Source organism: Pinus tabuliformis, chromosome 1_1, assembly GCF_031772625.1.
Source record: "Pinus tabuliformis cultivar Carrire ecotype Pingquan chromosome 1_1, CPIR1, whole genome shotgun sequence".
Taxonomy (NCBI): domain Eukaryota; kingdom Viridiplantae; phylum Streptophyta; class Pinopsida; order Pinales; family Pinaceae; genus Pinus; species Pinus tabuliformis.
Genome location: NC_142297.1, coordinates 920,915,042 through 920,987,130, shown reverse-complemented (window position 1 = coordinate 920,987,130; position 72,089 = coordinate 920,915,042). Strand labels below are relative to the sequence as shown.

At 36.5% G+C, this 72,089-nt stretch overlaps 1 protein-coding gene and 1 pseudogene across 2 annotated transcripts; both read left to right on the top strand.

The window, feature by feature from the left end:
- The first annotated feature begins 36,598 nt into the window (after positions 1-36,598).
- LOC149217421 (transcription repressor MYB4-like) lies at positions 36,599-38,020 on the top strand. Its single transcript, XM_089391365.1, has 3 exons — positions 36,599-36,871; positions 36,966-37,095; positions 37,367-38,020. Exons 1-3 carry the CDS (start codon positions 36,739-36,741, stop codon positions 37,803-37,805), a joined length of 702 nt encoding a protein of 233 aa, XP_089247491.1. The 5' UTR covers positions 36,599-36,738; the 3' UTR covers positions 37,806-38,020.
- Positions 38,021-48,785: 10,765 nt separating this feature from the next.
- Positions 48,786-50,181, top strand: LOC149217420 (transcription factor MYB8-like; annotated as a pseudogene). The gene is made up of 3 exons (XR_016250672.1): positions 48,786-49,013; positions 49,108-49,237; positions 49,529-50,181. The product of XR_016250672.1 is annotated as a transcription factor MYB8-like (transcript).
- The last annotated feature ends 21,908 nt before the right edge of the window (positions 50,182-72,089 follow it).

Sequence of the window (72,089 nt, the reverse complement as noted above, 5' to 3'; positions counted from 1 at the left end):
CTAACCCCCGGTTAACTACGTGGGCTAGTCATGGAAAGAATATAACACAACCCAACATTCTCCCACTTGTTGTTTTCTTTCCACAGGGGGCCACAAGAGAGCTTAGTCATTTATCCAGCTCTGCAATGCCCATTGCTTCTCTACGCCAAGAGAACTTCTCAGAGCTTACAGATTTTGTCAATACATCTGCAGTATTCTTCAAAGTGTCCACCTTTACCAGCAACACCTTTTTTTCTTCTATCATATCCCTCACAAAGTGATACTAAACATCAATGTGCTTTGTCTTTGAATGGTAAGTAGGGTTCTTTGCCAAGAAAATTGCACTTTGGTTGTCACAGTCTATCCTTATAACTCCCTGTACTAACCCCATACTTGAACACAATCTCTGTAGCCAAACTGCTTCCTTGCTTGCATGAGTGGCTGCCATGTATTCTGCCTTTGTAGTTGATAGTTCCACTACAGATTGTTTCTTACTCATCCAACTGAATGCACCTCCAAATAGGTTAAACACATACCCACTTGTAGATCCTCTCTGATCTAGATCTCCAGCCTAGTCCGCATTAACAAAGCCACAGATATCCAAAACTTTGTCCAATCCTGGTCTTCCTTGGTAGCACAAACCATAATCACTAGTGCCATGAAAATACCTGAAAACCCGCTTCACTGCTATCCAATGCTCCTTCCCTAGTTTTGACATAAACCCGCTCAATACTCGCACTGCATGTGCAATGTCTAGTCTAGTACAAACCATCGCATACATCAGGCTACCGACTGCACCTGCATATGGAACACAAGACATATCCTCTTCCTCTTCTTGTGTCTTGGGACAGTGTTCAGTAGATAACTTTACACCTACAAGAATAGGAACCTTCACCAATTTACTATCCTTCATATTAAACCTCTGCAATATTGTCTTGACATACTTCCTCTAGTTTAACCAGAGCTTCTTCTTTGCCCGATCTCTTTTAATTTCCATGCCCAAAATATAGTTTGCAGCACAAAGATCTTTCATGTCGAATTCGGAGGACAATTGGGTCTTCAAATCCTGGATAATTTCTTTGTCATTTCCAACCAGCAACATATCATCCATATACAAGACTAGATAAATAACATGGTCACCAATTAATTTAAAATACACATAGTGATCTGCTTTGCTTCTGGTGAAGTCAAGTCCCCATATAAATGTATCAAATTTCTGATACCACATCCTTGGTGACTATTTTAACCCATACAGAAACTTCTTTAACTTGCATACCAGTTCTTTCTTACCCTTCACCACAAAGCCTTCAGGTTGCCTCATGTAGATCTCCTCTTCTAGATCCCCGTGAAGAAATGTTGTCTTCACATCCATCTGTTCTACCTCAAAATCAAAAGCAACAACAACAAATAAAAGTAATCTAATAGAAGCTACATTGGAAACAAGAGAAAAAATATCACCAAAACCAATTCCCGGCACCTGGGAATAACGTTTTGCTACCAGTCGAGCTTTGTATTTCTCCACCTTTCCTTTTGCATTTGTCTTCTCCTTGAACGCCCAGCTGTTGCCAATGGGTTTCCTTCCAGCCAGCAACTCCACCAGATCCCAAGCCTCATTTTTGTGCAAAGATGCCATTTCATCAACCATGGCCTCTTTCCAGAGTTTTCCATCCTCTGAATCTACTACTTCCTTGATAGTTTTGGGATCATCATCAGTATTAGATAAAGCAAAATTTGAACAGAAAGCAGATGGACTATACCTTTCTAGTTGCCTTCTCTCTTGAACTAATCTTCTCACACCCAGAGTTTGTGGCTATTCATGTTCTGATTCCTCCTCTGCTGTAGAGTCTGATTCTTCCTCCTTAAGCTGAAACTCTATCTTCTCAGGTTCCTTTGGTTGGACTTCATGTTTAATAACATCTTTCACCTCTCTGAACACCACATATCGACTGTAAACAACCTTCCTTGTTTCTGGGTTACAAAGCTTATAACCCTTTAAACCATCCTTATACCCAATAAATATGCACTTTTCAAATTTACTATCCAACTTGGTTCATTTCTCCTTTGGAGCATGTACATATGCATCACATCCAAATACCCTCAGATGTGAAAGAGAGGGTTTCTTACCAGTCCATACCTCTTGTGGAGTCTTATCCTCCAAGGCTGATGAAGGTGATTTGTTAACCAGGTAACATGTTGTCTCCACCGCCTCTGCCCAGAATTTTTGTCCTAACCTAGCACCACTAAGCATGCTTCTTGCCCTTTCCATCAATGTCTTGTTCATTCTTTCTGCAACTCCATTTTGCTGAGGTGTATATGGAGTAGTCTTCTGCCATGCTATACCACACTTCTTACAGAATTATTCAAATTCCTTATTGCAAAACTCTCCACTGTTATCTGTCCTCAGCACCTTTATCTTCTTCTCTGTCTGGTTTTCCACCAGAGCCTTAAATTCTTTAAACTTGTCAAAGGCTTCAGATTTCTTCTTAAGGAAATATATCCATGTATTCCTTGAGAAGTCATCTATAAATTACATAGTACACAAACTTACCCAGTGATGGAACCTTCAGAGGTCCAAACACATCACTATACACAGGCTCTAATATTTGTTTCACCCTCTTACCACCAGAGGGGAAACTCACCCGATTCTGCTTCCCATATACACAATTTTCACAAAAATAAAAATCTAGAGAGCTATTACTCATACCTTCTAACATACCTTTACCATGAAGTATTCGAAGGCCCTTCTCTCCAATATGTACAAGCCTTTGATTCCACAGCATGGTCTTCTCTCCAGAGACCACTAGATTTTCTGCTCCACTTTCAGGAACCACAGAACTGTTACACACATCAACAACAGTGCTACCTTGCAGCTTGTACAGAGTTCCAATCTGAACTCCCCACATCAACACTAGTGCTCCCTGAACCATCTTGCAAGTATCCTTCTCAAACATTGTTTTTACACCTGCATCATCTAGCTTGCTTACAGAAATCAGATTCCTGGCTAATGCAGGAATATGCAGAACACCTGGAAGTCTTCTAACCCTTCCACCTTTTAACTTCAACTTTACTTTTCCACGACCAACGATTCTAGCCTTCTTGTCATCCCCCAAGAAGACGTCACCACCATCATATTTCTCATACTCACAGAACCACTCTCTATGGGGAGTGAAGTGAAAGGATGTACTTGAGTCAATCAACCATGCCTCATCATCTACATGTGTACTTGAAGAAGCCAAGTACACATCCCCACCTTCATCTGAGGTGGTTTTCACCTCTGCAGAAGGAGCATCATCAAATCCATTTCCTTTATCAGGAGCTTTAGATTTACAGTCCCCTTTTTAGTGCTCTTCCTTTCCGCATTTCCAGCACACCACCTTTACAGGTTTTCTTGGAGATTTAGATCTCCGTCTAGATTTAGATCTCCCACTCAATGACTTATTTTTGTTTCTATTCTGGGACCTTCCTCGTACAGACAAGGCATGACCATTCTGGCTCTCCATATTTTTTTCGTCTCATCTCCTCCGTTAGAAAGGATGAGACTATTTCATCAAACTGCAAGGCAATTTCATTGCTACCTATTGCAATAACCAGACTATCCCATGAATCTGGTAGAGAACACAACAAACTGATGCACTTATCTTCATCTGAAATTTTAATATCAACAGACAATAACTGACTTAACACTGTATTAAATGCGTTCAGATGCTCTATCACTGAGTCTCCATCTTTCATCCTCAGGTTATAAAGCTTTTGCCGTAGGAACAGTTTATTCACCAGAGATTTAAATTGGTACAAAGTCCCTAACTTGTCCCACAAATCCTTTGTTGTAGCTTCCCCTGTTACATTCAACAATACTGAATCTAAGACACACAATCGTATTGTGCTCTTAGCCTTCCAATCCAAATTCTTCCATTCTTCATTAGACACTCCCATTGGTTTAGTACCTGGATCTACCGCAATCCACTGATCTTTATCCACCAACACATCCTCCATCTTGAGTTTCCACAACTCAAAACTCTGACCATTAAATTTCTCGATCTCTATCTTTCCACTGCTTGCCATCTTCTTTGACTACTAGAATCGATCCCGCAGATCTCCCACTGAACAGGGTCTACCACAGGCCCGAGCAAAAACCCTCAGCAACAAAGGCGTCCCCTTGAAGCCAAAACAGCTCTGATACCAAATGTAGGTTTTAACCCCACACAAAAATTACCTACATACGAATTCTAAAACACAGAAAATAAACAATGTGAGAGCATAACACATAAAACACATATACACAGAGATTTTCCCCTGGATCCCAAAACCGGGACTACCAGCTTGATTTTTTATTATATTCCCTTCAATGTTACAATACATATTTATACATGCCAAAGCATCCAATACCATGGACCGAAAAACCATCGCATCCAATACCATGGACCGAAAAACCATCGCATCCAAAACCATGTACCGAAAACCATCAAGTCCAAAACCATGTGCAAAAATCATCCACAAAACCATAGGTAGGTCCGCCCAACCTAACATAGGGTCCAAAACCAAAATTTTCCGAGGTGCTACCTCGAACCCCATAGAGTGGGGTTACATGCACCCCTCAAAGCCCCTATGACCCCCCCGGCTACACAATCGATGCAACGAAGGGTGGGCGTCACCCCCTCCTAACACCTCGGTTAACTATGTAGGCTAGTCATGGAAAGTATATGACACAACCCAACACCACAATATTCCAAACTCTCGTCATCAACTTGGGATATTCTAAATATTTATTCCTTCATGTCCTAGACTTTACAATAATCCTGATTTTTTTAAAGAATATATTATTCATTTCATCCTAGGTTCGTATGGAGTTTCCTCCAAGGACAATAAACCAATGAAGTTTTGCAACTTTCAAGGTTACAAGAAACAATTTCAATTTTTGTGCATCCATGGAGTAGTCATAACTATGATAAAGAACATCAAACTCAAAAAGAAACATATCAGGGTCCTCCTTGGAAAGGCCATGAAAGTTTGGAAGGGCAGAGAGAGGAATATTCTTCATTTGTACTATTACATCAAGGTTTGATATAGGAAACTCAAAAGTAACACGGCCTTGTTTCCTTGGTCCATTTACCACATCGCCCCCCATCTTATCCTCTCATGTGGTTCTAGGGGTTTGGAATTTGTTAGATGTCGAAGAGCTCTCTATCTCCCCACTAAATGTGGTTCCTTCCCCTATTGGTTCCCCACCTTTTGGTGGTTTCCAAACCGCACTATTATGAACAAAAAGGTCCCTCACTAGTTTCCCTTCTTGTCTTTCAGGATGTTAGAAGGCATGGCTCCTACTACACCATGTTTTGGGGTTTTTACAAACTTTTTTTTCCTAGCTATGTTGTTCTACCTATACTAACATGCTTTCAAATTTAGGAAATCCAATACATAGGTTACTAAAAGGGTCAACTAACTAACCCCCTTTGTTACTTCTACTCCTAATGTCATTTCCTATTTGACAAGAACTTCTAATACTTTTCAGTGCCTCCCTAGAAACGACACCAAAAATGACGATGTTAATATATGTATTGTTACTTAAAGGTAATTCACATTTTAATTTAATTATCAACTAGGATTTGTTAACTTGTTAGGACTTTGTGTTGTATGCACAAATACTAAATTTCCTACCAAGTGTTATGCTAATACATGAAACCTACAGGTGGTGAAAATCAAGACCAAGACAGGTTGGATTACTTAATTGGTGCAACCATAAGTTCACCCAAAAGCTAGACTTAAAATCTTAAATGAAATACCAAAATTACAAACAAGGTTCCCTTTCAAGGTCCAATTTTGCAGCACTATCTGCAATTCTACAACAGTTTGTTGATTTCGCAGCAATTAATAATATTTTTTCAATAATTACTACTGGTTTTGCATAAATGGTGCAACCACCTCTACAAACACAATGATGAAAAGAACTTGGACCAGAAAGATAAATAGATAGATTCAATCATCAATTACATTAAAACACACCACAAAAATCACTTCGACTGATCATAATCTACTGAACAATAACCAAACCAAATGTTGCAAGAAAGAAACACATACACATATAAATAACTAACTAAAAATAAATATGTTTGTAGGGCCTCACCTCGAGTGGGTTCAACCCAGGGAATGGCCTATGTCTAGTGTTTAAATTACAACGATGAGCTCAGTATGAGAAAATGTACATCAATGGGAAATATAATACTAATAAAAATTATAACAAATTCTTAATATCGACATCTTCATCATAGATTATGACATATATATTTATAGAGAGAATAGAGTAATCTTTATCTCAACAACTAATTAAACCGGGAACCTACATAATCCAAATAATTTTCCTCGAATACCAAGCTTAGACTAGGCACACTTAACACAGTTACGTATGAAATCGAATTAGAGCCTTGACAATGCAACATTTGTTGCGCACCGAGGTATCTTGATTGTAAGATCATCAATATATAGGACACAAGTCATCCCTTTCAGACTGGAAAGGGATAAAAGAACCAACTAAACTTTCTTATTGGAGAATGAACAACAACTTGGAAAGGATGACAACACCATCATATTAACCCATAAATATGTTGCTAACTCTTGAAGAAATATGATCATTGTTGTTCTTATCATCTAGTGCCCTATTGGTGTAGAAATTCCCACTGTAGATCACCTGGTAATGCAATGTACTAAAGCAAAACACTTGATATACTTCTACAAACAATTTAGCAGAAGCTTAATCGAACATGAGCAACATCAAGCATGAACAGATATAACTGAGAATGAGAAGTAATCAACCATAACACAAAAGATATATCACTGGGGAAAGCACCAGCCTAAAACCCCAACTCTGTATTATCATACAAGTGGAAATCTTGTTCAAGTTACAAAAAGAATTAGCTCTCAAGCTATCCTGATCTCTCTACACTCAAACAATACAACTCACAGACTCAATAGACATAGAATATATCTTCCTCAAGCCCTCCAAGCCTCCTATTTCCTTGCGCAGTTTTGATTGGGGTCCAATGATATCACATGTGTGAATTGGCCTCATCACATTCACTGTAACCTCGGGTCCAGTTGCGCAATCCATAAGGAATAATATTCCTTCTGCATGCAAGGAATATTCACTAACGAATATCCTAGCAACAGATAGTACACTGTCCCTCCATCTGATCTCAACTAGTTCTTTGATTGAACTGACACGCATGAGTTATCCATGAGTGAATCTTCAGTTATCTGAATTACAGTAGTTACATGCATGCAAGCATTAACTAACTGAACTCTCATTAATTTAACAAACTGTTAAATTAATCTAACTGGACTTGACTAAGTTAAACTAAGTCAACTAATTACAACTCATCCTTATCTCTTTAATTGAAGGTTAAATTCCTCAATCAAAGGAGAGATTGTTGCATGTCCTCACATAGACTTCAAGTTTGATTTTCCTTAACTAATTAACTCAAGATGAATTAGTTAATTAATTTCCAAACTGCTGCTGATATCAAATTCGAATTTTACTTCCTATGTTTAGTCCAGGGATTGACTAAAATAAGAAGGGATCCTGAAATGCTATTTTTAGAAAAGCTATTTTTAGCACTTTCACTTTTCACCCATTGTTGCTAAGATCTCCAATGGCTGAACTGCTATTTATAGCCCGACTATTTATAGTAGTGCTATTTTTATCATTTTCTATTTTTAGCATTTCTTGTTGCAAATCTCAACACTCCCTCTCAACAAGAAAGGGACTATCAATAACCCCGATCCTGTCTCTGTGGAACTCAAACTTGTATTTTGACAATGCCTAAGTCAAAATATTTGCATCCTGTTCCTTGGTTGAAACATACTGCAACATCATGATCCTCTTGACCACACAGTCCCATAGATGATGGTAACGGATATCTATATGCTTGGACCTGTCATGAACACTGGATTCTCAGAGAGTTTTATGCAACTTTGATTATCAAAGTATATCACTGTAGGATCCATCAACTGATCGAACAATCCCACTAGAATCTTCCGCATCCAAATGGCCTCACATGCTACCTGACTCGCAGCCATGTATTCAACCTCTGCTGAGCTAAGTGCAACTGATCTCTATTTCCTGCTATACAAAGAAATTGCAGCTGAACCAAGGTTGAAGATTCCTCTATAAGTGCTCTTCCGGTCTGATGGACTACCTGCCCAATCCACATCTGTGAAGCCTTACAGCTTCACTCCCTCTATCTGTTTGTACCATAATCCGTACTGTGTAGTGCCTCAAAGATATCTCAGCACATGCTTTGCTGCCTTCCAAAACAGCTTGGTAGGTTGAACCATAGCTTGACTCAGCTGGTTCACCATAAAGCATAAGTCGGGTCGTGTGTTCACCAAATACATGAGTGAACCCACCAGCTGTCAATAAACAGTAGTAGCTACTACCTCACCTGAAGTAGCATCCTCCTTCCTCCAGTTGCCAGCTAAAGGAGTCTGCATGGGTTTTCACTTCTCCATGAGAAAGCACCTGAGTATCTCATTGGCATACTTGCCTTGAGACACAAATACTTCCCCATATTTCTACCACACTTCCATGCCTAGAAAGTAGTGCATGAGGCCCATGTCCTTCATCTCGAACTGTCTTGCAAGGCCCTCCTTGCAAGATAGTATCAGCGATTCATCACCTGTCAAAATCAGATCATCGACATAAAGTACAATAATCAAGGGCTTACCATCTACCATGATGTGGTATAGGGTCACATCTGCTTCACTCTTGGTGAAGCCCAACCCGGTGAAATAGACGTCGATCCTAGTATACCAAGCACGGGGTGCTTGCTTTAACCCATACAGTGCTAGCTTGAGTCGGAAGACATGCGACTCATGATCGAAGGTCTCAAATCCTTCGGGCTGCTCAATGTATACCTCTTCCTTAATCTTCCCATTGAGGAATGCCATCTTCACATCCATCTGATGGATCTTCCAACCCATCTAAGTTGATAGAGCTAGCATCGATCTGATATATAAGTACCTTGCTACGGAAACAAAGGTCTCATCGTAGTCGATCCCCTCAACCTGTGAGAAACCTTGGGCAACAAACCTTGCCTTGTGTTTCTCAACACTGCCATTAGCTGCCTGCTTTACCTTGTAAAGCCATCAGGAACTAACCACTAGTTTGTCTACAGGTCTAGGGACAACATCCCACATATTGTTCCGCATGATAGAATCATACTCTTCTACCATTGCATCAACCCAGACTAGTTGTTGCATTGCCTCCTGAAAAGAAGAAGGTTCGATCGCTACACACTCCCCAACTAGGGCCATGTAGCTAGTGTATCTCTAGGAGATCTCCTCTGTCTGCGATGAGAGGATGGCTACCCCACATTCTCTCTCGCATCCTGCATCAATCTGTCAGCTTCCCGCGAGCGTTTCCACCCGTCTCTGGAAGACTCTCCAGGAGTGGTGGTCTCCATTACTAGATCCTTTGCATGTGGCTGATCCACATCATCAGGAGGCTCCTCCTCCTTTGGAACTAAAAGTTTCTCATCGCCATGCAACTTGAGCTCCCTCTCAAGTGACACTCGCATGGCTCTCTGCTCGTCAAACTTTAGATCCCTGTGCACTACAGTCCTCTGACTTGCAGGCAAAAACACACGATAGTTGTGGGGTGTATCTATGTACCCCACAAGTATCCCCAACTCAGCTGTTGGTTCTAGCTTCTTCCGAGCAACTTTGGTCACATGATAGAAAACTGGTGATCCAAAGATGCGGAAGTGACTCACATCTGGTCGCTTCCCCGAAAAAGCCTCCATAGGTGTCTTCATCCCCAAAACACGATGAGGACTTCTGTTCTGAAGGTACACTGCTATATTGCATGCCTCCACCCATAGATGAAGTGGTAGGCCTTGGTCATGCAACATTTCTTGGGCTGCTCCCACAATAGATCTGTTCTTCCTTTCAGCCACCCCATTCGGTTGTGGGTTATGGGGTGTCGTTAGTTCCCTTTTAATTCTTTTTGTTGCACAGAAGTCTTTAAATTGATGGGAGATATACTCTCCACCATTGTTGTTATGCAAGGCTTTTACTTTCTTCCTAGATTCTTTCTCTGCCGAGGCTTTAAACTCACAAAACCTTAAGAAGGTCTAATCCTTCTTCTGCATAAAGTAGATCCAACATCTACGAGAAAAATCATCAATGAAAATAACATAGTACCTTTGTTTAGCGGTGGAGGTTGTAGAGAATGGTCAACATACATCTAAGTGAACTCACTCCAGGATTGCTTCAGCTCTCCTGAAAGGAAGCTTTCGCATACTTACCCATGGTGCATCCTTTGCATGTGTCTGTTTGCTCCAGTTCTCCCTTGGGTAAGCTGGTAGAAATTGGTTGCATGATCTTCAAGGCCCCGTGATGCAAGTGGCCCAGTCTCCTATGCCATATCTCGCCAACATCTTGGCTTTGCACCACCTGTGCTTTGGAACTCATTGCAACACAGTCATCTACCTCTAGCTTGTAGAGATTCTTTACTCGAATCCCTATTTGCTTGGTCTGTCCGATGCTGATATGCCTCAGGAACAATTTTCCTTTACTAAAGACTACATCATAGCCTTTATCTTCTAGCATAGAAATAGACACAAGATTATTTTTCAAACCTAGTACATACTTAATAGCAGATAAGGTGAGAGGAGCACCATGCTCCCTCTAAAACACAACTGTACCTTCCCCTGAGACACAGTATTTTCCATCATCGCCCATCTCGATCCGCATCTGGAGATACTTCTCCTCCAAGGTACTGAAAAGATTCTTGTCACCTGACATGTGGAAAGAGGCTCCACTGTCCAGGTACCAAAAACATCCCACCATGGATGAAGCCATGCATGCAATAAGCGAGAAATCTAGCTCAAATTGTGAAGCTAGTGCATCACCATCAAATCCTTTTGAGGAACCCTTCTTGGATTTCTTCTGTGGACAATTCATAGCATAATGGCCCACTTCATGATAGTGAAAGCATCGCACGTTCGACTTGTCAACCTTCTTCCCACCATGAGAAGATTTGGATTGGGATGCCTTCCCTTTCCCTTTCTTAACTTTACTCACTAAAGCTAGATTTTCTTCATCATCTTGTTTTGATGAAGATCCCTCCCTGGTGCTCCGCCTTATCTCCTCCTGCATTAAGATCGACCAAAGTCATTACTAATTTGGCAGTTTCTCTCTTCCATTAACCGAGTCCTGGTAGCTATGCCAGCTCTTAGGAAGACCGAGGAGTGCTAGACTCACCATGTCGTCATCAGCAGTCACGACCCCTACACTTGCAAGCTCATCCTTGCAGGTGGTGAGCTTATTCAGGAACATAGAGATTGTGTCGCCCTTTTCGCACTTGATCCTTCGAATTTTATCTTTCAACACCAGCTTCCTCTGATCGCTGCTATTTTGATAAAGATCTTTCAATGTTTTCCACATCGAAAACAGAGTCTCCTTCCCATGGAGGCTCGAGACTATGTGATCTCGAATCCCCTCTAGGAGGATTCTCCTTGCTCTAGCCACAAACTTTTTCCATTCCGCCAATTGAGTAGCATCAGTCGGCTTCTAGACTTCTTGATCAATGAAGTCCTTTAGGTCGTTATCTTCTAATACTACCTCCATGTGATCCTTCCAGGCTATATAATTCAAACTGCCATCAAGGGCATATTCGAGTCTTAAACCATTGAACGCCATCGGTGAAATAGATGTGATAAGAACTCAATTCAATATTCAGAAACCAAACTTCGAACTTCTCCTGCTTGTATACTGTTCTTCCTTAATCACCTTTGCTCTGATACCATGTTCCCACTGTAGATCACCTAGTAATGCAATGTACTAAAGCAAAACACTTGATCTACTTCTACAAACAATTTAGCAGAAGCTTAATCGAACATGAGCAACATCAAGCATGAATAGATATAATTGAGAATGAGAAGTAATCAACCATAACACAGAAGATATATCACTGGGGAAAGCACCAGCCTAAAACCCCAACTTTGTATTATCATACAAGTGGAAATCTTATTCAAGCTACAAAAAGAATTAGCTCTCAAGCTATCCTGATCTCTCTGCACTCAAACAGTACAGCTCACAGACTTAATAAACATAGAATATATCTTCCTCAAGCCCTCCAAGCCTACTATTTCCTTGTGCAGTTTTGATTGGGGTCCAATGATATCACATGTGTGAATTGGCCTCATCACACTCACTATAACCTCAGGTCCAACTGCGCAATCTATAAGGAATAATATTCCTTCTGCATGCAAGGAATATTCACTAAGGAATATCCTAGCAACTGATAGTACACTGTCCCTCCATCTGATCTCAACTGGGTCTTTGACTGAACAGACATGCATGAGTTATCCATGAGTGAATCTTCAATTATATGAATTACAGTAGTTACATGCATGCAAGCATTAACTAACTGAACTCTCATTAATTTAACAAACTGTTAAATTAATCTAACTGGACTTGACTAAGTTAAACTAAGTCAACTAATTACAACTCAATATTACAACTCATCCTTATCTCTTTAACTGAAGGTTAAATTCCTTAATCAAAGGAGAAACTGTTGCATGTCCTCACATAGACTTCAAGTTTGATTTTCCTTAACTAATTAACTCAAGATGAATTAATTAATTAATTTCCAAACTATTGTTGATATCAAATTCGAATTTTACTTCCTATGTTTAGTCCAGGGACTGACTAAAATAAGAAGGGATCCCGAAATGCTATTTTTAGAAAATCTATTTTTAGCAATTTCACTTTTCACCCATTGTTGCTAAGATCTCGAATGGCTGAACTTCTATTTATAGCCCAGATATTTATAGCATTGCTATTTTTAGCATTTTCTATTTTTAGCATTTCTTGTTGCAAATCTCAACAATTTGTTCAAATATGCCTTTTGTCCCTAAATAGTAGGTGTTTGTTTGATCATTTATCTGTGGTCTCGGACAATATGGATTTGTGCTTCCAATTTATTCAAATATACATATACAACTATAGTATTAGGCTACTAAGCTAATTTCTACTTCTATTCTATAACGTAAGATAGAAAACCAATAAAACATGCATTATACCTTTAGCATCCCGTGTTATCATGGGATTAGTAGTATTTGATAAGAAAAGGAGAGGAATTAGTCAAAATAAGGGGAATGATTATGTAGCAAAAAATGGTCCATTTCACAACTCATCACTTGATTAGGATATTTGATCGTGAGCCTGTGATTTATCAACTTAGATAGAATGTGAAATACCAAGCTTGATTTTTTTTATTAAAAGTACGATAATATAAATAAAAAACTACAAATAACATAAAATAACAAACACGAGATTGATAACAATGTTCACCCAGTGTGGGCAACATCTTTGGGTTTTCTTCCAATGGAGTGGCATCTTCAATTATGATGTGAAATAACTCCAATTACATCAATTCCCCAATCTCTAAATATTTCTCTTTACTTTGCAACTTTACAAAAATCCTCTAAGAACTCAGAAAAATTCTCATTTTACAATTCTCCAAAAGGGAATAAACTCTATGATTTATCACAAAATATAGTGATAATCATGCTACAAAATCAAAGGATCTCGACCAAAATAACACCATAACACTTACAAAACTATCTCTCCTTTTGATACACTTCAAAAGGGCCATTTTTTTTTCTACACATAATACATAGTTTACATCTAGGCCTCTAATAGCAAGAATTTAGCCTCATTTACAAACCACACAGTTATGGTGCAATGGCATAAACGTTTTACATATATATTGTTGTGGGTCCGCAATGCCAGGGTCGATCCTGCAAAGGTTGTAGCCCATTGTTGTAATAATGACATATTGTTAAACAATATATATATACATGATGTTTTATGTGGGTATATGATATGTAACATATGGTTATATAACCCAGTGCACGCCCATATATATATATATATATATATATATATAGATATAGATATAGATATATATATATATATATATATATATATATATATATATATATATATATATATATATATATATATATATATATATATATATATATATATCTATATCTATATCTATATATATATATATATATATATATATATATATATATATATGGGCGTGCACTGGGTTATATAACCATATGTTACATATCATATACCCACATAAAACATCATAACCATATAACAAACCATTATTAAAATAAACAATTGCTATAACTGGCATAACACTTATCCAAAACCATATGACTATGTATCTTTTGTAGGAATTTACAGGGTAAGTTCCTCAGAAAGAACACCAAAAGGACACCGCTCACAACCAGATCACAGATCAATACACCAGTATTTTGACGTGGTTAAAACCCTCAAAGAGGGAAACAGTCCACGGCTTGTCCCAACGTGGGTACTACAGGCAATTTATTAATCAAAGAATGAAAATTTACATAAGCTTCTCTCATGCACGGATTACCCGAACAATGACCCTCCATGTGCTTTAAATAGAACTCATGGACCAATCGGGTGTCAAGCCACAGATCAAGTGTCGGTAATACCGAGGAGAGAGTGAACCGTCGGATCACTACATATCGTGACCGTCGGATTGTAAGTTACAAAATGTACAACGGTAAAGAAACACACTTTACCTAACTCTATACTAGACCAAGTTGAACTTAACTATTTCCTATGTGTCGGAATATCCTAACATCCCCCCTTAAGAACAACTTGGGATAGGATTGAAGGATTTACAAATATGACACAATAGGAGAAGGAAGGAGGCACTAGAGCCTATCCCCCCTTAGTGACAACTTCCTGAACTCCAAGCATATATCGAAGTTTAGTGAACTTCGCCTCTGTGAGAGCCTTTGTGAAGATGTCTGCAACCTGATCATCTGTTGAACAATATTGCACTTCAAGAACATGGTCATGAATGAGCTTTCTGATGAAGTGCATGTGTAGTTCAATGTGTTTGCTGCGCTGATGCTGGACTGGATCTTTGCATAGCTGAATGGCACTTTGATTATCACACCAAAGTGTGGTTGGATGCTGCTGCTCAAAGCCAAACTCTGATAGGATCTGACGAAGCCACAAGGCTTCCTTACTAGCTTCCACGGCACCACGATACTCTGCTTCTGCTGACGAAAGAGAAATGGCAGCCTGTTTCTTACAAGCCCATGTAATAGGTCCTGAACCAAGAGTGAAGACATAACCGGCAGTAGACTTCCGATCATCAGGGTCACCAGCCCAATCAGAATCAGTGAAACCACCTAATAGAGGAGCTGCTTTGGCACTGTAATGAATCCCAAACTGTACTGTACCTCGAACATAACGAAGTATTCTTTTGGCTGCTTTCCAATGACTTTCACGGGGGTTTTGCATAAAACGAGCAACAAGGCCAACAGCAAAGGAAAGATCAGGACGAGTATGGGTTAAATACAAGAGTTTTCCTACAAGTTGACGGTATAAGGTAGCATCAACTTCAGGAGAAGTACAAGAGACTGAAAGTTTGACTCCAGACTGAAAGGGAGAAGGGGCTGGCTTACAGTCTTCCATGTGAAAATGACGAAGAATATCACAAGCATACTTGGACTGGGAAAGGGAAATACCCTCCTTGGATTGCAAGACTTGAAGACCGAGAAAATAGTGTAAGTGTCCTAAGTCTGTCATTTCAAATTTCTTTTTAAGGCTGGACTTCACATGGTTGATAAGGTTGGGATCACTACCAGTAAGAATAAGATCATCAACATAAAGAACAAGGATGATAAGAGAGTTGCCCACTTTCTTGGTGTAGACAGTATTGTCAGAATAACACCGAGAAAAGCCAGATTCTAAAAGAAAGCTATCCATTTTGGCATACCAAGCCCGAGGAGCTTGCTTGAGACCATAGAGAGATTTCTTAAGTCGACATACAAGGTTGGAGTCTGTTTGGATGAAGCCAATGGGTGGTTCCATATAGATTTCTTCATGCAAGTCCCCATGCAAGAAGGCAGATTTAACATCCATCTGATGGACTTCCCATTTTAAAGAGGCAGCAAGGGAAAGAACAAGGCGGATAGAGTTCATTTTGGCAACAGGGGAGAAGGTTTCAGTGTAGTCAATGCCTTCAACCTGTGAAAAGCCCTTAGCAACAAGACGAGCTTTATGTTTATCAACTTTCCCATCTGGTCCATACTTGGTTCTGTAAACCCATTTGCATCTAACAAGTTTGCGTCCCTTTGGTAGAGGAACAAGATCCCATGTATCATTTGCCAACAATGAATGATATTCTTCATTCATAGCTGCTTCCCAATGTGGATGGCCTGAAGCTTCTGCAAAAGTGTCAGGATCATGATTTACTGGAGCTTGAGCCAGTAAAGAAGAGGCTCTTTCAAACTGAGAACGTGTACGTCGCTGATCTGTAGGATCACCGGCAAGATCACCTGCTGCATCCCGAGTAGCACGAACCCATCTTGGAAGTTGAGGATCCTGAGAAGGTGGGGGAGGATTATCATCCTCACTTTCATCATCTGAAGAAGAAATGTTTTCAAAAGTAGAAGAGATAGGAAGAGGTGGCACATCCGCCGGACTAGGCTCGCAGGCCGATTTATTTTCATCAAATTTTACATCTCTTCTAATGATAACATTTTTGGACTTAAATGGAATAAGTCTATAACCTTTTACATCTTCAGAATATCCAACAAAAGTACATTTCTCACTCTTAGGTTCTAAAGCTTTATGCTTTTCATCTGGAATATGGGCCCATGCTTCACTTCCAAAAACACGAAAGTGACTTACATCTGGTTTAATGGAACTCCAAGCTTCTTCTGGAGTGATATTCTTTAGAACCTTAGTAGGAGTGCGATTGATTATATAATTTGCACAATTAATTGCTTCGGCCCAAAAACTAAGACTGAGTCCTTTAGATTGCAGCATACAATTAGCCATTTCCTTTAAGGTGCGATTTTTCCTTTCAGCTACACCATTTTGTTGTGGAGTGTATGGAACAGTATGTTGCATTTGAATTCCATTTTCGGTGCAAAAGTTGATGAATGTGTTTTTAACATATTCTCCACCATTATCAGTTCTTAGCTTAAGAATTTGATGTCCAGATTGTTTTTCAACAATGGCTTTGAAGGCCAAAAATGTGTTAAATACTTCGCTCTTGAGTTTTAAGAAGTATACCCAAGTGCGTCTGGAGAAATCATCAATGAAAGTTAAGAAATACTTGCAGCCAGAGAATGAAGCAACAGGAAGTGGACCACATAAATCACTGTGCACAAGCTGTAAAGGGGCTGAGGCGTGCCAAGAGGCACGTTTTTCAAAACTGTCCCGATGATGTTTTCCGAGTACACATCCGGAACAAACACCATCTCTGCAAGATACCATAGGAAGACCTGTCACCATATTTTCTTTACATAGATGCTGAAGGGAGCGATAGTTTAAGTGACCAAATCGCTCATGCCAAAGTTTGCTCACTTCATCATTATGAGCAACAAATACTGAGGGAAGATTTGATGACCCAAAGTTGTGAAACTTATACAACCTTGTGGAATCATCAGCAATACCAGTAGCTAGAATCTGTTTAGGATCTCTTAGATCCTTGATTACAACATCATGAGGTGAAAATTCAACAATTTTACCTTCACCTGAATGAGTTATCTGATATACAGATAGAAGGTTGCAGGATAAGGTTGGAACACATAATACATCATTAAACTGACCATTGTCTAGATGAACAGTTCCAGTCCCTACAACATTAAGAGATCTATCATCACCAACATATATATTTTTGGTGTTACAATCATTTAAAGAAGAAAACATGGCTTGGTTTTTGGCCATGTGATAAGAGGCTCCAGAATCAATGAGCCACTCATGAGAATGAGAAGAAGAAGATACATTTAATGCATAACCAGACTGAGATGATTGACAACGACATGCAGAAAGTGCCATTCCTGAAGATGAAGTTGAAGTTGAAGTTGAAGAATGCTCCACATGGATGTTATGTTTCTTCATTGCGGCTTCCAAGGCTTCCATCTTCTTAAAGCATTTAGATTCTAAGTGGCCATCTCGATTACAAAAGTTACAATGTCTATCAGTCTTCTTCCATTTGTTTTTATTGGTCTTATCATTTTGCTGAAATGATCTTTCATTTTGAGGCTGAGTTTGCTTAGGACCCTTGTTTGGTTTAGGACCATTCTTTTTAGGATATGACTTCTTAGGATTCTTTGAATTTGGTTGCTGCTGGGCGGCTAACGCTTTCTTGGAAGAGTTTCCAAGATTAAGAAGACCAAGGTGTAAGAGTTTTTCTTGTTCTCTTATTAAAGAATCACAAAAAGAGTCAAAGGAAGGGGCCTTGTAGTCTTTTCCTTGACAAATGAAAGCTTCCCTTGTAGAATGGAAGGTGGAAACAAATACAGAGTAGGCTGGTCCCAACTTAGTAAGGATGGAATAAATAAGGTTACTATCTTCTTTCTTAACCTTAACACCTTCCAAGAGATATCTAAGGGTCTTGAATTTGGACAAGAAATCTTCAATGCAAGAAAAATTATTAGGATCCAATGTAAGCAACTCATTTTCAAGTTGATGGGCTCTAATTTCATTTTTAATCCCAAAAACTTTAGTGATTTGTTCCAATGCTTCATGAGGAGTTTCAAGTTCTGCAATATGGAATCTAAGATCAGGAGAAATAGACATCCCTATCAAACCACGTGCTTGATCTTGTCTATTTTCCCATTTTGCAGCCTTGTCTTCATCTTTTGGTTTCTTCTCTTGGTCTGTGGCTATTCTGTAAAGACCTTTACTTCTAAGTAAATCTTCCATGTAGGATATCCATTGGAAGTAGTTAGTGCTGTCAAGAATGACTTGGCATGGACTTTCCATTTTTTAAAAAACTGAAGCTGAAGATGCTGAAAGTAAGTGTTCCAATGGATAGATCTCGAAAAATTAGGCGGTTTTAAAAAAAACGGCTCTGAAAAAGGCTTCCGGATGAAGAAGTTATGGCTTTTTGAAAAAAATTTGTTGAAGTTGCCGGCAAAGTGCGCGAATGTGTGGGAATGAAAAAATCTGCCCCCACAAAATGGAGACTTGAACCCAAGACCTCTACTCTCTTAAAATAGCTTTGAACCAATTGATCTATACAAAAAATTTGAGAGAGAGAGAGAGAGAGAGAGGGGGGGGGGGGGCCTTGGTTTGCGTGCTTGCCTTGAGAAAGCTCTTTTTCCCTACAAAACACAAAACACAAAACCCAACATGAATATGCAAAGAAAAACGAACCTTGCGGCTTGAAGTTAGCTTTAGCCGAAAAACTAAATATTTTTCTCAATGTTTCTGATTTTCCGAGATCACACTAAGGTGCAGGGAAAAGAGCATACGCATGAGAAAAATCCTTCCTTTCTGTTTCTGATTTGCCCAGATCGCACAGAGTCACAGGGCAAAGAGCATACGCAGAAATGAAAGGTATAGATCCGGTTAAAAAAAAGGGCTAAATAAACCGAAACCGAAATAAGCAGAGAGAAAATAACAGTAAACTGCAAAAACACTGTATACCTCCCGATCTGAAAAATGACGCAGCTAGGGCTACCGGAAACCTTTTCGCGTGAAACGAAAGGGGTTCCTCACTGGAACAGATGCTCCGAACACAACAGAGCAGTCCTCTTGGCCTGAAAGCAGTCAGAAACAGCAGATCTAGGAAACGACATCCGCATGCAGTTCTACCGGCTTCAGATTTGGATCACCAACAGACGCGGCCCTCAAATAGCTCTGATACCATGTAGGAATTTACAGGGTAAGTTCCTCAGAAAGAACACCAAAAGGACACCGCTCACAACCAGATCACAGATCAATACACCAGTATTTTGACGTGGTTAAAACCCTCAAAGAGGGAAACAGTCCACGGCCTGTCCCAACGTGGGTACTACAGGCAATTTATTAATCAAAGAATGAAAATTTACATAAGCTTCTCTCATGCACGGATTACCCGAACAATGACCCTCCATGCACTTTAAATAGAACTCATGGACCAATCGAGTGTCAAGCCACGGATCAAGTGTCGGTAATACCGAGGAGAGAGTGAACCGTCGGATCACTACATATCGTGATCGTCGGATTGTAAGTTACAAAATGTACAATGGTAAAGAAACACACTTTACCTAACTCTATACCTAACTCTATACTAGACCAAGTTGAACTTAACTATTTCCTATGTGTCGGAATATCCTAACATCTTTCTTGTTGGCAGTTGTCGGATTTGTTTACCAACTATATGGGCATGCACTGGGTTATATAACCATATGTTACATATCATATACCCACATAAAACATCATAACCATATAACAAACCATTATTAAAATAAACAATTGTTATAACTGGCATAACACTTATCCAAAACCATATGACTATGTATCTTTCTTGTTGGCAACTGTCAGATTTGTTTACCAACTCTATGGATTTTTCGGTCAAATTGGAAGGTTGTGGGCTCAAGACACAACCTCCTCCCTCCTTTTTGGAAATTGGTGACAATGGAAACATTAAACATAACTTATGTTTCTTTCTATCCCAATGGTAATGGGGTGACCTATTGGCAGATTCTATGCTTAATTCTCTAGTGGTTATATGATCAAACCTTGTCATTGTCATTCTGTCGAAGCATTCCAAATTTCTTCATTTGGTGGTGTCAGGTGGTGCCCTTCGATTGGGCCATGTGTCACCACCAGATTGGTCCACCTCATGCTCTATCAACCACCAAGTCAACACCCAGCCAAAAACTCATTGGCACGTGTTGAAACCAAGTAACCACATCATGCCATGCCATCCTTCAACTGCCAATGGTCATTTGTACGACCTGCTACATGTCACCCTGAGAGGCTTCCACGTGCTACTTAGTCGAGTCCCTTTTTTTATTATTGTCGCATAACTTCAAAATGTGATAGATTTCTCATACGAACTCTGTTTGACGAGATTCAAGTTGTATTGGAATTGTCTCACCAATCTCTTCGACTTGGCACTATTTCCATCAAAATTTGGGGAATTTGACTTTTAGGACATCCTGGATCCTCTTGGATCAATTCCATAGATCAAAAATTGATTTATTTAATCACCCTCAAAGTTATGTTTTTTTCAATAAAGGTCAATGTAAATTTTGTACAAGGGATTGGATTTTGAAAAATGCATGCTTGAACAATCATGGGTAGTGTGCTCACATGGGCCTTTGCTAAACACAATTTCCAAACATTACAAAACTCATTTTGAAACTTGCATTAGAGGAAATTTCGGCCTAAAAGTTCCCATGAAATTTTCATGTAATTTCCGTGTCATAATACGTAAACCAATCAAATTTCTTAAATTTAAAAAGAGATACATATAAATATTTTGGAGGGAAAAGAAGAAAACTAGTTTTCTTTTAATTGTGTTTTTGGCTTATATCCTTATAGTTTACTCAAATTTCAAGTGTAGACACTCATTGGATGCAAAATTAAATTCCACATCCAACAAGTACCCATTATGCATATTTCCAAGATAAAAAATGAAGATACGATAAAAAAACATGTTCAACACACCTTTTAATGTATCTTCAGTTTTTATCAATGTGGATCTTCTCAGAAGTATGCATAATGGGTACTCATTGGATGTGGAATTTAATTCCACTTACAAAGGGTGTCGACAATTGATATTTGAGTAAACCTATAAGGAGAGAAGCCAAAAATATAATAATAAAAGGTAATAGTTTTCTTCTTTTCCCTCCAAAATTCATAAGTCATATTTTATTATTTTAACTATTATTTTATTATTTTTCATTATGAATCCACTTTTAAGCTGAAGTTTCCTCTAACGATTTGGTATTTATACCCAAGAAAAAAATTAGAATGTGTCCTTGAATGGATCTAGAAAGGAGATGCAACTGGCCATAAAATACAAGCCAGAAAGTGAATGGGAAAACCATCGGTTCCTTTGGATTCTGGGCATCGAGTTATAACTGAGGGCATCCCCTCCCATGATTTTGTTTTTTAGAAGATGATGTATTGAGTATACTATAAGCTAAGGTTTTTTTCATTAAAGGCCAATTCAAATTTTGCACAAAGTGGAAGATTTTGCAAAATATTCACACAAGTGATCATGAGTAGTGTGCTTGCATGGGACTTGGCCAAACACACTTTACAAATAATAGGGAACTTATTTTGTCTATTCAGTTTGATTCTTATACACACAAACAAAATACACAACATTCTCTTGAATGGGTCTAGTAATTGAGATGTAATTGGCCATAAAATACAAACTAGAACTCGAATTAGCAAACCATCAATTATGTTGGAATCCTAGTACTAGGTTACATCTAGGGGAACGATGGGACATGGCCAAACATACTTTACAAATAATAGGGAACTTATTTTTTCTATTTGGTTTGATTCTTATACACACAAACAAAATACACAACATTCTCTTGAATGGGTCTAGTAATTGAGATGTAACTGGCCATAAAATACAAAATAGAACTCGAATTAGCAAACCATCAATTATGGCGGAATCATGGTATTGGAATGTGTCCTTGAATGGCTCTAGAAGGGAGATGCAACTGGCCATAAAATACAAGCCGGAAAATGAATGGGAAAACCATCGGTTCCTTTGGATTCCTATCATCGAGTTATAACTGGGGGCATCCCCTCCCAGGATTTTGTTGTTTAGAAGATGATTTATTGAGGATAATGGAAGCTATGGTTTTTTTAATTAAAACCTAATGAAATTTTTGTACAAAGTGGAAGATTTGGAAAAAAAATTCACACAAGTGATCATGAGTAGTGTGCTTTCATGGGACTTGGCCAAACACACTTTACAAATAATAGGGAACTTGTTTTTTCTATTCGGCTTGGTTCTTCTACACACAAACAAAATACGTAACATTCTCCTAAAGTGGTCTAGTAATTGGGATGTAACTAGCCATAAAATACAAACTAGGACTTGAATTAGCAAACCATCAATTATGTTGGAATCTTGGTACTAGGTTACATCTAGGGGCACCCTCCTCGAAGGATTCCATAGGTCAAAAAGTGATTTATTTAGGATATTTTGAGCTATGTTCTTGTTCAGTAAGTGCCAATGAAATGTTTGCATGGGGGGTGGATTTTGCAAACACTCACTCAAGAAATTGTGTGTACTATGTTTGCATGGGCCTTGGCCAAACACAATTTTCCAAGGTTACAAAACTCATTTTGGGCTAAGATATAGGAGGCTTGAATATTAAGAGATGAGGATATAAAAAATATATATAGGCCATGAAACTAATTACAACAAAGTTGATAAAAATGCAAGAACTGAATACATAAAAAAATTATGGGGAGAGCGAGAGAGAGAGAGAGAATTGGGGAAGAAGGATTTCATTAAGAAGAAACATTATGTGTAATGAGGTCAATTTTGGGACCTCTCCTTCTTGACCTTCACTCTCTTCCTATAGCCTTCTTATAAGATGTCTCATTGATGGATTCAAGTTTAATTAAGGTACTCTTTTAGTTACATATTCATCAAGTTTACTTTTACATAAAAATATAACTTTGTGACTTATACATATTAACTTAAGCTATAACCCCCGCAAGATTTTTATCAATCCTCCAGCCTTAGAAAATCATGGTCACTATCATTCATCCACACTAATAAAAGAGGGACCCCATTATGTTTAATCTACCATCATGATTACAGTATGTTATGAGCCGATGAAGAGAAGGCTTTTGTGTGGTTCACCCATAACTGTGGGTTTGTGTATGACCCATAACCATCATTATTACAATGTCCAAAGTGCCAATAAAGAGAACAATTCTGTGTCATTAACCCATAATAATGGGTTTGTGGATGACCCATAACTTATTTAGAAATGTAAATCTTGTAGAATGGTTTTTCATGGTCTACCAATAACCATGGGTTTGTGGTTCACCCATAACCATGGACATTTTTTTAATTTTTTTGGAAATGGACCTCTTGTTCTAAATTTGTTGATAATTTTTACTATAGGTGATGAAATAAAATTTTGTCACATATCCATTTGATATATTGAATATAAATTTGCATTGATACAAGATACGTGATCTGTAATGATCTTTAGAGTGATAAAATCATTCCTAAAACTTAAGGTATGCATGACTACAGAACTTCACAGACATGTTTGGCTTCAATCGATGATATATCCAAAATAACGAAACAAAATCAAATTCTGTTAAAAAAACCCATTTATCTAATGGAAAATCCTTTATTATGAGCTCTTTCTCACCTTGTGAAATTATTTGTAGAGGCCTTGGCACCTGTATGAAGTTCATTGGAGATTTCTTCCCTAGGTTCCAACCATTATTTTACTTCTATGGTGGCCATACCATTGTTTGTAAGATGAGAAATAGCTAAAATGAGGTCACTGAAGCGTCTATATGTTTAATACATATTATTTTTAAGCCATGACATCGTTGGATAAATTTGCAATAATAAGGAATGTGAGAACACCAAGTGTCGAGGGCCAGAAATAATGCCAAGGGTTTGTAGAACAACGTGGGTTGCTACAAAGGTCATGGAACCTTTGTGTTCCATACCAATGGATGTAATGAGTCCATGTAAGAATACTCTTGCAATGGTCAATGAATTTCCAAGCGTATAAAACCATGTAATGCTTGTGGACCCACTGTGATATTTATAGTCTATGGCCCAATAAATGGAGTCCAAACATGCCAAAAGGACGTTGAAGATTTCTACAAAAATTTGAGACTGGAATATGCTTTAAACATTGGTACCTATGGAGTGCTAACTTGCATTGATACCAATGATACATATCTTGAGGGCTAAGATCTAAGAGGCTTGCATGTCGAGAGAGGAGTGGAGAAAAAATATAGATCTACGATGAAATTGATCACAAGAAAAATAATAAAAATTAAAGCACTAAATACATCACAAAAGTGTGAAGAGTGAGAGAGAGAAAGAGAGAGAGAGAGAGAGATGTCTTGAATGTTTTAGGGAGAGATTTATTTTGTGCGAATTTTAGGTTTTCTCATGTGATGCTAGGTTTTATGCTGTGCATGTAGATCCTAGAGAAGAACATGGAGTTGGTATGATTCTTGATGATGACTATTATGTAGCTTATTGACCTAATAAATTTTCTACCCTCATAGAAGAGATGGACAATAGAAATAACGTCTTTCCTAGTTTTGAAACCTTGTTCTTATGGGATGTGAGGCTATGGAAAGATCATTTTGAGATGAAATTAATGAGTCTTAAGTGTGTTGTGATTCCTTTATTCGAACTTTTTTAATTTTTTATCTTTTAATTGTATCTCCATGATGTTCCATGGAGATGTTCATATTTATGTTGATGTAAGAGTTAAAGGCCAAGGCTTTAAGTACACAAACTCTAGGATGGAAAAGTATATATGGAGACTATTGCTAGGGTTATCTTTACATGCACTGTTGGGATGCAACATGGATAAGGTTCATAAACCATAAGGAAGAAAAAAATACTCATGTGAAGAGCATATGCGATACAAGCTTGTCGAAGTCAAGGGAGGTCTTGTCGGTGTTTATTCTAGTTTTTTGTGGATATTTGATGTTGCTGTGGCTTTCATTATTTTACCTTGATAGAGTTTGGAGTACTCGAGCTTGTACTAATTTTGGGATAATTTTTTTCACATGTATCTCATTTCTTCTATATATGTATAAAACATCTCGCTACCAAAAATTGTGTGATTACAAATTTGACTTTTCTTCTTGCAGTGCCTTCACGATTAAGTAATTTCTAATATTTATCATCCATGTTGATTTGATATAACATAGCATTGAAATTATTAAGGGATTTAATATAGATTTAGAAGATAAAATTACATATTTATATTATATAAATTTATTATAATAAAGTGATTTTTAGATTTTGTATATGCTTGAAGAAGTGTTCACTAAGGGATAAAACTTGTTGCAATTTGTTTGGGATAAAATAATGGTTGTTGCTTGATTTAGGACGATGTGGAGCATGCCAAAACATATGACACCAAGTACAGGAACACACTATGCATTACATTTAAATGCTAAGTTTAAAAATCACTAGGTTGAAGTGTAGGTTAAGGTAGGAGCCAAATATTTAGATCTAAGTTCGGAAAGTGTTCAGGTGGGAGGGTAGTCTCAAAGAAGTGCAATGCTTTTGTTAGAATGTAGATGATGGAAATGTAGAACCAAATCTACCAAACAGGGCATGTGGGTTCAAAGGGAAACTTCAAAAATCCTTAGAACATTGCTAAAATATGGTACATTTGGTGGGCATTGAGCCAATAGAACCAAAATTGAATAGAATAAGCACAAGTTGGATATTTTTAGGCTTTCACACTAAGAAAGGTTTGGGTGGGGAGTGTACTTGAATGGAACCAAATATAAGTTATATGATGTGTTGGGTGGGAGAGTGGTGTCCAAGAAACATAATTCTATTGAATGTTTGGAAAGATCTAATTTAAAGAACCAAATTCAAGTGAAAATATAGTTTACAATTAACAAAACAAAAATTAAAAATGAATCTTATATAAGAACTGATTGCCAAACATTATTCATCTCATGAAAGGTGTATTTGTTGTTTTTACAAATTTTCCATAAATTAACTATTTAAATAGTTGCATGTGGTTCAAAAAATAAAAGAAATAATAAACCAATTACCCTTGTATAACTAGGAATATTCCCAACTGACATGTTTTCAAAAACCCAAGCCAAACAACTTAAAAAAATGAACATGTCAAAGTGCTCAGTTTACCATACATGATATTGATATTGCATCATCACCACATACATGCAAATTCAACCTAGAAATCTAACACTTCAACATGTGCCCTCAAATTGACACACACACACACAAACTCAAAATTGAGTCAAATGTACATTTTTAACAAAATGGAATTACCTGCTTAATAATACAAAACAACACCTCATGTACAAGTACGCAACTATGGCATATGAAAAAAATCTATATAAAATAATTCTAAATGATACAAATAACATCTCATCCCCAAACATGAAGGTATGACATATTATGTCGTATATACAAAATGGGTCTCACTAGCCACTTATCGACCACTTCCATCCTCATCACCATCATTTTCATCTTAGAAGTTCCCCTCTTAATGGAAAATGAGCTCAACATTTTTACTTTGGGGGACTGCTTCATCTTTAGGGGGATTTCACAAAGAAATAAAATTCTCACTAGATTTCTTTCCATAATAAGTAATCACACTTACAAATTAATACTTTATAATTAAAGCCCAGAAACTCACCATAGATGATATAATCATTTATGAGTGTGTCATCCTCCTTCACTGATCCGGATTTAAACAGGAATGCAACAAATTACAGAGATAACCATATACACAAAGATGCAGTGGAAATAATACTTCATTTCATTAATGGAAAATACTGAAATATGCTTACAAACATAAATGGAAATAAACTAGCTAGGGCGATGGTAGCTTATCTCTGAGAAGAGATGTGATGGCTACATGCCTCTGAACTGTGTTACAATGAGGCTCGAAGGCCTATTTATTGTTGAGAAACAATGGAAAAAACCCTTATCATTCCAAAACCTAACCCTAGGAGATGAAACGCCAAACTGTGGGCCCCGTTTGGGGGTAAGTTGGTACATCAACTTCCCGGGGTCGTAACTTTGGCATATGATCTCCGTTTGACGCGTACAATAGCTCATTAGAAAGATCTATCCGAGCACTATCATTGTTGGAATGGGCAACACCAGTCCATTCCATGGACTCGTGTTGCCCCCGGATTCCCCAAAAAATGTCGTTTAGGGCCTCAAAACGGCTCCGGAAGTTCAGGACCCGAAAAACTGCTAAAAATAGTAAGTTGTGCTACAATTAAGGAAACTGAAAATGCTGAGAAAGACAATGGTGGGGGTCCAGGTGGACTTGGCAGGTGGCCACCAATATCCACCTGGATCATTCCTCCCCCCTTAGGAAGCAATGGTGCCCATTGCGTTGAGCTCCTCCATGAGATGAGGAAACTTCTGCTGAACTTGTTCCCTGGTGAGCCACTTGCCCTGCTGAAGGAGTTGGCCCACTTTGACAACTCGATACAGTTGGATATTCTGTTGGCGAGTGTTCTTGATCTGTGTGTCCATGATCCGATCAGTTGCAGCTTGTTCCATGCAATCTGGATTTAATTCTGTGGGTTTGAGCTGTTCTGCAATGTCGGATGTGTCTAGCAATGGTGGAAAGTATGGCCGAAGGCGGTCCACATTGAATACTGGGTGCAGGCCAAGGAATGGGGGAATGCTGAGCTCAAATGCATTGTCTCCCATAGCCTTAGTAATGGTGTAAGGACCATATCGGAGTGGTCTCAATTTCCGATAGGCTCCAGTAAGGCGTTCCTTTTGCAAATGCAACCAGACTTTGTCGCCCACCTGAAACTTGTGTGGCACCCGATGTTGATCATGTCGCTGCTTGTACTTGGCATTTGATTTCTCAAGAATGTCATGGACCTGTTGGCGAATATGTTGGATGCGCTCAATGAAGCTGGTGGCCTTATCTGTTTCGGACTGGACATGAGCTGAATTCATGTGAGTAGCTGCAAGTGGCATGGCCACATCAATGGGGCATAGTGGCTGGAATCCCAAACCCACCTGAAAAGGGCTATGGCCAGTGGAGCTGTGAAGAGCTCGGTTGTAGCTGTGCTGAACGTAGGGGAGGCTCTCGTCCCATGTGCGTGGATGCTTTGAGTTATACATGCGCAGAATGTGCACAATCATCCTATTGACAACCTCTGTCTGGCCATCAGTTTGAGGATGGAAGGCTGTGGACTTCGTGAGTTTGGTGTCCAGCATTGACCAGAGACTGGACCAAAAGGTGCTGAGAAACCGACTGTCCCGATCTGAGATGATAGACTGTGGGATCCCAAAGTGCACCCACACTCGTTCAAAGAAGAGTTTAGCAGTGGCTTCTGCTGTGATATTCTTCTTGCAGGCCATCATAATGGCCATCTTTGAGAACCTGTCGACGACCACAAAAACACAGTCATTTCCATGCTTAGTGGAAGGAAGGCCTGACATGTAATCCATGGAGATGGATTCCCAAGGTCGACTAGGGGTAGGCAACGGGGTATAGAGGCCTTGCTTCTTAATGGTCGGTTTGGCAATGGCACAGGCAGTACATGATCGGATGTACTTCCCAACATCCTGTCGAAGATTCGGCCAATAGAAATAGTTTTGCAGTACTGCCACTGTTTTCTCGACCCCGAAATGCCCAGCAGCCCGACTGTAGTGTGCTTCCCAAATCATCTTGGCACGCTCGCTTGAAGGAACACAAAGGTGACCGAGGTGGCATAATAGGGCATCCTGGAGGTGAAAATCTGCAACCTGCCGACCCTCCAAGAGTGTCTGGTATGTGTGGCCGAATTCTGGGTCGCTTTTGTAGAGAAGTGGCCAATCAGAAGTCTCGTGCCCGCAAGAGTTGAGCACGGTGGTTAGCGCCATGATCGGTGGTCGACTGAGGCAATCTGCAACATTATTGGTGCTGCCCTTTTTATACTTGATATTCAAGTGAAACTGTTGCAGGTATGTAGACCACTTCTGATGGCGATCATTCTGCAATTTCCCTTGGGTCTGTATGAACTGCAGAGGTCGGTGGTCTGTGTGGATGACCGTTTCCTTCCCCAAAATGTAATGCTTCCATTGTCGGCAGGCCTGTACAATGGAATACATCTCTTTATCATAAGTGGGGTACTTCCGGACTGTGTCTGAAAGTGTTTCACTGTGATATGCCACTGGATGTCCATGTTGAGTAAGGACTGCCCCAATAGCATAGTCAGAGGCATCTGTCTCGACCTCAAATGGTTGTTGTAAATCTGGTAACGCGAGCACTGGTGCCGTGCAGAGGCGATCCTTCAACTCCCTGAATGCCTTCTGTTGAGATTCAGACCAAAAGAATTTTGCTTTCGCCCCGCCCTTGGTGACTTGACTCAAGGGCCAAGAAATATGAGAAAATCCCAACACAAACCTGCGGTAGAAGTTGGCAAGACCTAGAAAGCTGCGGAGCTCTGTTAGAGTGGTTGGAGAGGGCCAATCCCGAATGACTTGGACCTTGGCTGGATCGACATGCACCCCCTGTTCATCAATGATGTATCCCAGATACTGAACCTCGGTCATGCCAAAAGTGCATTTCTCCAAATTGGCACATAGCTTGTGTTGCCGCAGTGTTTGGAGAACCTGTCGGATGTGGTGGAGGTGCTCTTCCCAACTCTGGCTGAAGATCAGAATGTCATCCAAGTATACTACTACAAAGGAGTTGGTGAATGGCCGCAAGATGTCATCCATTAGCCTCATAAAGGTTGCAGGAGCATTCGTCAATCCGAAAGGCATGACCAACCATTCGAAGAGGCCCTCCTTGGATTTGAAGGCAGTCTTCCACACATCTGAGGGTTCAATTGGTACCTGGTGATATCCTGACTTCAGATCGATCTTGCTGAAATATTTCGCCCCCTTTAGTTGGTCTAGGAGGTCATCAATCCGCGGGATCGGGTACCTATTACGGACAGTGATCTTGTTCAGCGCCCGATAGTCAATACAGAGTCTCCACGTCCCATCCTTTTCTGTACCAACACTATCGGGCTCCCACAGGGCGAAGAACTCGGACGGATGTGACCTTTCTGCAGGAGCTCCTGAATCTGCCTCTTGATTTCATTGTTCTCCAGAACGGAGCGCCGATAAATTGGTCCATTGGGTAGCGGCGCACCTGGGGTCAGATCGATGGAGTGCTTGACTTGACAGTGCAGAGGAACCCCTGCCGGGGAGGTGAAGATGTCTTCGTACTCCTCCACAATCTTGTCCATCTGTAGCTGCCGTGCAGAGGGACCCTGTTTGGAGGCCGCGGCCACTGTCATCAGGAAAACAAATTTCCTGGTTTTGGAAATGATCTTACTGCATTGTTTTGCAGTAATCAAAGAGATGGCGGCAGGTGGTGCTACCTCTGGTATCCTGAACAACTTATTTCCCAATGTAATAATAACAGCACGGGGCCTTGATTCATACACAGCATGTCGCTTCCACAAGTATGGTTGTCCTAGTAATACATCACAAACTTCAAGGGGAGCAATGTCACACAATACCTCATCCGTGAAGGGCTTGATGTTGTATGGAAGGCGACACTGCTGGCTCACGCGAAGATCTCGCCCTTGGTGAAGCCACCCAATGGTGTATGGTTGTGGATGTGTTGTGGTCGGTAAGCCCAACCGCTTCACGACCTCTGCCGAAATGAGGTTCTTTTGACTCCCGCTATCAACAATGAACTGTATCGGGGAGCCCTTTACCCACATCTGGGAGTGGAAGAGACGCTCCTCCTCCTCTGGATCTTCGGGTTCATTTTTCTGGATCTTTGCGGTAGCAACAGTGGCGCTGGGATCCGCATCAATGATCTGCTTCCCTTTTTCATACCCCTTATCGGGTTCTGACTCAGAGTCGGAACATGCATCTGATTCTGAAACCTTTAGCTCAGCCACCAGTGACTGCTTGGCCCGACACTCACTTGTGTTGTGAGTGGAGCTCTTATGGAACTCGCACCATTTTCCAGTGTCCTTTCTCGGCTTCGCGGCGTTGCTCTTTGCTTGCAGCTTCGGCTGGTTGTCTTGGGCTGTCCCGCCTTGGCTTTGTCCTTTGTTCTGTGGTTTAGGGGCACCTTTCCCCTGCTTTGGATTCGCAGATCCAAAGTCTCGCTTCTTTTGTTTAAACTTCTGCTCGACCTTGACGGCATACCGGTATGCTGCGCCGAGCGAGGGGATGTTTAGGAACTGTATTTCTTCCTGGATGTACTTGTGCAGGCAGCCACGGTATTTGAGTATCAAATGTTGCTCCGAATCCTTGATACCCAACTTTGTGCGAAGGGTATGGAAAAGATTGGTGAACTCCGGCACGTCTTGGTCCCTTCCCTGCCGCAGCGTGGTCCACTTTATGTATTCATCCTCATAGCTTCCGACAGGGTAGTACTGCTCCTTGATGGCATCCCGGAACGAATCCCAGGTGGGTGCGGCTGAAAATAGTGAGCCAGTACTTTCATCCTTCTGCTCGCAGTAGGTTTCCCACCAGTCCTTGACGTGGGGGGCTGCTTTGAGAAGAGCAAAAACAATTTTTCCCGACTCGAAAATTCATGAACAGAAAAATAACCCTCTAGCAGATTTAACCATTTATCTACGGCATCGGCGTCTATCTGACCCTCGAATATGGGGATTTCAAAATTAACTTGTACCTTAAAGGGTGTGGTGTTTCCAGAGGAGCTGCTGGAAGCCGATGCGCCGCTTCTGGGTAGCCGCTGAAGGATCTGCGCAAAGCTGTCCATCATCGCGTTCCGTTGTCGCTCGAGCGCTTCTTCAAGCAAGATTTTGATGGGATCTCCTGCCCCCTCGTCTTTCTTCTCGTCCGCCATGGGAGGCCGTCGGGATTTGCGAGGCTGGTCTTGCAAAGGTTCAACCAGTTCAAGCCCTAACTCCTTATATCCCGACCTTGTTGGGGACATGCAAAGAAAAACAGAGAAAAAGCAGACCGCTCTGATACCACTGATCCGGATTTAAACAAGAACGCAACAAATTACAGAGATAACCATATACACAAAGATGCAGCGGAAATAATACTTCATTTCATTAATGGAAAATACTGAAATATGCTTACAAATAGAAATGGAAATAAACTAGCTAGGGTGATGGTAGCTTATCTCTGAGAAGAGATGTGATGGCTACATGCCTCTGAACTGTGTTACAATGAGGCTCGAAGGCCTATTTATTGTTGAGAAACAATGGAAAAAACCCTTATCATTCCAAAACCTAACCCTAGGAGATGAAACGCCAAACTGTGGGCCCTGTTTGGGGGTAAGTTGGTACATCAACTTCCCGGGGTCGTAACTTTGGCATATGATCTCCGTTTGACGCATACAATAGCTCATTAGAAAGATCTATCCGAGCACTATCATTGTTGGAACGGGCAACACCAGTCCATTCCATGGACTCGTGTTCCCCGAATTCCCCAAAAAACGTCGTTTAGGGCCTCAAAACGGCTCCGGAAGTTTAGGACCCGAAAAACTGCTAAAAATAGTAAGTTGTACTACAATTAAGGAAACTGAAAATGTTGAGAAAGACAATGGTGGGGGTCCAGGTGGACTTGGCAGGTGGCCACCAATATCCACCTGGATCATTCACGCTCCCAACTTCTACAATACTATACTACCTTGCAATAGTTACAAGAGTAGGAACATATAATTTAAACAAAAATTTCTTAGAATCAATTCGATTCATCATAATTTTTTTTAAATGTTAATGAATGAGATCAGCATGAATTTCTCAATATTTATCATTCAATATTCTCTAGTCCTTGATGATGGGTGGATGCTCCACGCGAAACATTAGACAGGATATTAATCCTATACACAATTCCATCCAAAAAAATTATTCAAATATGAATAACTGTGGAAATCTTCATTCTATTATGAATGTCTCACCCAATGATGGAGATTCACTAGCAAGTGGAGTAATCAACTAGACAACTCACTGAGAGGAAACATCTATTGTTGTGTTCATTAAATTTCAACCATGGGTTGGTGTTTCGGGCATTTCATGGGGTCTATTTATAGAAACCATCGAGGATGGCACAATGGTAGTGAAAATGGGGAGAGTTGTTAAATGGTTTATGGATGTAGCCTCTATGGGTGGATGTGATGGCAAAGGTAGTAGATATGGGTGATAGTGAAAACCCATGGGTTGTATTAATGATGGAAGTTCCCTAGTGGAGGAAATTTGGATACCAAAAATTGGGCAATGTGAATATATTGATGGAAAATTAATGAGGGAATAGTGGGTAGTGGTGAATGATATGTAGAGGATAGAGTGTAAAACTAAGAAAATGAAGGAACTTCGATACACATTTATAATATTTTAATTAGTCAACCAAAATTAGATAACAAAAATAACATTTACAAAAGATTTAATTTGACACATAATACCTAGGAAGGGGATGATATGTTGACCCTAAGTGGGACTAGATCCTTAGCTCGTGTCATCACAATCTATAAGAACAATAAACAAGCACTATAATTATACCCAAACTAAAAGAACCTATAATATATACTAAAAACGTATGATTTTTTTTGCAATGACGGATAGCTTGAATTCACCATAACTAAGTATGTCGTACACCAAATCAGCAGGAAACATGCACTACAACATCAATGGTTGAAACTAGAATTGACACATTTGTAGGGGTGGGGAAGTTCTTATTAGGGCGTAGCAACTAGAAACCATATATAATACTATATATAAAGAAAACACACAATCAATTATATATATATAATTATGGTCAAGATAATAACCCTCTCCTTAAAACTCTATTTCCTATTGCCCTCCATCTCCCCATATCAATTCTATCCATCACTACTACATTTATGAGATTCTCGTGAGCCTTCATGTGGCCTCTGTTAGTCAAACTGTGTTGCTAAGCCAAATGGTCCAACCCATCCCACAACATTAGTTGTTGGTGGAGCATGATGCGACAATGCTACTAAGATTCCATTTTTCAATAACGTGTGAGTCAATGCGGCTATTTTCATATAGGTTTCAATAACGCTATCCATTACTGGAGGATGTTGGGCATGGGGTTAGGCCTTCATCTTAGTGGACAAGGACCTAGTGATGGTTTGTGCCTAGCATTTTGTTAATCTTATGTAGGCTTGCAACCCACCCATTGAAATTATCCCATGTTGATGTAGTTGGCATGTAGTCCTAGTCTAAAACTCATCCATAACATCCTTAAAAAATATATAGGTATCTGCCTATTATAATAAGGGGATTTATCAAATATCATGAACCACCTATCCATCCAATGGTTGCAAAATAGTTGGTAGGTGCACCAATCCATATAAATGTGTTTTGTGTTGACTAGTAAAGCTTGGTTGTTTTTTGGGTCAATGAAGAAATACAACACATTTTGTTTAATAATGTGGAGGTATATGGTTTAGGCTTTATTTAGATTGGTTCTATTGTGTCCATACATTATAGCCTTGTAATCATAAATATTCATTAACTCGCTTAATGAACTTGCAAGAGACAAATGTGATGACACTTTAGTGTTTTGATGATACTGTACCAATGACCTCAAAGTAGCCAAGGATGCATCAATTTCATCATTTGGATTTATTTTTTCTTGGTTGGATTTTGGTTGTTCTAAATTTTGGTTTGGTGATGGTTGGTTTGAGTTCTTACTAGGTTCCATATCAACCAATTTTCTTGCAATCCAATATGGTGATTGTATTTAGGTATTTTTTCAATTTTAAACCATATTTTAAAAAAAGATGGCAAAAAAGTCCATTAGAATACTTACTTGGAATGCACAACTAGGTATGGTGTTGACTTGACTCTTGGCATAAAATAAGAATTAATAGTTTTTCCCAGTAATACCTAAAAATGCATTGCACTATAAATGTGTGCATTCTTATAAACACGTGTTGCCCATATAATTTTTAACATATTCTATACCTATATAATTTTTAACCTATTCTATTTATATTTTGTATTTAATTTTTTATATTTTTACTAATTTTTTAAATTCTACTATTTTTTTAATCCAAATTATATAATAAATAAATAAATAAAAATAAAAATTATATAAATATAAAAAATAAAAAGTTTATTCTTTAAAATTTTATACAATTAGTAGTTAAACTTGGATACAAGCTTCGTGAACAAATAATGCATACCAAAACTTTAAGCAAGATTTTGAAAACGCCCAATTTATCTAAATATCCAACTTACGTTTTTAAATTTATGTAATCATTTAAAACTTTTATACTTCACTATTAGAAATATATTTTTTCATATAAAATCAAATAATAAAATTTCTATACATTAATATATTGGCAATATATATTAATATATTAACAATAAAATTATACGAATAAACAACTTTACCACCTAATTTTATTTTTTATTTATAATTAACCAACGTATTATGCCTACTCATGAATATAGACTTATTTATAAATTACGAATAAATGTATTCGACCTACTTATGAATATAGACATCTATTTATTAAAGTTTATTTATCGATGACATTTAAATAATTTAAACACTAATTTTAAATTAATATTAAATTGAAATGTTAACATAATACAACTGATATTTTCATTTTCCACTTTCCTATAAATATTTATTTATAAAATTCCTCGTAATCATGTGCCGTATAGTTTGGTCCTTTTAATTAACAATTTAAGAATTGATCAGCCACACACGTAAATAGCTTTTTCCAATTTATATATATGAGTGTGGCGATAATTCGTCAACTTCTTACCTAAATTTGTTGTTAAGTGCTTCAATTCCTACGTTGACATGATTAAGAATTGGATTCACACATATAAAACAAATATCTATCCGACGAGGAAACGTTTTTAACGTTTAAAACATGATTTTAATTACATAAATAGAGCCGTCACCCTCACTAATCAAATTGACTATTTAGTCGTCACATGACACATAATGCCATGTGTGTCCTTTCATAGGAATACGATATTCAAGTCAAGAGAAATTACTTTGGGTTGGTGTAAAGCCTTGGGGGCACAATCTTCCTAGGTTCTAGAAAAAAGGATTTGATAAATGAGGCACGTCGTCCGGTTGAGAAATTGGCATGGTTATGGTTTTAGACACCCTTAACCCTACCTACCATGTGTTTGGCTTGCCCCCAATTCCAGAACTAATTTATTTATTGCCCATTCCAATTCGACTTGGTCACGGGTTCGAATCCTTGCATCTGCATTATTCTTTTCGCCGTGAAGATGGGAAGAACGCCCTGCTGTGAGAAGGCTCATACTAACAAAGGGGCCTGGACTCAAGAAGAAGATGCTCGCCTTGTCGCACACATTCAAGCACACGGCGAAGGCGGCTGGCGCTCCCTTCCCAAGGCCGCAGGTTTCTTGCCTCGTCTCTGTTTTTTCAGTGCAATTAATAGCTGCTTGTGGATCGATTTAAGATGCTGTATATAACGTTTTCTTGATTTTCCCAGGGTTGCTGCGATGCGGGAAAAGTTGCAGGCTCCGATGGATAAACTACCTGCGTCCCGATTTGAAGCGTGGAAACTTCTCTGAAGAAGAAGACGAGCTCATCATCAAATTCCACTCCCGCCTCGGCAACAAGTACGTAATTTCATCGCCTTTGTTGCTTTAATCCGTTATCTTATCAGCACTGTTATTTAAAATAAATCCCGATCTGTAACAGGCCCAGGAGGTTTCAGATTTCTTTCAAAATGCAAAGATTAATATTGAACAAGACTTTAAATTGTTAAAATAAGCCCCGATCTGTAATAGTCCAAGAAGTTTCGAATTTCTTGAAATGCAAAGCTTAATCATGAACTAGACTTTAAATTATGCAGCGAATTGATATTCATTGGTCTGTGAAACTGTGCAGGTGGTCTCTTATTGCACGGATTTTGCCCGGGCGGACGGACAACGAGATAAAGAACCACTGGAACACGCACATAAAGAAAAAATTGGTGAGCATAGGACTCGATCCCAAGTCTCATCTCCCACTTGGCGAACCCCGTAACAGCAACACCACCTGCACTGCTCTGCCCTCTCCCATGCACAAAATTCTGCCGTTCCAAAGCCCGAGAACACCGGACATAGCAGACTTCTTTCAATACGACCGCTCTGGAAGCTCGGCAATGGAGCTGGTCGCTTCTAAAGCCGAAGAGCATCCGGAACTGAATCTTGATTTGTCTATAAGCTTGCCGTCTCATTCGACCCCCGCCACAACTAGAGCTTCGACAGTTCATAGAACCGTAGACTCAAACTTTAATTCTGGAAGTGGACTTTGGTGCCTCACAGGGATGGAAGCGGTATTGTGAACAAAATGCAGTTGTTTCTCTCATTACAGGCTCATCTCATAGAACAGGGACGATCGATGAATGACTTATTTAATTGATTTGGAGTCCACCGCTAGAGTTCATAGGATCGATGGCTGCAACAGAGTCAAATTACATGTGTAATATCGTTGGCAGTCCATAGTTTGTACTCGACATGTATATATATAAAACGATGTTTTACAGTGGTTGAGAGTTTACATTACCGTTATTAATAAAAATTACATTATTAATGTATATAGGTCGTTGCAAAATTAAATCACACCAATGTTTCTAGTGAAATAAAACACGTTAAACATTTTGCATTTGAACTTGGAAGATGCCATGATGTGCCTTTATACCCCTAAAATTTTATATCTCATTGATTGAATTTCACACTTTACAAAATAGACTAACTAACTCTTATGGAGTCGTTTAATAGCTAGATGTAAGAACCAATAAGGAAATGTTAAGACTGATGAGGATTTTCTACTTCAATGTAACTTGGAAATATCTCCTTGAGTTATTTTGTTTTAATTTGGGTACTTGTAAATATTTTTTTTTCCATGTGAGATCTGAATTATTTATTGGGTTATAACTGAATATTTATTTGTTTATTTAATATTATAAGGGAAAATTGACAATTTTCATATCTTTTTAATTTTAATTGTTTTTTAAAATTTAGTTATATATATAATTTAGTTAAATTTATTAATAATATAATTTTTTATTTATTTTTATGTAAATAGTTTTTATAAAAATAAAATTACATAATTTCTAAAATAAAAATTTCAAGTTGATTGTGATGATGTTTTGTATTTTATAATAGAGATTTTTTTGCCAAAAATAAATAATTTTGATTTATGTTTTTAATGTGTTTTTGAGTTTAATTTTTTTAACGGCTAAATAGAAAATATTATATTTCTAATTAATCTAATCCAATACTATATTCACATTATTTAGAATACCTTAACCAAACCTTGTCTAAAAATTCAATGCACAATGTCAATTTTTGAAAAATCTTATCTAAAAATTCAATGTATAATGTCAATTTTTGAAAATCTAATTAAATAGTCAATTCTAAGAGTACATCAACTACACATTCCATTTGAAATCTAATATCTAATACTCTAAATTATGTTCTTATAAAGTTAATTAATATATATCTGGTTGTAGCATTTTTTTTCCACCAACTAAATGTACTAAGGTACATAAGATGCATTGTGGACATACTCTATTTATAATAAAATGTAAAGGTCATGTCTAGTTCTTAATTGTGAACCTTTCCATTCACATACATATTCCAATATTTATAGATTGTATGAAATATTTAATAATAGAATGAATATATAAGTATGATATAAAACTAGAAAAAAGGAAACATGGTGCTATGAAAAATCTTACTTAGAAAAGAGTTAACATTTGAATTTAAGTCAATATGGATAAAGACAGGAGATGTCTCCTATTTATGGTTGGCCTTAACAACTTCTTCAAACTGGACTACTTTGAAGTTTCTTTTTAGCTATTATTTCATGCTTCCACCATCATGGTCATGAAATTCTTCATGTGCTAGTAAATGTCACCAACTTTAGTAATTTTGTATCCTTTGTGTGTGGAAAGTTAAAGTTTGAAATCTAATAAAATATCTCCTCACCTACCTATGCACTAGATGCCATCCTTTATAATTTTCCTACTCTATTTTCAACTTTTCAATTCTCATCTTTACCTCATTAGAAGGTCTACCTACCCAAGGACTATGTTATGATTTTTATGGTCTCTCTTTGCAAATAAGATGGTTGTTTTTCTTGTTATCATTTCTTTATCCAAAAAAACATTTTGAGAACCTTTTGAACAAAGTGACTCCTATTAATGTTCATGAAGGACACCCTACTACTAGCCCAAATTTCATTCTACATAACCTATTCCAACTTTTGAAAATAAAAGCATTATCTATCATCATTAGCATATAACCCTATAACCCATCTTCTAGACACACGTCTCTCCATTTTTCTCCCCTCTTTTTTGGTTGACTTGGTTATACTCTCATCATAAATGACAAGCATAGTACTATGGGCAATGATAAACACCTTTGTATCCATGCCCTCTTCTTTTACGGTTCTATAGATTTGCATTTATAAGGTGGAAGATGATTAGCTTAATCTTGACACCTATTGGATGAGCCAATCTCTATTTTCACAATTTTTTCTTTTATATCTAAATTTATTTTTCACCATGATTACACCTTTTTACCATTTCATTTTAAGGCGTTTTATTTTAATTATTATTATATATTTTGATATTGGCTGGTGATATTGTAATAAAGTTTATTTACAAATTAAGAATATTAATGGGGTAAATCTTAATTGTTAAGAATCATTTTTTAATGTATATATGTTTAAATTATATATTAATTCTTTCTATAATTAACCATAATGATAATTATTTAAAATAAATTTAGAAAGCTAGCATTTCGATATTTATTATGGACTGATGCCTATAACAATTTACGAACTATTTAATTTATATACCTAATCTAATACATACTTTAAAAAATATATAATTTCTTTGCTTACTTTATATATATATATATATATATATTTCATTGTATACAGGGTTGTTTTCATGTATTTTAAACTAGTACTTATATGGAATTCTTAAGGAAATAATTTAAAAATAAAAACATGGAAAAGCAAAATTCTATCTTTGTCTAAAGAGATGCAGATTGTGCAGATCTGTGAGCTATTTTTTTTAATTTATTCCTTATGCACACATAAACAAGTATTGACTTAACATTTCTCATTTTCATTAACAAGTATTGACTTAACATTTCTCATTTCTCATTTTCATTAATAAGTGTTGACTTAACATTTCTCATCTCATTTTCATTAACAAGTATTGACTTAACATTTCTCATTTTCATACTTTTTTAATTTATTCCTTATGCACATAGAAAGAAGTATTGACTTAACATTTCTCATTTCTCATTTTCATTAATAAGTGTTGACTTAACATTTCTCATTTTCATTAGTATGAAGGGAATAAACCAATATTGACTTAACATTCTCATTTTCATTAATATGAAGGGAATAAATATAATCATTATCATTTTAAAAGAACACAAATATTTATCAATTGATTGTAAAACTCTTAATTGGATTAAAAAAAAATTATACTGAATAAATTGATTAATAAATAATTTAAATATTAACATTACCTATGTCATAGACCATCCAAAATTGGTATCCGAAATCAGTACTCAACAGTAATCTTTCAAAGCAGAAAGTCGCCGAGGCAAATCTCTCCAAAACCAAAATGAAATCCCATTCTTACATTTTAGGGAGACATGAGTTCACGATAATACATCGCTGCCATGTGCATCTGAAAGTGATTTCCTTAAAAAAATTTCAGAAACCGAAGTATACATGCAACCGCACGATGTATTTTTCTCTTATACACACCATACCATTGAACAAACTAAAACGTAAAATGAAACCATAGCGTCGAATACCTCTTAAATTCCACATTAGTTTAACGGTTTTGTGCTCCTACTTGAGTATATTTAGGACAAAACCTAACAAAGAATTTTCACCAGCATTCAAAAAATAATCATAGTGATGAATACAAAATTCCCTTAATTGCATAATTGTGAAGCTTTGTTTAATAAAGAATAATCATAGTGATGCATACAGAATTTCCTTAATTGCATAATTGTGAAGGTTTGTGTCGGATTATCTTTTGGGATGATGTAAAATTGTAAATTTGAAAAGATTCTAAAAATATAATAAATATGATTAATTTTGAATTTGCTTATATATATTAAATGTTCACCGGTGAGCTTAAGTCGATTGCAGATTTTCAGAATATTCTGGGATCTGACAAACATTGTCCATTGGATCCTAGAATATTCCGAGAATCTGCAATCAACTTAAGGATGGCTTATAATGATGCACCAACCAAAATAAATAACATATAAACGCTCATATATATAAATAAGAGTATGTTTTCTCAGTGATGACCAGAACAACATGGAGCAACTTGGAGATCCTTTCATTGGTACAGTGCATATTCTTCATCCTTGTTGCAGTCAAATTTAGAATGTTGGAGTCAAATTTAGAAGGTTGGAAAAAAAAAAAAATGGCAATTCAACATGATTATCCAAACAATTTCGCTTTGTACTATCCAGCCCTCAACATTCTTAGCTTCTTATGCTGCACAAAGTCATTAGTGTGCCCCAGTTGAAGGCTGTATGTTCAAAATTTATCAAGGGAAGAATTTCGAACGCTACAGATATAAAAGAAATAGCTCCTATATATTTCTAAATTTGAATCTCTTAAATCACTGAGTGACCAGATGTTGTCTGCTTAGGCTTTCCAACAAAACGTAATACATCTTTGGTAGATAAATTAATTGAAAAAGATGGTGACAATATTTCCTGATTGAACTCATTAGAGCATCCCACAGGAAATATTTCTAGGTTGAATCCTAGACACAGCGATATTTTCGTGGGGTTCAAGCTGAGAGAGTTGTATAAAATATATTGTAGCACCAGCTGCAATGCTGGTGCCAAGAAGGAACAACAATCAGTCCCAATATGGTCATTAATGCATAAAATACATACTGTTTAATCAAATAGCAGTCCCTTCGAAAATATGTTTTATTATATGTATGTTTTGTTTTCGTGACATCTAATGAAATTAAATAATTATATAAATATTTTTGGAAGTGAATAAACTAGATTTTTTTGGGTTTATGTTAGATCCATATTTAAGATGGATTTATGCTGATTTAATTACAAAGATGTTAAGTATGAAAATAAATTTGGGCATGGAGTATGTCTTAAATTGCTTTTTCTTGGCTAAGAGCTCATCTAGGCCCAAATAATCAATAATCAATATATGAATATATGAATAAAAAGATATATATATATATATATTTTAAAAAACATTTAACAATATTTTTAATCATGAAAATGCATTTTCAATTTACCATGCTTTGTTATAATATCATGGGTCAATACTGTAGTTTATCAATACCATGTGTTCTAATACTATATGTTTAGAAATGACATTTTCTTTAATTAATATATTTAAGAGAAATTAATTTAAAAAACATAACTGATTTAAAAATAAATCTTAACCTTAGGTTATAAATATTGCTATAAATATTCTAATATATTTTATAGAAATGAAATATCTACCATCCACTTAATAAATGTTAAAAATTAAATTAAAATTATGAAAAAATTATTTTAAAATAAATATAAAATAAAATAAAACAACTAAAATTATTATTTTTTAATAAAAAATAAATCATCCCTAAGGAAAAATGTTTCATTAAATATTCAGCTTTTAATATTATGGATAAAACGGTACATTATACATTATTATGAAATATACACAAAGCTTCTCCGCTTACATCCTTGGAAAATCAACTTATATACGCCCACATGGGTGAAAAGCTTCGCTGAAACCGGGAGTAAGTGAGGCCGTCAAGTTGCATTTGATCACATGCAAAGTATTACCTTTCCAACCCTCATGTCAATGAATGATATGAGTACTCAAAATATTTATTAATTCAAAATTTCAATCAATTTTTAAAAATTCAAGACAGATTCTTAAAATATGGTTCACCCAACCGGAAGCAATCCAATTGATATAAAGGTGAATTTGGTTAATAATAATTTTTTACCTGAGTAAAAAATTATTATTAAAATATTTATGATATACATTATAATTATTATAATGGTTTTTATTTTTATTTAAATTATTATTTTTTCTTTAAAATTATAATAAATTATTTTAATAATGGTAAAAATTATTATTATTGTTATATAATAATTAAAATAATATTTTTATAAATATTATAATATTATATTTTAGAATATGAATTTTTAGATTAATAAATTTGAGGATTGATATTATAAACCCAAGTTATATAAATCTTAAGATAAATATTATAACCTTAAAATAAATATGGTTGATCATGGTCGATTTTCACATTAAGACAATCCTTGTCACAATGTAATGTTGGACCATGGTTCACCATGGTTGACCATGATTAATTTCCATATCGAAACAATCATTGTCACAATGTGACGTTGACCATGGTTGACCATGATTATAAACCCAAGGGATTTATAATAAACCATAGAATTAATATTATAAACCCTATGAATAATATTATACCCTAGAAATATGAACTCTTGGATTAATAAACCCAATGGATTGATATTATAAACCCAATAGAAAAGTAAATCCAAGGGATTAATACTAAAACTCCAAGGGATTATAAACCCAAACGAATAATATTAAACTGAAGGGATTAATATTATAAATCAAAGGTATATAAACCTTAAGATAAATATTATAAACACAAAAATAAACATACTTGAACATGGTTGATGAACCCCATTAATATGAACCTTACATTAATAAACCCCAAGGGATTATAAACCGAAGGGAATAATATTAAACCAAGGGATTATTATTATAAAGTCACAGTATGTAAACCCTAAGATAAATATTATAAGCCCTCATGGTTGACCATGGTTGATTTTCATATTAAGACAATCCTTATGACAATGCGAGATTGGATGATGGTTGGCCATGGTTGATTTTCATATCGAGAGAATCTTTGTCACTATGCGTAGTTGGACCACGGTTTACCATGGTTGATTTTCATATTGAGACAATCTTTGTCATAATGCCACTTTGGACAATGGTTGACCATAATGGACCATGAGAATAATAAACCCAAGGGATCATAAACCCAAGGGAATAATATTAAAAGCAACAGAATAATATAAAACCCAAGGTATATAAACCCTGAGATAAATATTATAAATGCTAAAATAAATGACGTTGGACCATGGTTGACCATAATTGGCCAAGGTTAACCATGTTTCACCAATGTTTACCATGGTTGATGATGGTTGAGAATGGTTGAGCATGGTTGATTTTCATTTTGAGGCAATCTTTGTGACAATGTGATGTTGGACCATGGTTGAACATGATTATAAACCCAAGGGATTTATATTAATCCCTAGGATTAATATTATAAAACCTATGAACAATATTATATACCTTAGGAATATGAACCCTTACATTAATAAGCCCAAGGGATTGATATTATAATCCCAAGAGAATAATAAACCCATGGGATTAATACTAAAACTCTAAGGGTTTATAGACTGAAGGGAATGAATATTAAACCCAAGAGATTAATATGTTAAACCCAAGAGATTAATATTATAAACCCTAAAATAAACATGGTTAACTATGGTTGATTTTCATATTGAGATAATCTTTGTCACATTACGATATTAGACCATGGTTCACCATGATTGAGTTTCATATCGAGAGAATCTTTGTTATAATGTGTAGTTGGACTATGGTTTACCATGGTTGATTTTCATATTGAGACAATCTTTGTCACAGTGTGACGTTGGACAATGGTTGACCATAATTTCCCATGAGAGTAATAAACCCTAAGGGATTATAAACCCAAGAGAATAATATAACCCCAAGGTATATAAACCCTAAGATAAATATTATAAAACCTAGAATACATGACGTTGGACCATGTTTGACTAATTTTGACCATGATTGACCATGGTTGACGATGATTTTCAATGGTCTATTGTTTCCTTATGCAATGCAATGGAATAGATATTGTATACGGGAGAGATATTAATTCTATATGGGATTTATATCTATTTATATTTATTTGATCCAGGAATTTGGATTAAGGTACGCCTTGATGATACCCCCCCAAAGGCACTTATCGTGCCTTTTTCTTAGATATAAATAATAGGCTCTTTCTGATGCTTTTGACGAAACAGTCTTTGTCTCACCTCTTGCAAGTAGTGGTGCCCGCTCATAACAGATACCTGTACATTTGGGGACAGCTCCTTTATAACCCGTACCAGTCTTTGTAATACTAAGGCCAGTATATACATCTATATTTAGTCTTTTTTACGAACCTCGTCAAGCAGCTCCTGTGACGTCGGTGCTTCCACTAGCCGGGAGTTTAGACTTTGACGCGCAGTGACCCAACAGCCGACCGAGGATGCCCCTTTATTAAGCTTTTTTACACCCTGAGAAAGCTACGCTATCTCCATAGCTCACGGGACCTCACTGTGCCATTCTATTATATAAGAGTATAGCCTTTTTAAGCCTTTTCACAAACGAGCGTCCCACCTCTCCCAAGTGGTGGGGTCGGCTGTGTCCAAGGCATGTATAGTTGATTTTCATATTGAGAAAATCCTTGTCATAATGTGACATTGGACCATGGTTGACCATGACTATCAACCCAAGGGATTTATATTAAATCGTAGGATTAATATTATAAACCCCGTGAATATTATTATACCCTAGGAATATGAACCCTTAGATTAATAAAGTGAAGGGATTGATATTATAAACCTAATGGATTAACACTAAAACTCCAAGGGATTATAAACACAATGGAATAATATTAAACCCAAGGGATTAATATTATAAACCCAAGCTCCCGGATGCAGGTGCCTGCGATGAGAATTAAAATGACGGGACAGGGGCTGGGCAAGGCAGAACGCCACTTGCCTGACCAGTACAAGGAATGTAAAGAGGATACGACATCTGGCACACGGCATAAGCGTATGGATGGGTATTTGGGATTGCAAGGCAATCAGTTCAGCTCGCACACCAGGTTCACAGTACTAGAAATCCCCTTCGCACGCACCAGCATGCAGCAGAAAGCACGAACCATCAATGTAGCAGTTATGGGAGGAGCCTCTCGAGGCATGACAAAGAATGATAAGGCCAGGGGAGGGCCTGGGGAGACGGAAACTTCATTGGCTCTTCTGCTCTTCCCACTTGCCTCCAGTCTCGCAATGAATTCCAGGGCGCATGAGGGGAAACGGGTTCTTGTGTCGATGGGCTTGGCCATCCCAGTGAAGCTAGATCTTCTCCTACCAGCATTTCTTTTCGGTGTTTCATACTGTTGTTTTCACTTACATATCTCAGTAACTCATCTCTTTGTCTGGTCATTGGTTTCGTATACAAGCAGGGATTTCTCTGATCCAGGTTTGGCACACTAGGAGGACGGGTTCAAGCTCAGCAAAGGAGGCTCGACTAGAAGGCAAAGCTACTGCCAACAATTGGTTAGTGCTCTGGTGCTGCAGTCCTGGACCTTGGTTGTCGTCACTATCAAGATGCCTCGTCTGAGACCAAGGATGGGCAGCCGTAGAGGGCAGCCGAGGAGGGCTCCAACTGAATCGTCTTCCAGTGAATTGTCAGGGAGGCGATAGCCTTTAACACGCAGCAGAAGAGGAAGATCTTGCACCACCAGCTCTCGCCCCGGACCTATCCCTACCTCTGGTTCCGCCATCTTTACCTTTGATAGCGCATTGAACAGACCCAGGATCACTGCCTATTTCACAGTGGTTTTTCAGGAAGAAAGCCAAGCAGAAGATATAAGGATACAGTCAAGGAATTCAAGGGCAATCCCGGCTCCCTCTTCTTCATTACAGTTGGATGTGGAAAATGCTCCTCATCAGGAGGCAAATGAACAGGCGGGCAGAGCTCAGGAAGCGATGATGGTTGACCCAGATCTTGCTTCTCAGAACGCGACTCAGACAGAGGATTTGCTAGACATGGGTTGGTGTCGCATCATAGAAGAGCCCCTTGATGATTAGCACGTCCGCCCATGCTTCTTTTTTTGGCAGAATGCCCCTCACCACTGGGCACGACTGTAAGGCGAATAGGTTCTGGGATCTTTGGTGTTTCTTAGTTTTTTGGAGTTTTTGCACTGTCATATGTATCACAGATCGATCCCCTGCGAGGGACGTAAAATTAGACAGTTTTCATATATGTTTGTTTTGGACAGTTCTGCCTCCTACAGGAGCAGAGTTCTTGACTTCGGTCATGATGTAAATTTACCATTACCCTGTTAATATAATAGAAATAGTCTTATGTAGAAAAAAAAAATATTATAAACCCAAGGTATATATACCCTAAGATAAATAGTATAAACCCTAAAATAAACATGGTTGACCATGATTGGTTTTTATATTGAGAGAACCTTTGTCACAATGCAACCTTGGACCATGGTTGATAATGGTTTTATTTTCATATTTAGACAATCTTTGTCACATTGTGATATGGGACCATAGTTTACCATAGGTGATATTATAAACCAAAGGGATCATTACTAAAAACCCAAGGGATTATAAACTCAAATGAGTAATACTAAACCAAAGGGAAGCATATAAATCTAAAGTATATAAATTCTAAGATAAACATGGTTAAATATGTTTACCATGGTTCATTTTCGTATTGAGACAATCTTTGTCACAATGGGACATTGGACCATGGTTGACCATGGTTGATTGTGATTGATTTTCATATCAAGACAATCTCTATCATAATGAAACATTGGACCATGGTTGATTTTCATATAGAGACAATCTTTGTCACAATGTGATGTTGGACCATGGTTGTCACAATCTGACATTGGACCATGAGACAATATTTGTCACAATGTGACTATGGTCAACCATGTTTATTTTAGGGGTTATAATATTTATCTTAGAGTTTATATACCTTAGGTTTATAATATTAGTCCCTTGGGTTTATAATATCAATCCCTTGAGTTTATTAATTTAAGAGTTCATATTCCATGGTTACATTGTGATAAATATTATCTCAATATGAAAATGGATCATGGTCAACCATGGTCAACCATAGTCAATAACCATGGTCATGTTGTGTCAAAGATTGTCTCATAGTCCATCATCACAATGTGACAACCATATTCAACCATTGTCCAACATCACATTGTGACAAAGATTATCTCTATATGAAAATCAACCATGTTCAAGTATATTAAATTGTATTATATTCTTTCTAAGACACCCTTATATATCAATCATGTTCAAGTATATTAGGTTATGTTATATTCTTTCGAGGACACCCTTAACTCTACCTAACATGTGTTTGGCTTGCCTCCGATTCCAGTACTAATTTATTTATTGTCCATTCCAATTCGATTTGGTCACGGGTTCGATTCCTTGCATCTACATTATTCTTCTCGCCGGTAGGATGGGGAGAACGCCCTGCTGTGATAAGGCTCATACTAACAAAGGGGCCTGGACTCAAGAAGAAGATGCCCGCCTTGTCGCACACATTCAAGCACATGGCGAAGGCGGCTGGCGCTCCCTTCCCAAGGCCGCAGGTTTCTTGCCTCGTCTCTGTTTTTTCAGTGCAATTAATAGCTGTTTGTGGATCGATTTAAGATGCTGTATATAACGTTTTCTTGATTTTCCCAGGGTTGCTGCGGTGCGGGAAAAGTTGCAGGCTCCGATGGATAAACTACCTGCGTCCTGATTTGAAGCGTGGAAACTTCTCTGAAGAAGAAGACGAGCTCATCATCAAATTCCACTCCCGCCTCGGCAACAAGTACATTTTCATTGCCTTTGTTGCTTTAATCCATTATCTTATCAGCACTGATATTTAAAATAAATACCGATCTGTAATACGCCCAGGAGGTTTCAGATTTCTTTCAAATGCAAAGATTAATCTTGAACAAGACCTTAAATTATTAAAATAATCCCCGATCTGTAATAGTCCAACAAGTTTCAGAATTCTTGAAATGCAAAGCTTAAATTTCTTGAAATGCAAAGATTAATCATGAACTGGACTTTAAATTATGCAGCGAGTTGTTATTGATAGGGCTATGAAACTGTGCAGATGGTCTCTTATTGCACGGATTCTGCCCGGGCGGACGGACAACGAGATAAAGAACCACTGGAACACGCACATCAAGAAAAAATTGGTGAGCATGGGACTCGATCCCAAGTCTCATCTCCCACTTGGCGAACCCCGTAACAGCAACACTACCTACACCGCTCTGCCCTCTCCCAGGCACAAAATTCCGCCGTTCCAGAGCCCGAGAACCCCGGACATAGCAGACTTCTTTCAATACGACCGCTCTGGAAGCTCGACAATGGAGCTGGTCGCTTCTAAAGCCGAACAGCATCCGGAACTGAATCTTGATTTGTCTATAAGCTTGCCGTCTCATTTGACCCCCGCCACAACCAGAGCTTCGACAGTCCATAGAACCGTAGACTCAAACTCTAATTCTGGAAGTGGACTTTGGTGTCTCACAGGGATGGAAGCGATATCGTGAACAAAATGCGGGTGTTTCTCTCATTACGGGCTCATCTCACAGAACAGGGAAGATCGATAAATGGTCTATTTAATTGATCTCAGAGTCCACCACTAGAGTTCATATGATCAATGGGTGCAACAGAGTCAAATTACGTGCGTAATATCGTTGGCAGTCCATAGTTTGTACTCGACATGTATATATATAAAACAATGCTTTACAGTGGTTCAAAGTTCACATTACCGTTAATAATTAAGAATACAAACGATGTTTTACAGTGGTTCAAAGTTCACATTACCGTTAATAATAAAGAATACAATATTAATATATATATAGGTCGTTGCAAAATTAAATCACAACAATGTTTTTAAGGAAATAAAACACGTTAACATTTTGCATTTGAACTTGGAAGATGCCATGATGTACCTTCATACCCCTAAAATTTTATATCTCATTGATTGAATTTCATATTTTACAAAATAAACCAACTACTATGGAGTCGTTTAATAGCTACATTTAAGGACCAATAAGGAAATGTTGAGACTGACGACGAAATATCTCTGAGTTATTTTGTTATAATTTGGCTAGTTGTAAATAAATTTTTCCATTTGAGATCTGAATTATTTATTTGTTGACTTAAAATTATAAGGGAAAAATAACAATTTTCATATCATTTTAATTTTAATTGTTTTTTAAAATTTAGTTAAATTTATTAATAATATAAATTTTTATTTATTTTTATATAAATAGTTTTTATAAAAATAAAATTACATAATTTCTAAAATAAAAAATTCAAGTTAATTGTATTGTTGTTTTATTTTATACCTAGATTTTTTAACATTGTATATTTCATAATAGAGATTTTTTTTCTCAAAAATAAGTAATTTTGATTTATGCTTTTAAATGTGTTTTTGAGTTTAGTTTTTTTGGCTAAATAAAAAAATATTATATTTATAATTAATTAATCCAATACTATATTCATATTATTTAGCATATGTCAACAAAATCTTATGTAAGAATTCAATGCATAATGTCAATTTTTAAAAATCTAAATAGTCATTTTCAAGAGTACATCAAGTACACATTTCATTTGAAATCTAATATCTAAGATTCTAAATTATGTTCTTATAAAGTTAATTAATACTCTAAATTATGTTTTTATAAAGTTAATTAATATATATCATTTTCTAGCATTTCTTCCCACCAACTAAATGTACTAAGGTACGTAAGATGCATGGTCATGTCTAGTTCTTAATTGTGAATCCTTCCATTCACATACATATTCCAATATTTATATATTGCAACAAATATTTAATAATAGAATGAATATATAAGTATTATATAAGATTAGAAAAAAAAGAAACATGGTGCTATGAAAAATTTACTTAGAAAAGAGTTACTCATTTGAATTTAAGTCAATATGCCTAAATATAGGAGATGTCACCTATTTATGGTTGGTCTTAACAACTTCTTCAAACTAGACTACTTTTAAGTTTCTTTTTAGTTCTTCTTTCATGCTTTAGCTATCATGGTCATGAAAGTCTTCATGTGCTAGTAAATGTCACCAACTTTAGTAATTTTGTATCCTTGGTGTATGGAAAGCTAACTTTTGAAATCTAATAAAATATCTCCTCACCTACCTATGCACTAGATGTCATCCTCCTACAATTCTCCCACTCTATTTTCAACTTTTCAACTCTCATCTTTACCTCATTAAAAAATCTACCTACCCATGGACTATTTTATGATTTTTATGGTAAGATGATTGTTTTTCTTGTTATCATTTCTTTATAAAAAAATATATTTTGAGAACCTTTTGAACAAAGTGACTCCTATTAATGTTCATGAAGGACACCCTACTAATAATAAGTTGCTAGCCCAAATTTCATTCTACATAACCTATTCCAACTTCTGAAAATAAAACCATTATCTATCACCATTAGCATATAATCCTATAACCCACCTTCTAGACACATGTCTTTCCCTTTTTCTCCCCTCTTTTTTTGTTGACTTGGTTATACTCTCATCATAAATGAAAAGCATAGTACTATGGGTAATGATAACCCCCCTTGTATCCATGCCCTCTTGTTTTATGGTTCTATAGGCATTTATAGGATGGAAGATGATTATCTTAATCTTGGCACCTATTGGATGAGCCATAAGATCTATACTCTCACCATCTTATTTTTGATATCTAAATTTATTTTTCACCATGATTACATCCTTTTACCATTTCATTTAAGGCCTTTTATTTTAATTATTATTACATATTTTGATATTGACTCATGATATTGTAATAAAGTTAATTTACAAATTAAGAATTTTAATGGGGTAAATATCAATGGTTAAGAATTCTTTTTTAATTTATATATGCTTAAATTATATATTAATTCTTTCTATAATTAACAATAATAATAATTGTTTAAAATAAAGTTATAATTTAGTTATGTTTTATGTTTTTTTTAAATTTAATAAGCTAAAGTGTATTATGAAATAAGCATTTTGATATTTATTATGGATTGATGCCTATAATAATTTGTGAATTATTTGATTTATATAGCTAATCTAATACATATTTTAAAAAATATACAATTTATATGCTTACTTATATGTATGATTGCTTTCATGTATTCTAAACTGTACTCATATAGAACTCAATAGGAAATAATTTCAAAATAAAAATATGGAAAGTCAAAATTCTAACTTTATTTTAAAAAGATGCAGATTGTGTAAAGTTGTGAGCTAATTCATTTTAATTTCTTTCTCATACACATAGAAATAAGCATTCACTTAAAATTTCTCATTTTCATGAGCATGAAAGGCATAGAAATGAGCATTAACTTAAAATTTCTCATTTTCATCAGCATGAAGGGCATAAATATAGTCATTGTCATTTTAAAAGAGGACAAATATTTATTAATTGATTGTAAAACCATTGATTGGATTAAAATTTTATTCTATACCGAATAAATATTCATTAATAAATAATTTAAATATTAGCATTACCTATATCATACACCATCCAAAAATGGTATCCGAAATCAGTACTCAACAGTAAGCTTTCAAAACAGAGAGTCACCGAGGCAAATCTCTCCAAAACAAAAATCAGAATCCCATTCTTACATTTTAGGGACACATGAGTTAACGATAATACATCGCTGCCATGTGCATCTGAAAGTGATTTTCTCAAAAAATTGTCAATAACCCAAGTATACATGCAACTGCACAATGTATTTTTCTCTTATACACACCCTACCATTGAACAAACTAAAACGTAAAATGCTACCTCTAAAATTGCATATTCGTTTAAGGTTTTGTGCCACACTTCTTGCGTAGATTTAAGACAAAACCTAACAAAGAATTTTCACCAGCATTCTAAAAATAATCATAGTGATGCATACAAAATTCCCTTAATTGCATAATTGTGAAGGTTTGTGTGATAAAGAATAATTATAGTGATGCATAGAGAATTGCAAAATTGGGAAGTTTTGTGTAAGATTATCTTTATTGGGATGATGTAAAATTGTAAATTTGAAAATATTGAAAAAGTATAATAAATATAATACTTTAACTTTGAATTTTCTCATATACATTAAATTTCCACCATCTACATTATAATGATGCACCAACCAAAATAAATAACATATAGGCTCAATAATATATATCAGAGTTTGTTTTCTCAGTGGTGACAAGAACAACATGGAGACAAAAGTCAAATACATAGGTGACTGGTTGCATTAATTGCGCACCCTTTACATTGCAGGATACCAATGCTTATTTTCTCTGTCGAAGCAACTTGGAGATCCTTTCATTGCATCGTACCAGTGCATATTCTTCATCCATGTTGCAGTGAAATTCGGAATATTGGAAAAAAAAAAGAATAAATGGAAATCAACATGATTATCCAAACAATTTTCATTTTGCACTATCCAGCCATCAACATTCTTAGCTTCTTAACATGCGCAAAGTCATTTTTGTGCCCCGGTTGAAGGTTGTATGTTCAAAATTTATCAAAGGAACAATTTCAAACGCTACAGATATAAAAGAAATAAATTCTACATATTTCTAAATTTGAATCTCTTAAATCTTTGAGTGACCAGATGTGGCCTGCTTAGGCTTTCCAACAAAACATGACGCATCTTTGGTAGATAAATTAATTGAAAAAAGAACGTGATGCATTATCGGTAGATAAAATAATTGAAAAAGATGGTGACAATATTTCCTGATTGAACTCATTAAAGCACCCCATAGGAAAGATTTTTAGGTTGAATCCTAGACATAGAAACAACCATATTTTCGTGGGGGTTCAAGCTGAGGGAGTTGTATAAAATATATTGCAGCACCAGCTGCAATGCTTGTGCCAAGAAGGAACAACAATCAGTCTCAGTATGCTCATTAAAGCTAAGCATAAAATACATACTGTTTAATCAAATAGCACTCCCTCAATATCGAAAATATGTTCTATTACCTGTATCCTTTGTCTTCATGACATCTAATGAATCCAACAATGTAGCGTTTATCAAAAAGTTGTGAATGGGAGAGGGGACATTGCAAATTGTTGTCTTCAACAGTGCTCATAGGTGTAAGTCTATAATTCAAGTGGTTGATTATTTTTTTATAAATATAATAAATTTATATTTATTTTATTATAGAGAGATTAAGTATAAAATAAATTTAGGGTTAAAGTAAGTCTTAAACTGCTTTGGTTTGGCTAAGAGCTAGTCTTTGTTTTCTTAGAACATTTTAAAAGCTCAAGATGTAGAAATATTTGGCAACGGTGAAAACCTGCCCCTTATTGACAGTCAGGAAAGTAATTCCAAATAACATCATTGTTGGTTTGACAATTATGTTATGATAATTTTTTTCCCTATATAAAAATAAATAAAAATACATTAATTATTTTTAATTATAAAATTTTCAATCATTTAAAATAATATTAAATTTATTTCTCAATTTTAGTTTAAACATTAAATCTATCTTCACATATCTTTCATTATATTCATATTTATGTTAGCTAATATATATTGATCTGAAAATCACCCTATGAGTGACCTCAGTGAAGATTTATTAAACAAAAGGTATTACAGACTCATGTGCTGGTGTGTGTTCTGTGTTATTGAAACAACAGATCAATCAAATTGCCAATACACAGAAAATAAATGGAAAGACAACGGAGAAATATAGTAAGCAACATAAAGACACAAACAATTTTAATAAGGAGTTCACCCTATTCTCCAAGGCTACGTCTTCGGTCCAGCTTCAGTGGTGGCCTTACTTTATTATGTCTTTGAGCAGAGAAATTACAATACAGGGACTCAATATGAGTTCTCGTGAAGCAGATTTTGCTTGGCAGGGTGGTTCTTGGATTCCCCAAGCCACTTGGAATACACAAACTCTTGTTCTTCCTACCAGCTCTGTGACCCTTGGTCTACAGTGGAAAGAGCCAACTATGATGCTCAATCCGGACAGATTCCTCTATGGGAAGGCTTGATTCTTCAAGCTCTTTGGTGCTTGATGCTGCCTGTGGTCAGCTCGGTCCTCTGTCTCCTCTGCTTAGCTTTACTGCTCTCTGTGCTCAGTCCTCCTCTCAAGGTTCACTGCTCACTGTCTCTCTTGGTCAATTGGACTCTTCGATCTGAATCTCTCTTCTGATCTCTCATTCACTGTCTCTGTTCATGGCTTTAGCCATTCGACCTCCGTGCCTGTTCGTTTCCTCTCCTTCTTGCGTCGATTCGCCTGCCGCTTGTGTACTTGGAATTCACTATTTGGCATCAGCATAAACGATCAAGAAGTAGCCATGTGTCTCCATCAGAACTGCGCTAGCCCGCTCATTGATTCGTTGCTTTTTCCACCGTGGCGGTCAACTGATCTCAAATCCCCTTAAATCACGACTTAATCCCCTGTCAATTCCGCTCTGTCTATCGGATGCAATCTCAGTTGTCCGATTTTGGCTCCTCCAGATCCAACGTCATTCGCACGCCAAGCGCGGTTGACTTGCTCGATCGATAACGCACGATCGCAACGGTTTTTCTCTCTCCTCCGCTGCCACGCGTCGATTGCTGAGGGTGCTCGCTTTGTTTCTCCAACACCTCTTACCATTCAAGGGCACCTCGGGTAAAACCGCCGGTTTCCAGGTCATGGGTCCCACCTTCGTACGATGGCACTTTTTTTGCCTTTTCGCCCACAGTCTTCTGGATCCCAACGTGACCGAGTGCTTAAGCCCTACCATTTCAACCCTTTTTTCCCAGCAATGCACGTTAATGCTAAGCGCTAACGCGCATCGAAAATTAGTTCCTTTTCCCAATCCGGGGCTCCCAAGGGCTATTTTGACCTCCTGCGTAGTCTCCATGGGCCTCGACCAGCGTGCTTTGACCGAGGTCATCGTCGTTTCACACCGGCTGCCATGGCCACTGGTTCAGGGTGTTTTCGATTATTGTTTTGGATTCTTCAAGGGTTTGTCTCATCCCGATATAGTCATGGTCTTATGATAGTTGTTTATGGATCCGATTCGGATCACGGCCTCCTAACTGAAAAGCTTTTGGACCACCAAAAGTTGGTTTTCTTCAAGCATTGACTAAGTGAGGAAACTGTTGTCTCACTTGTCCAATCTCAATCCACTTCGCATTGCTCGGCTTCGAACCTTTAAGCCCAATTCTGAGGTACTCCACCTGTCCACTGCGTGTCGTCTTTACCTTCCTATCTAGCACTGTATCTTCCTATAACTCATTAAGATATTCGGGTAGTAGGTCATCAACAAAAGGCAATTGACTCTGCTCTTCAGGGTCCTCAATCATTGAAGGTTCAAACAATCTCAAGCAATCTGCATTCACGACTGAGTAGATGTGCATGTAAGCTGGAAAATCAAGGCGAAAAGCATTTTCACCAATCTTCTCAAGTATCCTGAAGGGTCCATACCTGATAGGTTTTAGCTTCTTACCTTCACCTTGCATCCTGTCGTTGCTGATATACAGCCAGACTTGGTCTCCATCTTGAAAACTATGCTTCTTCCGATGCTTATCATGCCTAGCTTTGTACTTGGCCTGGCTCTTTTCCAATTGTTCTCGTACTGCCTGGTGGATCTCCTGGATCTGTTCAATGAACCTAGTTGCTTTGTAGACATCACTGTGTCCATCAACCATGGTATCTTTACCAAAGAAAAAATCCAAGGGAGACCTTGGTATGAAACCAAAGCAGGTCTCAAAAGGAGATCTCTGTGTAGAAGAGTGTTTGGCTCTATTGTAAGCATGCTGCACATAGCACAAGTGCTCATTCCAAAGCTTAGGATGTTTGCTGCAATATCCTCTCAGTAACTGGATCACTGTCTTGTTAACTACTTCTGTTTGGCCATCTATTTGGGGATGAAAAGTTGTGCTTTTCTTTAATTTGGTGTCCACTAGTTTCCACAGAATGGACCAAAAATTCCCCACAAATCGGGTGTCTCGATTATATATAATAGAAGTGGGTAATCCAAAATGAACCCATACATGTTCAAAGAATAATTTTGTAGTTTTTTCAGCTATAATCTGTTTACTACAGGGTATCAAAATACACATTTTGCTGAACCTATCCACAACAACATATAGATAATCATGACCTTTCCTAGATTTGGGCAGTCCTCCAACAAAATCCACGGAAATGCTCTCCCAAGGGTGAGAAGGACCTAGCAATGGAGTGTACAAGTCTAGTTTTCTGTTATTGGGCTTGCTTTTAGCACACATAGCACACCCCTTTACATATCTAGAAACTGTCTCACTCATTCTCAGCCAATAACAGAACCTTTGCAGCTATGCAACTGTTTTACTTACCCCGAAGTGACCTGATATTAGAGAAGTGTGTGCTTCCCTAATTATCTTTGCTCTCTCAGTTTGTGGAATACAAAGTTTCCCACAATGATTTAAGAGTTGGTCCTTCACATGATAGTCCAATTCATCTACTCTTTTTCCTTGACTCAAAGTTGCATATACATCTTTAAAGTCCATATCCTGAGCATACTATTCAATGTAGCTTTCATGTAGCACAGAATTATGCTTAAGTATAGTAGATGAATTTATAATGGGTCTAGATAACATGTCTGCAACCTTGTTATGTATGCCCTTTTTATATCTGATGACTAAATGAAACTATCGTAGAAAACCCATCCATCTGTAATGTCTTGATTGTTGCAACTTAGTTTGAGAGTGTAGATATTGAAGTGGCTGATGATTAGTATGTATTACTGTTTCTTTGCCCATTAAATAATGTTTCCACTTTTTCACAATATGAACTAATGCATATAATTATTTATCATAGGTAGGATAGTTAACTACTGCAGGATTAAAAGTCTCAGAATGATAACATATGGGTTTACCGTGCTGTGTCAACACCGCTCCCATGGCATAGTCACTGGCATCACTTTGGATCTCAAAGGGTCTTTGTAGATATGGTAGTGCTAGTACGGGTGCTGTACTAATTTTTTCTTTCAAGGTGTCGAAGGCCTTCTGCTGTTTGCCTCCCCACTGAAACACATTGTTCAATCCTGTCAAAGCATGTAAGGGAACTGCAATTGAGAAGAAATTTGAAATGAACTTCCTCCAATACTGCGCTGCTCCTAAGAAGCTTCTCACTTCTGTAGCAGACTTGGGTTTAAGCCAGTTTACAGTGACTGCCACTTTAGAGGGATCTATTTCAATTCACCTCCCCCTACTATATGACCCAAATAAGTTAGAGAGGTTTTGCCAAATTCACATTTGGAGAGTTTAACATAAAGTTTTTCTCTTTTCAAAACATCTAATGTTTGCTTAACATGCTTTAAATGTTCTTCCCACGTTTTACTAAAAATAAGAATGTCATCCAGATACACAATAACAAAATCATCAAGAAAAGGTTTGAGTACATCATTCATTAATCTTATGAAAGTACCAAGGGCATTGGTCAAGCCAAAAGGCATAACCAGCCATTCATACAATCCCTACTTTGTTTTGAAAGTAGTCTTCCATGCATCTTGCTCTGCAACTATGACCTGATGGTATCCACTGTGCAAATCCAGCTTGGTGAAATAAACAACTTCCTTCAATTGATCTAAAAGATCATCTATGCGAGGAAGGCGATAACGATTTTTTATCATTATTTTATTCAGTGCTCGGTAATCAATGCACATTCTCCATGAGCCATCTTTCTTTCTCACCAAAACGATTGGTGACCCACATGGTGATGTGCTAGGCCTGATGAACCCTTTCTCGAGCAACTCCTGCACCTGCTTCTTGATTTTAGCATTCGCTAAAGCAGATAACCTGTACATCCCAATGTTAGGCAAATGAACATCTTGCTACAAAATAATATCATGTTCTATTCCCTTTTTGGGTGGCAGACCTTGAGGTTCTTGAAACAAGACATCATACTTTGAAACAATATTTTCTATATCAGCTTGCTGATCAGAATTATAGCCCTCAAATACATTGGTTTTATCAGTTTTCTTTTCCTTTACAACCATTTGTAAGAACTATTTGCATGAATTTATCATTCTTTTCATCTGTCCTGAGTTTATGAGAGTATAATTATTCTTGAGCTTATGAGCTCTTACAAAGTATTGGATTCCATCTCTAACAAGTAGATACTTGTTCTTAGCTCTATAGAAAATAGCCTTTTTATCATACAAGTAAGGACTTCCTAAAACAATTCCACATATATCGAAAGGAATTACATCTAACTCAACCTCATCTACAAATGCTGACCCAAAAGAAAACTCAAGTTTGTACTGTCTAGTCACTTGTAGTTGTGCTTTGTCATTCAACCATCCTAATGGGTATGGTTTCGTATGAGGTGTAGTTGTTAATCCCAATTTCTTTACAATTGCTTCAGAAATCAGATTTACTTGTGAGCCACTATCAAACAAAGTATCAATCTTTTGATATTTGGAAACAACTCGAATATGGAAAAGCTCACGCCTTTTTCTCTCATGTTCTTCATCAATAACAGATTGAGTAGAATTACTAGTAGATGCTTCAGAGTTCTTACCTTTTATACCTATGGCTGCAATGATTATTTCATCTCTCGAGTTTGACCCCAAATCCTTCTGAATAGCTGCAACAATCGTCTTCTTCTTGCCCTCAGACTTCTTAGGTCTCAGCTCTGGATACAGAATCCAACAGTGCTCATCATCATGACCCTCCTTTTTACAGTGGGTGCATGAGGCTTTGCCTTTCTGTGTAGTGTTAGCCTTCCTTGCTTTCCACTTCTGCTTTCTTTTCTCCTTGCTCTTGCTTACAGTGGGTTGGGATGGTCCCCCAACTTCTGGATTTCCATTCTTTCCTCTAGATTCTAGATGAGTAGCTTGTACAGATACCTCATCTATACTAGTGGGATTAAACATGAGGATAGTGTGCCTCATGTAGCTGTGTAGATCACCAATGTACTTCAAAAGAGTTTCTGGTGAGTCTAATGAAATACCTAACATCAATGCTCTCTTTCAGAACTCTTGAGTATACCCTTGTACACTTTGCCCTTTCAACTGCCAAAGAGTTTGCCAACTCATCATGGCTTGTTGCATGTAGGCCAATGGATAGAACTGCTTTCTGATGGCAGAAACAAAGTCACTCCAGACAGAAATGGTCTTACCATACTTCATCATATCAGCTTAGGTTCTGCCTTCCCACCAAACCAAGGCAATGCCCCCTAGGCGAAGGCTTGCCAGCTGAATCTTGCTCTTGTCTGAGTCTATATTTTGTACTCTGCAATACACATCAATTTGTCTTATCTAGTTGTCCAACTTTTTAGCATTCAACTCTCCATCATATATAGACAAATCAAATTTAACATCTAACTTAATTAAATATGCTTTCTTATTATGCACAGGGCTACTAGGAGGTGTAGGGAAGCTTTCTTCTTTCCCATTTCCTTTAGAGTGGTCATGGGAATGAGATTCATCTTCTTCTTTATCTTGCTTAGAGCCTGATGAATCTTCATCCTTATGCTTTCTAAAGTCCCTATACATTTCTTCCACCATGGACTTTATAGCTAGGAAATTTTCTAGGAATTGAGAGTCTAGTCCTACAGAACCTTATTCTGACATTGTCTTTCGAGAATAGACTCTCCCAATTTCAGGATTAGTTTCCACCAATTCTCCTTCTCCTAATTTGAGCTTTGATCTAGTGATTATTCACAGCTAAACCAACATAAGCTTGTCTAACCTTACAACCTAGAGCTCTGATACCACTTGATCTGAAAATCACCCTATGAGTGACCTCAGTGAAGATTTATTAAACAAAAGGTATTACAGATTCATGTGCTGGTGTGTGTTATGTGTTATTGAAACAACGGATCGATTAGATTGCTAATACATAGAAAATAAATGGAAAGACAACAGAGAAATACAGTAAGCAACAAAAAGACACAAACAATTTTAATAAGGAGTTCACCCTATTCTCCAGGGCTACGACTCCAGTCCAGCTTCAGTGGTGGCCTTATTTTATTATGTCTTTGAGCAGAGAAATTACAATACAGGGACTCAATATGAGTTCTCCTGAAGCAGATTTTGCTTAGCAGGGTGGTTCTTGGATTCCCCAAGCCACTTGGAGTACACAAACTCTTGTTCTTCCTACCAGCTCTGTGACCCTTGGTCTACAGTGGAAAGAGCCAACTATGATGCTCAATCTGGACAGATTCCTCTATGGGAAGGCTTGATTCTTCAAGCTCTTTGGTGCTTGATGCTGCCTGTGGTCAGCTCGGCCCTCTGTCTCCTCTGCTTGGCTTTACTGTTCTTTGTGCTTAGTCCTCCTCTCAAGGTTCACTGCTCACTATCTCTCTTGGTCGCTTGGACTCTTCGATCTGAACCTCTCTTCTGATCTCTCGTTCACTGTCTCTGTTCATGGCTTTAGCCATTCGACCTCTGTGCCTGTTCTTTTCCTCTCCTTCCTGCGTCGATTTTCCTGCCACCTGTGTGCTTGGAATTCCCTGTTCGACTTCAACATAAACACTCAAGAAGTAGCCACGTGTCTCCATCGGAACTGCGCTAGCCCGCTCGTCGATTCGTTTCTTTCTCCACTGTGGCAGTCAATAGATCTCAAATCCCCTTAAATCGTAGCTTAATCCCCTGTCAATTCTGCTCTGTCTATTGGATGCAATCTCAGTCGTCCGATCTGGGCTCCTCCAAATCCAATGTCATTCGCATGCCGAGCGTGGTTGACTTGCTCGACCGATAACGCACGATCACAGTGGTTTTTCTCTCTCCTCCGCTGCCACGCGTCGATTGCTGAGGGTGCGCGCTCCATTTTCTTGAAAACCTCTTACCGTTCAAGGGCACCCTGGGTAAAACCGCCAGTTTCCAGGTCATGGGTCCCACCTTCGTACGATGGTGGTTTGTTTTGCTTTTCCGCCCACGGTCCTCTGGCTCCCAACGTGACCGAGTGCTTAAGCCCTACCATTTCGGCCCTGTTTGCCTAGTGCTAAGTGCTAACGCGCATCGAAAATTAGCTCCTTTCCCTAATTCGGGGCTCCCAGGGGCTATTTTGACCTCCTGCGCAGTCTCCATGGGCCTCGGTCAACGCGCTTTGACCGAGGTCCTCATCGCTTCGCGCCGGCTGCCATGGCCACTGGTTTAGGGTGTTTTCGATTGCTGTTTTGGATTCTTCAAGGGTTTGTCTCGTCCCGATATAGTCATGGTCTTATGACAATCATTTATGGATCCGATTTGGATCATATATTGATATAATGGTTAATATATATTAATAATATTATTGATTATGAGTAAATTTATTGTTGGAATATCATTATTACCTTCCCTTCCCAAGGTCTCTCCAAAAGTTCAAGATCATCCCCTTAGACTATGCATGGTTGGAAAAAAACACATATTGGAAAACCATCCTGGAAAATTGTCAAGGTCAATCAACCTGGTTATGATCCTTTGAGTATGCATGGTGGGGAAAAAACACATCCTGGAAAACCATTCATGACAAATGTCAAGGTCAATCAACATTGTTATGGTACTTGTTTAAGATCTCAATAGAAACCCTCTTGAGGCCATTATACCAACACACTGCCACCTACCATAAGATAGACTTTGCTTTAGAGTGCTTAGATTCTAGGTTATTCCCAAGTATTTCCATATCTTCTGAATCATGGTAAACTGTGGAGAAACAGGTCACGGGAAAAAGCACTTATAAATTAATTATCATGCGATGCCAGATAAACAAAACAATTTCCCTACTGGGAAAACGTGGATAAAGAGTAGTTTGAACTCTGGCTTGATATTGAGTCATCAAACTCTTTAACAATCCAACGTTTGCTTGTGAGCTCTGTTGTTCAGCTGTTTAAACAATGTAGATTGGCAAAGTTACCAGTCCTGATCTTAAAGGATTTTAATTATATAACAAAGGAAGAAATATTGATCATATTAGTAATCACAACATTGAATATTGGTTGTTTGGAAAAAGTTATATGAAAGTAGTTGTATATAAATAAAATTATTTTTTAATTAATATTAATGTAATTATATAAATAAATGTAGATAAACATCAATTCATAATAAGCATTTAAATATTTAGTCTATGATACATTTTTCTTTGTTCATATTTAAAGGAATCATAAAATTTAATTAACTTATAATTTTATTATTATTATTATTAAAATAATCAACATATGAATATATGAGTTAAAAGATATATACATTTAAAAAGATATGTAGCAATATTTTTAATCACGAAAATTCACTTCTACATTACTATGCAAATTTTTAACTTGTAAATAACTTTTGTTCCAATACCATGTGCCAATACAATAGCTTATGAATACCATGTGCTCCAATAAAATATGTCTAGAAATGATATTTTCTTTAATTAATATATTTAAGAGAAAATAATTAAAAAATATAATTAATTTGGAAATAAATCTTAACCTTAATTTATGAATATTATTATGAATATTCTAAATATTCTATAATAATTAAATATTTATCATCCACTTAATAAATATTAAACATTAACAATTAAATTAAAATTATACAAAACTTCTTTTAAAATAAACCTGACTATCAATATAATAAAAATATATATATATATATATATATATATATATATATATATATATAATTTTTTAATAAAAAATATATCATCCATAAAAAGAAACGTTTCATTAGATATTCAAATTTCATACCTCCTTAAATTTTTTGGGTGACACTATCTAACGCATAGTAATCTTCCAACCAACATTAGAATTAGCAACAACCTAGACTCATTTTATGAGAAAATAAAATAAAATATGGCATTGATTGCAATTATTTGCCAACCATCCATAGAAATTTTGAATGGAACTCTGAGTAAAATGCAACTCAGGTGAGTCGACCTAACCCCCTCGACACGGCTTTTAGACTTCCTAAAAAGTTTTGACTTGGCTGAAATTTTTACTTATCCCAACGATCCCGACTAGTGCATGTGTGCATGTGCGAAAATGAACTTATATGTGCCCACATGCCTGAAAAGCATCGCTGAAACCGGGAGAAAGCGAGGCCGTCAGGTTGAAACTGTAGAACCGTCCAAATTTCGTGGCCTATCTCTACATTTGGGATATAGTATGTTGACTTGCGGCTACCACACTCTTATTTCTCAATGAATGAGAGGAGTACTCAAAATATTGATTAATTCAAAGTTTCAATCAATTTAAAAAAGTTCAAGACAGATATGGTTCACTTACCAGAAGCAATCCAATTGATATGTCGGTGAATTATGCTTTTAATGTGATTTTGAGTTTAATTTTTTTTATAGCTAAATAGAAAATATTATATTTTTAATCTAATCTAATACTATATTTATATTATTTAGAATATCTCAATCAAATTTTATCTAAAAATTCAATGCACAATGTTAATTTTTGAAAATTTAAATACTCAATTCCAAGAGTACATTAACTATACATTCCATTTGAAATCTAATATGTAATACTCTAAATTATGTTGTTATAAAGTTAATTAAAATATATCTCGTTGTAGCATTTTTTTCCACCAACCAAATGTACTAAGGTACATAAGATTCATGGTGGACATACTCTATTTATAATAAAATGTAAAGGTCAGGTCTATTCTTAATTGTGAATCTTTCCATTCACATACATATTCCAATATTTATAGATTGCATGAAATATTTAATAATAGAATGAATATATAAGTATTATATAAAATTAGAAAAGAAAGAAACATGGTGCTGTGAAAAATTTTACGTAAAAAAGAGTAACTACTCATTTGACTTTAAGTCAATATGGAAAAAGATAAGAGATGTCTCCTATTTATGGTTGGCCTTAACAACTTCTTCAAACTGGACTACTTTCAAGTTTCTTTCTAGTTATTCTTTCATGATTTCACTATCACGGTCATGAAAGTCTTTATGTGCTAGTAAATGTCACCAACTTTAGTAATTTTGTATCCTTGGTGTATGGAAAGTTAAAGTTTGAAATCTAATAAATTACCTCCTCACCTACCTATGCACTAGATGTCATCCTCTACAATTCTCCTACTCCATTTTCAACTTTTCAACTCTCATCGTTACCTCACTAGAAAATCTACCTACCCAAGGACTATGTTATGATTTTTATGGCCTCTCTTTGCAAATAAGATGATTGTTTTTCTTGTTATCATTTCTTTATCGAAAAAAACATTTTGAGAACCTTTTGAAGAAAGTGACTCCTATTAATGTTCATGAAGGACACCCTCCTACTACTAAGTTTTTAGTCTTTCATTCTACATAACCTATTCCAACTTCTGAAAATAAAACCATTATCTGTCATCATTAGCATATAACCCTATGCTTTCACTATCACTATCATGAAAATCTTTATGTGCTAGTAAATGTCACCAACTTTAGTAATTTTGTATAGTTGGTGTATGGAAAGTTAAAGTTTGAAATCTAATAAATTATTTCCTCACCTACCTATGCACTAGATGTCATCCTCTACAATTCTTTCTCTATTTTCACCTTTTCAACTCTCATCTTTACCTCATTAGAAAATCTACCTACCCAAGGACTATGTTATGATTTTTATGGTCTCTCTTTGCAAATGAGATGGTTGTTTTTCTTGTTATCATTTCTTTATAAAAAAAACATTTTGAGAACCTTTTGAACAAAGTGACTCCTATTAATGTTCATGAAGGACACCCTACTACTACTAAGTTGCTAGCCTTTTATTCTACATAACCTATTCCAACTTCTGAAAATAAAACCATTATCTATCATCATTAGCATATAACCCTGTAACCCACCTTCTAGACAATTCTCTCCCTTTCTCTCCCCTCATTTTTAGTTGACTTGGTTGTACTATCATCATAAATGACAAGCATAGTACCATGGGTAATGATAAACACCCTTGTATCCATGCCTTTTTCTTTTATGATTCTATAGATTTGCATATATTCGATGGAAGATGATTATCTTAATCTTGACACCTATTTGATGAGCCAGGTCTCCACTTTCACAAAACCTAACAAAGAATTTTCACCAGCATTCTAAAAATAATCATAGTGATGCATACAAATTTCCCTTAATTGCATAATTGTAAAGGTTTGTGTGATAAAGAATAATCATAGTGATGCATACATAATTTCCTTAATTGCATAATTGAGAAGGATTGTGTAAGATTATCTTTATTGGGATGATGTAAAATTGTAAATTTCAAAACATTCGAAAAATATAATCCTTTAACTTTGAATTTCCTTATATACATTAAATTTCCACAATGTACATTATAATGATGCACCAACCAAAATAAATAACATATAGGCTCAATAATATATATCAGAGTTTGTTTTCTCAGTGGTGGCAAGAACATGGAGACAAAAGTCAAATACACAGGTGATTGGTTGCATTAATTGCGCACCATTTACTTTGCAGGATACCGATGCTTATTTTGTCTGTCGAAGCAACTTGGAGATCCTTTCATTGCATGGTACCAGTGCATATTCTTCATCCATGTTGCAGTGAAATTTGGAATATTGGAAAAAAAATGAAGTAAATGGCAATCAACATGATTATCCAAACAATTTTCACTTTGCACTATCCAGCCATGAACTTTCTTAGCTTCTTAGGTTGCACAAAGTCATTGCTGTGCCCCAGTTGAAGGTTGTACGCTCAAAATTTATCGAAGGAAGAATTTCGAATGCTACAGATATAAAAGAAATAGCTCCTATATATTTCTAAACTTGAATCTCTTAAATCTTTGAGTGACCAGATGTTGGCTGCTTGCTGCTTAGGCTTTCCAACAAAACGTGATGCATCTTTGGTAGATAAATTAATAAATATATATTAATAATACTATTGATTATGACTAAATTTCTAGTTGGAATATCATTATTACCTTCCCTTCCAATGATTTCTCCAAAAGTTCAAGATCATCTCCTTAGAGTATGCATGTTGGGAAAAAAACACATCTCGGAAAACCAGCCTCGACAATTGTCAAGGTCAATCATTACAATACCATGCGCCAATATCATATCTTATCAATACTATGTACTCCAATAAAATATATTTAAAAAAAATAATTAAAAAAACATAACCATAAATTTTAACATTAATTTATAAATATTATTATAAATATTCTAACATTTTCTATAAAAATTAAATCTTTACTATTCACTTAATAAATATTAACAATTAAATTAAAATTATAAAAACACTTATTTTAAAATAAACATAATTGTCACAATAATAAAAATTATAATACAAACCAAAATCATAAATTTTTAATACAAAATATGTCATCCTTGAAAAAATCTTTCAATAAATATTGAAATTTCATACATCCTTACAAAATTTAAATGACACTATTTAACACACAGCATTCTTCCACCTAACATTAGAATTAGCAACAACCTAGACTCAATTTATTAGAAAATGAAATAAAAAAATATGACGTTGATTGCAATGAGAGATGCAATTATTTTCCAATCATTCTTAGAAAATTTTGAATGGAACTCACATTAAAAATGCAACTCAGGTGAATCGACCAACCCCCTCGACACGGCTTTTAGACTTCCTATAAAAAGTTGTGAATCGACCAACCCCCTCGACACGGCTTTTAGACTTCCTATAAAGTTTTGGCTTGGCTGAAATTTTTAAACTTCGAAATGTGTTTAACAAAAGAAAATAACGTTCCACCGATCCCGACTAGTGCATGTGCGAAAATGAACTTATCTGGGCCTACATGCGTGAAAAGCATCGCTGAAACCGGGAGTAAGCGGGGCCGTCAAGTTGCATTTGATCACATGCAAAGTATTATCTTTCTACTATTTTTGTTTCCAACGCTCATGTCAACTTCACGATGACGATTTGGGCTTAGAAAATGAGTGAATGTATAACATTTAAAATTTCGTGGTTTTTTTTTACAATTAAAATTATAATTAGCAATTGCATCGTATGTTTGCAATGGAAACGCCATAAGGCTGTAGCATGTTATAAGAAATTTTAAAAACTAGATAAATATTGAAAAGAAAGTATTTAATTGGATCATTCATATGAAGTTTTCTTTGACTTCTTACTAAGAAAATATTTTTACAAAGTTGCCAGGGATATAACGAAGATTTTCATTAGTATTAAAATTGATGAGGAAAGTAATTATGGAGTAATTTATTATGTTTTTTACTCGATTACATCATTTGCTTGTATACTAATTAATAATAAAGCTAAAACGAAATCATAAATGTGGGCACATGACTTTTGTGGCTCATGGTCATAGAGCCTATGGATTATATGTGATGAAGTTGTTAAAATCTTGAGGATTCTCTATTGTAATATTCTTGAATTGATTGGAGGGCTCACTTTGGCTAGTTTGGATTCTTTTAAGCCATGAGAAATAGTAGATATATTATTCAATTTTCTCGTAACAGATTCTAGGATAAAATATGGTGTTCATGTATTTTTAATTGTTTATGTGTTATCATGTATTATAAAACGTATTTATTTCTATCTCATTTTTTACAACAAGTGGTTTCAAAGCCAAGAGATTGTGGCTTGTAGAAGGAGATATGGTTGCAAATGACAACATGTTGAGGGTAAAACTAACATAGAGAAGCCTGATTGGGATTTTATGTACATACATGATTATTGTATGAGAGGAAAGAGGTCTAGTAGGGTGATAAGCAACTAAATATTTAGATATAGGAAATAGATCTTACAAACTAATAACACCTTACTAAGATTATTTGCAACCAAATAAAATAAAAAATAAAAAATTATTAGAATTATTCTTTCATTAATAATAAAACTAGCTATTCAATTATACAAAATTCCTTCTATAATGATATAAAAATAATCTAATTATTTTATTACTCTTAAAATTAAAAAAAATATATATATATAATATATGATAAAATAATCTAATTATTTTATTACTCTTAAAGTTAAAAGAATTGACTAAATAAACAAAAATATATAGTTCAAAAACCAAATCCATATTAAAAGCATTTATAAAATTGCACCACAAATACCAAAGGGCCAAAACTCTTAATATGTATAATTTAAAAACCAAATTCATATATACATATTAAAAACCAAATTCATATTAAAAACATTTATAGAATTGCAATACAGATACCAAAAGGTCAGATTTCTTACTATAGAAATCTCTTATAGCCAGAATGAGAAACAATGTGCACTATGGATTCCAACAATCTAATATGAAGTTCTTTTAAATATTTTAGAAAAAAATAATAAAAAAAATAAGACGAAAAAATAATAAATAACAATGTGCATTATAATTTATGAAAAGAAAAAATAATAAATAAAAATATGTAATATAATTTATTACAATTTAATTTAGAAATTTCTTAGACATGAACTAAAAAAAATAGCGAACAATAACCATGTGCATTATAATTTATTACATTTAATTTAGAAATGTCTAAATTAAATTTCTTAGACATGAACGAACAAGAAACAATGAACAACTATCGAAAGAGAAAACAATATAAACCTGAAGAAAAATAGAAAAAAAAAGAATATTTTAACATTGAAAAACAAATCTTTGAATTTTATTTTTAAACTGTTCTTTACATGATTTTTAAAATTGATTTTTACCCATTCTATTTGATTTGTGAAAATAATTTAAATAATCGTGATTTGTGTCATTGGTTAAAATCATTAAAAGATTAATCATAATATAGTGTTAATACTCATCAAAGTTGATGAGTGAATTTGATTACCACGAAACAAAAAGTAGGCCCCTCTCTTTAAAGTTATAATTATAGCTGACCACCATTGGGACTTTACAGTTTTTTATTACGAAGTACTCTGTGCTTATGTAGACTCTTAGTGGCTCTATACAGTCTCTTCTAAGATTGATTGAAACTTGGGAACAAACTCCTCTCATTGCCCTTGGGACCATGTCAAACATTTAGGAACTGTCTGCACAACGGATAGTACTCTCACAAGATTCCCCTGCCATTACCCTTGTCATGTCTGAGACCTCATCACTGGATTCTAATATATGTATTTTTCTTGGCCCATAGTTCCTTCCCTGCAGAACTCCAGTACTAATGGCAATATCATTTTAAATGCTCATGTGGTTATGGCAAAGGGAATGTGGAACCCTGGGAAATTAGGGATCAAAGTTGAGAAACATGATAGCTACAACAAGGCCATCTCAGGGATTCAAATATGATGCTGGAAGCTATGCTCTGAACTTTGATGATGGGTGCTGGTAGGAACTGCATGAGCATTACTTGGCCTGCAAATATCATGCCTTAACCCTGGGAAATTAGGGAGCCAAGTTGAGAAACATGATAGATACAACAAGGCCATCTCAGGGATTCAAATATGATGCTGGAAGCTATGCTCTGAACTTTGATGATGGGTGCTGGCAGGAACTACATGAGCATTGTTTGGCCTGCAAATATCATGCAAATGCAGTGCACCCAGTAGTACTTGACACATGCAAACCCAACTCTTAGGTTTGAACGTACTGTGAAATAACGGTTGGTGGATGTCTGAAACAAAATAGCAATGGGTTTGGATTATTTTGTAGAGCCTTGGATTGGTTTCTCCTTGCTATTTGAATTTGATTACTTGTTGAAAAGGGACAAAGCACATCCAAATCCGAAGGGGATGAAATTCACTGTTATACTGTTATCTATTTCCACTTTAGTAATCTACTCCCTTTCCTTACTGTCATGACCAAATACAACATCATATCCTCATTAATTGTCATGAATAATTCATTACTCAAGTTGTCAACTCTCCATAAGGGATTGGTAGATTGCATTAAACTGGATATCATCACCCTTGTATGCCAAACCAATGCCATCCCTTTGGGTGTGGAAGTTCTAAGAATGCATGTCGTCCCACTAGAAGAGGCCATCAAATTGACCTTGGGTTGAATTAAATCTGTTGGTACAATTTTTTTTTACAACTACGCCAGCCACTATAACCATACAACAACATTAACCATACAACAACTATATCTATATGCATATAATTAATATGATTTTTAGGGAGTAGCTTGTAAGCAGAGTTTGCCAAGAGCTCAAGAGCTCATGAAGTTTAGCTTCATAATGAGAGGAATTTCACAATCTAGTAAGTTAAAATTAGTTTATACTGTCTCACCACTTTTCTCAAACTTACGTTCCTATTTTTAGAGGAGTATGGTATGGAATTGAACTTTTTGCTAAGCAAATGTCATCATGCCCACACTATTTTGTTATAAACGTGGGACGAAATGAATGTTGTCTTGGAGTAATAGAATTTGGTTATGAGGGACTGCTTCTCTCTTTCATTGTATTTAGAAATGCCTTTATTGAAGGAGTGGTGGGGAATTTGATCCATGTTGTAGTTGTTGATTACATACTTGGTTGCATGGTTGGCATGGCTATCCGCTATTGCTTTGGCACAATTTGAGGTCGGTGAAGCTGAAGTTGTAGAAGCAGCAAGTAGCAATATTCCTGATGTAGGAATTGCTTGGGTAGGAAATATAGCAATTTTTGTTACAAGCCTGGTAAGAGGTAGGTTCGATCTGGAGATTGGTGCCAGAGATGTTCTGCCTACCAATAGAGGTCTTGAGCTGAAGGAAATTAATGGGTTTAGACTAACCACATGTACAAGGAAATCTGAAGATGAAAAGGAATATGGTAATGTTGTTGTTATAATGTTGTCAGGTCACATGCCCAGTTCCTCTGTGAAGCAATTCATGAAGTATATC

Excerpts from the sequence above, each read along its gene's own strand:
- LOC149217421 (XM_089391365.1), top strand. The coding sequence starts at position 36,739 with ATGGGAAGAACGCCCTGCTGTGAGAAGGCTCATACTAACAAAGGGGCC. Across the intron at positions 36,872-36,965 it reads CTCCCTTCCCAAGGCCGCAG|GGTTGCTGCGATGCGGGAAA; the intron begins GTTTCTTGCCTC and ends TGATTTTCCCAG. Across the intron at positions 37,096-37,366 it reads CACTCCCGCCTCGGCAACAA|GTGGTCTCTTATTGCACGGA; the intron begins GTACGTAATTTC and ends GAAACTGTGCAG.